The 71,840-nt window shown below is 41.1% G+C and overlaps 3 protein-coding genes across 4 annotated transcripts in view; all 3 read left to right on the top strand.

Moving 5' to 3' along the window:
- The first annotated feature begins 34,299 nt into the window (after positions 1–34,299).
- LOC134625265 (prostaglandin E2 receptor EP1 subtype-like) lies at positions 34,300–37,837 on the top strand. Its single transcript, XM_063470473.1, has 3 exons — positions 34,300–34,529; positions 35,815–36,737; positions 36,989–37,837. The coding sequence occupies exons 2-3, from the start codon at positions 35,862–35,864 to the stop codon at positions 37,265–37,267; spliced, it is 1,155 nt and encodes a 384-aa protein (XP_063326543.1). The 5' UTR covers positions 34,300–34,529; positions 35,815–35,861; the 3' UTR covers positions 37,268–37,837.
- A 1,984-nt stretch (positions 37,838–39,821) lies between these two features.
- Positions 39,822–66,460, top strand: ilf3b (interleukin enhancer binding factor 3b). Of its 2 annotated transcripts, XM_063471285.1 has the most exons (18): positions 39,822–39,891; positions 41,189–41,285; positions 41,981–42,201; positions 42,308–42,482; positions 44,966–45,113; positions 46,551–46,642; positions 47,837–47,932; positions 51,622–51,733; positions 51,850–51,947; positions 52,534–52,645; positions 52,779–52,892; positions 53,391–53,596; positions 53,751–53,930; positions 54,013–54,294; positions 63,408–63,540; positions 63,644–63,691; positions 65,240–65,635; positions 65,744–66,460. In XM_063471285.1, exons 2-18 carry the CDS (start codon positions 41,283–41,285, stop codon positions 65,872–65,874), a joined length of 2,547 nt encoding a protein of 848 aa, XP_063327355.1. In that variant the 5' UTR covers positions 39,822–39,891; positions 41,189–41,282; the 3' UTR covers positions 65,875–66,460. The 2 variants fall into 2 exon arrangements, with proteins under 2 accessions (XP_063327355.1, XP_063327356.1); XM_063471286.1 differs by lacking the exons at positions 65,240–65,635; positions 65,744–66,460 and adding an exon at positions 64,225–65,118.
- A 1,912-nt stretch (positions 66,461–68,372) lies between these two features.
- farsa (phenylalanyl-tRNA synthetase subunit alpha) overlaps positions 68,373–71,840 on the top strand; it is a 7,424-nt gene continuing 3,956 nt past the window's right edge. Inside the window, exons 1-4 of the mRNA XM_063470472.1 lie at positions 68,373–68,547; positions 68,653–68,790; positions 69,097–69,195; positions 69,284–69,402. Coding sequence (XP_063326542.1) covers positions 68,401–68,547; positions 68,653–68,790; positions 69,097–69,195; positions 69,284–69,402 — 503 coding nt within the window. The 5' untranslated portion in view covers positions 68,373–68,400. The remainder of the gene's footprint in view (positions 68,548–68,652; positions 68,791–69,096; positions 69,196–69,283; positions 69,403–71,840) is intronic.

The raw sequence follows: 71,840 nt of genomic DNA, 5'->3' as shown, positions 1-71,840 counted from the left end.
TATTAATAATATTATTAATAATAATATTATTAATATTCTGCTGAACAGGGTTATTTTCTTTAGTTTAGCATAAAACAATGTAAGGAAACAAAATCCTAGTAGTTCCCATGCACTTTATTGTTGTAAGCTAATTTAAAGAAAACTGCTTGCTGCCAGATCAGGAGAATGCCTGGGCTTGTTTAGAAAATACATTTTTCAACTTACAAAACTCTGGGAATTATGACGGCCAAAATTTTACTGAGGGGTGGAATATCCCTTTAAAAATAAACTTACCATGTACTCTTTGATGAGATTTTGAGGGTTCTCATTCAGGTATATAATCAAAGCTTTAAGGATGCATTCACGCTTCACTTCGATTCGCGAACTCTAAACAAAACAACACATGCATGGCATGCATTACTTTTTTGATGTTTGTAGAGACCCCCACAGAACTTAAAAAGTCAATTTTTATTGTTGTTTAACCAATTCATAATTGTTCCTAAGTAATTTTAAACATGCTTTTCCCCCATAAAGATGAATTTATAATCCTCATTTCACAACTTGCAGGGAGAAACAATGTGACAGTAATGTAACGTAGCCTGCTAGTTGAAAATCTAGATGTATGGTTTGTAACTGGATGCACAGCAGACACCTACTTTCACAAAATGTCTGCTTTTCCAAATATACTGAAAGGCAAAGCAGCTTTTATTCCAATATTTTAAGTGACAGTGTGTAGTTTTTTGCCATTAGGGGCCAAACGTTGCAAGCAAGCAGTATTTCCTGTTAGAGAATGAGAAGCTTACCAACTCATTCCCATAAAGATTATAAGTTATGAGTCCAATTACACTGATTCCGATACATTGGGTCGTGGAAAATGCAGCTTTAGCGTGGTGTACCACCCGAAAGAAGGAAGAAAAGTGTAGTTGCATAGGAGTGTTGTTCATAAGAATCAAAAACATTTCAATAGATATTTCCAGAAATTAATGACAAAAACTACACACTGTCACATTAATATGAGGTATGCGGGCTACCCCCACATTTGCAGTATTTATACCAAGTTTGAGTGAAAAAAAATAATCTATTGTGTCACTGAGTTGTGGCAAAATGTGAAATGTTGTCTGCCTTTGTCTTTTCTCAGTTTAGTTAATTATTCCTTTGGACAGTTAATGAGTAACAAAAAAAAAAGATAAAAAGGCCAGCAGCGGCATTTATGGCCTCTAGGGGCATGAGTTACTTAGTTCTGCTTTATGTCAGGACCAAGTCCAGAATATAAGCCAAAAGCGAGATGAGAAGTATAGCCCAGGATAGAACAAGCATAAAATAACCCAAGAAAGTTATAAAGACAGGTTCATAACCAGACCTGAGATCAACCTGCAACTAATCTATTAGTTACAGAACATTTTAACAAGACAGAATACCTGTGAAATCGCAGACAACGCTGCTGTGATCCGCCGCGCTGTTTCACCTCCTTTTTTTCGTAGAATCTTCATCAACTGCCCAGAGTACTGGTCAAGACTGCTCATGAATGTGGACAGCAGTGGAACTGTGGTGATTCGGGTTAACTCCGCATTGATCTACAAAGTTCAAAAATAAAATTTTTAAGTAGTTCAGCTCAAAACAGGACTAAATCCAGCCCAAACCTGATCTAATCCCAAACAAAAACTCCTGGTGCTGTCCAGGTTTAATTTAAAGAAAAAAAAATGGGGAAAAATCGATTAATCAGATGGGAATGTGTAAAATCAATTACGATTAAAAAAAATAAGATTTTTAAATCGACAGAAAAGTTATTCCAACATGCCACCCAAAACATTTATAGATGGACTGGCAGAATCAGGTGGCTGCAAAAGAGTGCCTCACCCATGCAGTACGAAAAATCACAAAATGCACAAATTTTGCACTTTAGTTGTAAAAGGAAACTGACATGTATCATGTTAGCAACGTCGTGTTTTCCCCAAATTTTTCGTTCCATTGGTGCTGCCCTTCTCACAACACAATTTAGCTGCACTAAGCTGAAAAGACATCAGCTCGATGCAGCTTCACAGATGGACCACGAAGGAAATCCCCTTCATCCCACCCCAAAGCAACACGAAAATGGCCCAAAATAGGTCAAAACATGCCACAAAATGCTCGTAAGTACGGGAGCGTACCTGACGCCCGTGACGTCATCGCGAAAGAAATAAAGCAGTAATAACTGGAAAATCGTAGCAGCACAAATGTTAATTTTACCGGCACAAACAAGCACTAACCAAGCAGAGCATTTTGTGGCATGTTTTGGCCTATTTTGGGCCGTTTTCGTGTTGCTTGGGGGGCTGGTGAACTCTGAATGACCTATGAAATAAAAGTGTAATCACTTTGACACCATAGCGATACAAACGATAATTTTACCAGCACAAACGGAGCACTAACCACCCAGTATACTTGATTTTATTTTGGGAGGCAAGTGGGGGTCACCTTCAGAGGTCTCTTTGAGACTAGCTGCGCGAAGATAGGCAAACTACGCAGCTCGCGGTTCTCTTCAGTGAAACATCGAGTATGGACTCGTCAACGATCACTGCACATGTATCCCAATTCTTGTTCGCTTTTACTCATAAAATCTTCAGTTCACTTAGCTTCGCCTGTGTGAAGGCGAAGCTAAGCAAGCAGTGGATAGCTAACGTTCTGCTAACTTGATACTGCAATAAAACAAATAAAATAAGTGTGCTATTCGGAGTTCTAATAATTTTAAACGCAGATTGGGGAATATTCAGATGTGCAGTAACGTCGAATATGCAAACGAATGTTTCCAATGCTAGCAAAATGCTAAAACCTACAGGACACATACGGCCCATACCGGAAAAATATAAAGCCTATATTTTTATCGGAAAAATATATGCCATATATTATCACAAAGTACTAGTTAAATTATATTCTATTAAAAATACGAAGAAATTACCTTAACTCCAACGGATGAATCGCGATTAATCCCTCTTTCCAGACACGTGGCCAAAGCACACTGTGGCTTAGATGAAGAAGGTCAATGCGTATGCGCGAAGGTTTCTTTCATTCTCTGCGCATGCTCATAAAGGATGTGGAATGGGCTCTTTGGATTTAATTAAATGTGTTCAATAAATTGGAAATATCACTATTATTTAACATTAAAACGGTTTACAATTGATTAAATCAAATGTAAAAAATATTAATTACACCCATAAGATTAACAATTTTAAGTATATTGAAAATAAAACTATGAATTAATTTTTAAAAAGCCCATATTTCATTTCTTAGAGTGTAGGTTTGGGCTGTCTAGCTAAACCTTGACCTTCTTAGCCTAATTTTAAAACTAATAATTTTAATTTAAAAACTCTGATGAGCCTTTATTAATACCTATGATGTTGATACAGTACAGCAACATTTTAAATTTGTGTACATTTACTGTGTGCTAAATGTGTTAGGATGCCTGGGTCGTTGACCCAGGGTTTTGAGTTTATTATATTATTTATCATTTCTAGTCTTTGGTTTCTTTGTTAGAGTTCTGTCTTATGGTTTATGTCTCTGTTCTCTAGTTGCTCTGTCTCCCCTGTCAGCTGTATCCCCTTGTCAAGTTCGCGTCTCTGTGTTATGTTTCCTGTTTTACTTTGAAAGTCCGTGTCTCATGTAAATGCGTCTGGTTTGCTTCCTTTCTCTCGTTAGGCCTGATTTGCCCCAGCTGTGTTTCCCTCCTGTTACCCATTCCCTGATTGCTCCCTCTGTGTATTTAAGCCCTGTGTTTCTCTGTGTCCGTGTCGCGATCTACCGTTTATCTAGCTGTGTGTTCTGTCTGCCTGTGTTTATTGCTTGTATTTTGGAAGTTGAGTTCATGTCTGTTTCCGGAGTCTGCACTTTGGGTCCTTTTCCTGCCAACACACAGCCATCATATAACAAAATGAGGCTAAATTAGCATAGAAAACATGCTCACTGTAACATTTCTCCCTGTAGTTAAAACACTAGGACACAAAAAATCAGCTTAGGTATTTTTGTTTTCAGACATTACTGAATTAATTACAATTCATATTAGAATTCTGCTTTTCCTACAACTATAACTACAAATTACACTTCTCCCACTATTTAGCGATTGATTGATCTGACACTGTTAAAAATGTAAATGAAATTTGTGGTTTGGGAGAGCAGGAAGCTTGACAGCACCACTAACAGCAGGAAGCTGGCTACTTCAAAAGGGAGTGTACTGATGTTAGTGAAGAACATTTCCTCCCTAACTACTTAAAGGTTTGCGTAAATTACGGGGAAATGCTCAAGAAACGGCAGATAGACATTATAGATTAGCATCTACATTTGTACGTAAATAAATTGGAACAAGAGACTGGCTTTACAAATGGATAACAATTATGCACATAGATACCAATCACCACCTGATTATTTTGGAAGTGCCCAGAAGCAGAATTCGACTATTTCTAAGGATCATATCATTATCTGCTTTCCTGTGCATTGCGCTTAGTTTGTAGATGTGCCATTCAGACTTTATCATTTTTCTCTTGAAGCTGAATTGAAAGTTGTGCTCAAAAGTCTAAAGTCAACACTGATTCCTTTTTATTTTGTTAAGAAGACATGAAACAGATACAGAGATTTATTGAAACATGCAAGCATGTTTTGGTTCATCCCTCAAGCTAGGTTAATGTTAAGTGGCTTAAAAAACAAGAAAACAATCAATGTCCTTAGAAAAACTCTGAAAGACCTTTAGAAAGTCTATTGCACTTAAAATTCAGTTGCCGTTTTTCCTATTTCTGTTGTGTTTTGTGTGCTTTTGCAGCGTTTTTCTTATTACTGGTGTTTTCTTAAGTTGCAGTCCGTTTAGCCTCTCAGGGCCACCGTATTAAACTGATTTTATGTGGTACACGGCGCTCAAAAATCTGTCAAAAAATGTTTTAGCACGACTTTGGCAAACTATGAAGCTGCACTGCCCAAAGTCAAACGAACACTGCGAGTTAAAAACTGTCTAAATTCTTTCATCTTTAATAAAATGATCAGCGTTGCTGCTTTACCAGGTGTAACAATTAAGTTTCACATCAAGGCATCCATGAAAACAGAATTTATTAAATTTATTTTAAGTTAGCAGGAAGTTAGCTTGCTAGTTTCCACCTAAACATGATATAGCATGTTCTGACTGAGAGATTTCTGAAAAAATTAAAACGTACAGCTCTGCTATAACTTCCAACATAAATGAAGACAGAAAACTAAACAGCAGTGACGTTTGTAGGGTTACTGAAGTTGGACTAGCTGGTATATAACGATGTGCTACGTGATCGCTAGCAACATTAGCACAGTGAAGCTAGAGGATGAACGCTAACTTTTTTCCACTCGATAAAAGTTAATGTGAGGGTTCCCGATGATTATGGACAAATGCAATCGCATGGCAGGATGCTGTAAACGGACCAAACTTCAGTCGGGAGAATAACTGAGATAATCCATCCACAATACGAGGTTAGTCATTAATATACTGTAACAACATGGGAATAGAGCAGCTGCGAGAGAATTCAACATTAATGAATCAATGGTATGGAAGTGGAGGAAGCAAGAAGAGTTGAGTAAAGTTTGACTTATTTGACTGTTTTGTTTCGCTTAATGCACCTTATAATCCAGTGTGCCTTATGGTCCGAAAAATACGGTAAGTCTGGCTCCTTGGAAGGAAAAATCAAAAGAACTGAGGAGTGCCTTAAGACTTAAGGCAGTGTAACTACAAGTATTCCCCGTTGTCCTGTATGGTTTATTTTTCTGTATAGTGCTCTCTAAACATATGTATATCTCATTCCTCTCATCTTTAAAAGAGAAAGGACTTGAAGTATAAACACCAGAAATAAGATTGCAATAAATGTCCTACTTCGTACCTCTCTACTGAATAACACTCCTTTTCGTATACTGCATTTTTATTTTCACACAAACCCTTTTATTTGGATTGTTTTAGAAGTCATCAACAGCTAGTTACAAGAAGTGTTTGTCTTCAAGGCAGAACATGTGCACAGCTATTAATATTTTTCAAAGCACTGGTGCTGGGGAGTGTTAAAAGTGGAATTGATATGGATGCGTGCCATCCAGCTCGGTTAACCATAGTCCAGAAAAGACTGCAGACATTATTAATGGGTATTTCTTTTATTCTTTGATCACAACACGATAACCATAGCAAATCGCAGAGCGAGCCAGAGTGTTTTTTACTGCTTTGGCTCTAATGGCCTACACGAATCTGATCAATAAAAACGTGTGATGCGAGTAATTCTGGAGCACGCTAGACTGTTTAGTCATCACGTTGATTGTGCGTATGATTATTCTCTTTCAGCGCCAAATTCCGCGAAAAGTTTCATACACTTTGTCATCATCATCAAAACGGGGAGTTGACATCACGTCTGTCTGATTGAGTGTTGTTTGATCTTGCTTTATTTAGACATAATTCCAGCTTCCAGATGTTTGTGTGTTTTTTGTCAGTGAGAGTGGTGACTCATGCTTTCAGGTTTTCTGAGCTCCCTTTAAGGACTGGTGAACATTTAGGCCTCATTGGGAAACTTTTTTTTAATGCTCCACTATCAAAGAGGAAGCAGGGACACAGTCCTTCCTTAAGCAAAAGGATGTTTAATTTTACTAACAAGTAGAGTTTTGGGCAACATGTTATGGAGGCAAGATGTCCTCAGATGTGAAAATTTAACATCCTTTGTCTGTTTTCTAAAGTTATATGACAGAAACTGGGTCAAATTTCTTTATTTTTTAAGCTCACTGGTTGGTTTAGGTTGAACATTTTCTGCAAGTTTAGCCTGTCTGCTGTCCTTATATGACCCGTCGTGTCTCCTCTCAGATCGGAAGGGCTGAACAGAGGCGAGATTGTGAGAATTGCTGGGAATAACAAATTATGTAAACTAATGGGTCTGTAATGGATGCTTTCTGTGTATCAGTGAGGCATAATTAATGCCACAGATGTGTCTCTGAATAGGACTGTTCAATTTTAAACGCAGGGAGGGAAAGGCCAGTGCTAACAGACACGAGGGAAATGTCAGACTGTATATACAGAAAATTAAACAACATTTTTTGCATATTTCAAAGTCAGTACTCATACCAGTTTATTTAACGATGTGAAAATATTTGATATCACAAGATAAAACACTCAAATAGGACGTGTGTTTTGTAAAGAAAAGCTGCAATCCAAACTACACTTACGCAGAAGTTGGTGGTTGTTGATGGAGCTGGTTCAGTTGAAGGTTGAAGCGATGATGCTTTCAGCAATGTTAAGATAAGCAGCTTGATCCAAGAGCCAGATTCTTTGGGCATTCAAAATTTAGAATACCGAATGTGCTAGTCATCATATAAGGCTAATGCAAAAAAAGCACTGGATGAAAATATGAAGGAGTATCGATTCGAACAGTGTAGGGGAAAATGTACAGCGCTGTGAAAAAGTATTTTCCCCTTTCCTGGTTTCTTAGTTTTTGTATATTTGTGAGTGCAGTTTTTAAATGATTATTTCACTTATTTAAAAAGAAAGCCTGTGTGTAGAAGTAATTGCCCAACCTGTGTTAAATTATGAAGTAAATGTGATTACCCAGATTTATGGAGAGCTGGCAGGATTACTGCCAGACAGAAACTGTCTGACAAAGTGAAGTTGGCTAAAAGTAACACATCAGGCCACCAGAAACTCAAGAACAGATGAGAAACAAAGTAATGAACATCATACAGTAAGGAAAGTGTTACAAAGCCATTTCTAAGGCTTTGGGACTCCACTGAACCACGGTGAGAACCATTATCCACAAACGGAGAAAACTTGGAACAGTAGTAAACCTTCCCAGGAGTTTACCAAAGTCGCTCCAAGAATGCATCAATGACTCATCCAAGAGGTTACAAAAGAACCCAGAACAACAACTAAAGAACTAAACAGTCCAGGTCAGAGCTCATGATTCAAAATAAGAAAGAGAATGAGCAAAAATGGCATCCATCTGAGATTTCCAAGCAGAAAACCGCTGCTGACCAAAAAGACCACAAAGGTTCATCATAGATTTGCCAAACATCTTGATGATCCCCAAAGACTTCTGGGAAAATATTGAGGACTGATTTTGGATTGTGGACCGATGAAACAAAAGTTGAAAGTTTTGGAAGGTTTGAGTCCCGTTACATCTGGTGTAAAACAAATACAGCCCATTTTGTAGCTGGAACACGGATGGTTTGAGAGAAGAGAAAATGAGGCTATTTATGTCCTATGTCCTATGTCCTATGTCCTGAACAGAGGTGGAGGCCTACCACACCAGATATCAGCCATGTACAATGCACCTTTGAGATCCCTCCCCAGTCCCAAGTGTTCCAACCCCCATTCTTGATAAAACTTGTTCAATTTGAAATTGCATGTTGGGATTCACGAGTTACTAGTCCGAATTTTCAATTGCAATGCCCCTTCCAAGTCGGGCTTCGACCTCAAAAAGTTGGAGCAGCGTTGGAGTGACCGTGATGTAACGATCCAAGAAACTGTCCTACTATTGCTGTGTATTTTGACTCGTAAAATGAGTCATATGCAGAGCCCTTGACCGGGCTCTATCCGTGAACGTGCTGCAACGATGTTTTTAAGAGCAAGAAAACAAGCACTCCACTGTAAATGTCAGTGATGCAAGAATGTCTCTACTATGCAGGAGCAAAACAAATCATGTTTTTCCTCGCTTTACTGACTTTACAACTGGAACACGCTTAATTTGGGAAAGACTCGCAGCTCTCGACTTCCGAGGTGAATGGAATGCAGCATCACACCTACACCCAGGTGACCGTAATAGGACATGTGATGGTGCGGTGGGCAACGTCTCAGAAAGGACTGACAGCTCAGCTCATGTGACTTTTAACAATCACATGATTGCCTTCATTTCAAGTGCTTAAGAATGCAGAAGAAACGTTCTTAGCGTCTCATCACCTGCAAAAAGTTTGGCCTTGAAGCTGTGCAGTAACTTTTTCAATTCAATTCAGTTCAACTCAATTTAGTCTTATTTATATGTAAAAATCATAACAGCAGTCACCACATGATGAACCACATACAAACCAATTTTACTGGAACCTCTTTTAGAACTATTTAGAGCTTTTTATATATAAGTTTTATTTCATTTGTTGGTGTTGTTTTGAACTTAACGCATCAACTCTTGCTATTATTCCCTTACCTGTCTGCCATGTCAGAAACATAAAGGCATGAATGGCATTACTAAAGGTGAAGTCAGCTTAAATGGTAAAAATGGTAAATGGCCTGCATTTGTATAGCGCTTTACTTAGTCCCTATGGACCCCAAAGTGCTTTACACTACATTCAGTCATTCACCCATTCACACACACATTCACACACTGGTGATGGCAAGCTACATTGCAGCCACAGCTGCCCTGGGGCGCACTGACAGAGGCGAGTAGCTTAGTAGAAGAAATGGTGCACCAAATGGCATGAGATTATAAGTTTTAGTCACTAATTTTATTTTATTTTAATGAATAAAAAGCTAGAAAACAGTTCTTTAGCAAAAACTTTCTTTTAGTAGAAATCCAAATTAGAACATCCAGGAGACATTTCTGAAGTACATCGAAGCAGAACTGCAGCAACGTCTGCAATGTTCTTTCAACTTTCACTTTCAAATTATTTTTCATCCATGACTAAACTTGGAAAAAAGACCAGCAGTTATTCAACCAGCAGTTAATTAACTAAACAGGGCATTTGAAGTTAAGAGTGATGCGAGTGGTCCACAAACATCTGTCATATTCAGCCTCTGTTGGTAAACCTTGGTTGGTAATCACATGGCTGATTAAACAACTATGAGCAACATCACTGTACTTTACGCTTAAATGCTGCTGAAAAAACAAAAATCAATTTTATCTTATTTATCTTACTGATGAGGTCACAGTAAGCAATTTTTCACTTGGTGACAATATAACGGGAACTGTGTTTGTGCCAGATCTGAGAGAAAATCAGTTACATAATGATGCATTTGTTGTTCTCTTTAGCGTTATCAATAAGAAAACACTCTTCAAAATCCACATCAAAACGATTCATTTGTGAAGAAACTTTGCCCATCCAAAATCCCACGGATTCAGGAATATAATCTATGACTATGAAGCTGTAACTAATGATGGGCAGCCATCATTCACAACTGGCCAAAGAAAGAAGCTGACCTTAAGCCACATATAAGGACTAAATGAAGAATGAGTGACTACAAAAATCAAGCTTTAAAAAACTCACTCCAAACAAAAGGAGTGAGAATACAACTAGTTACAACATTCAGCACAAAGTGTGTCTAAAGTGGGATGGAAGGCTGGGAGTGTATGTATGTATTTCAGGACTGATTAGCTGAGTGGAATCCAGTGGGTGGAAAGGAGCGATAGCTCAAGTGACACCATTGGTGGGAATACTAGGCAGCTCAGAGCTTCCGGAAAATAAACAAATGCATGACTGAATCAGTTCTGGTATTTCCCTTGAAATGTAGTATTTGTCATGCTGGTGTTCATCCACCTGTATACAGTATCTAGTTGTATAAATACATGATTATGCAGGTGGTCAAGGGACATTTTACACTTGCGTGTGTACCAACCACACTCACAAACAGAGATATGGTCATGTGAAAAAGAATGAAAACCAGACTACACCTTCCCTCAGTTCTAAGGTTTTATGTACCAGAACATAATAAAAAATGAGGTGGTTATTATTTTTAGGAGGTGACAATAACATGATGGAACAGCTGCAGAAGTGACAGAAACCGTGAGGAATCAAAAGATGCAGTTTTTAATCACTATTCGTTTAATACTATAGATACAGTCTGTTATTTTCTGTGTACTATTAGCAGCTGTTCCATCACACTATCATCTCCCCAAAAACACTTCCGATTTATTTCTTGGCATAGATATTTTTTCTGATATTACTGGGGGGTTTTAGGTGCAGTGCATTTGACCTTTCAGAGCCACTGTACAGCTACCTGCTAGATATCTGCTAGAACTGGACCTCAGGAATGTCGGGGACACCTGAAACATTTTAGTGGAACACTCAGTGAATTACAGCTTTTCTGTATTCCAGTTTTGCTGTTGTTACGTAGCACTGATTAGCAGTTATCTATGGCTGTGTGACACACCCATATAGTTATGCATACAGCTTGATAACCAGCTAGCTGATAACATCACCCTCTTGTACAAATACAGTCACTTCTGGCTCATAAAACAACAAAAAACTCAACATGGCAAAAAATGGAATCTAGCAACCTATGTGTGAAAGCACACCTTTTATGATATCAGCAAGACTGATACACTGTGATGACGCACCAAAAATGGCAGAACGGGAAATATGTGACACACATATCCTTCAGGTTATAATGTGGTATTGTGGGAGGAGGACCTCTGTGTGGCCTTTCATGGCAGCTCTAATGTGCTGGATGAGCAGAGGAGGCAGCTTCCAGTGAGGCTCCACAGCTGTGCAGAGTAACGGGAGGGCTGCCTGCAGCCTGACCACAAAAGGAAAAATACAGCAGAGACGCACACGGTCATGTAGTAAATTCAAGAAAGTGGGAGAGATTATCTTGGCAAAACAAACGTCGGGACTCTTAAAAGAAGATGCATTTGAGCTGCACAATAAGTCTGAATGGGCTTCATTTAAAATCTCTCTGACACATTAATGTATTCCACAGAAGACCATGTGCTCCTCAGCAAAAACAGCAAACCCTTTGATCTTAGTAAGATTCCTAATCAGTCATCGATACACGTGGCGACATGGGAGCAGAGCCAATGCACTTCTTAGTTAAAAGAATACTCTGGTTTTATAGCGCTAATATTATCTGAATTTCATTATTCTACTTCTCAATGCCTGTCACCTACATTTCCCACAATACAACCACATACACTTGAGTGAGAATATCAGTTGTGCTATGATAGTGACCCCTAAGGGCAGAGCAGGAATGGAGAGGGGGTTGCAGAAAGTTCTGTTTTTTTATCGTTCATCTGAGAAAATGACAAAGAATTACTGGATGTGCCCTGTTTTAGTTTGAATTTCAGGATGATGGGTTGAGGTCAGGTGAGGTGTGGCAAGGAGGTCACTGATCCCACTGGACAATCTGATACAGGATGTCTGATGCTTGATGGCGCCTTTGACGTCCTTCAGTTCATTGTTTTGGTTTTATTGCCCACAACTGGACATCACGCTCATCCACCCTGTTTTAAGCTATTTTTAGTGAATACCTCCATCGTATGCCAAGCACAGCCCTGCAAATTGTAGTCATTAGTGAGCATTTATAAAGTGGCCAGACACGTAGCTCAAATAAGTAGCCAAAATGAATGCTAATTTACATATTTGAAAGTTTCGTCATGTTAATAATCTGTTAAAGTCTTTAATCCACTGTTAAATCTGCTTTTTTTCATTAATTATTTTTGCAAAATGTTTAAAATACTTGCTCCTGACACAGGGATTATTGTGATCCTTGGCTGGAAACACTGAAGAATGTATCCCTCATCACAGTGGCCAAAGAGAGAAAAGTGTTGAGTGACGGATCAGACCCCCCCACCACCCTGCTTGCTTATCTCTAAACATATCCAAGTCCTATTATAAATGCTGCATTATTATGCTGCAGGCAGAACAAGAAAATGATGAAGTGAGCTGGGAACACAGGGATAGTGGGCTTCACTGTATCTGAAGTGGTTATTGTTCTCACATAATGACTATTGTTGGGAGTCTGCTGTTTGCCTCTGCTATACAAGTCCCCTGGCTCCAATGAGGCTATACCACTTAATAACAATTGTCTTTTATAGAAGCACAGAAGGACACACAAGCTGTTTCTCATTGTTTTCATTGAAAAACTTTTAGGAAAGTTACCCTTCTTCCCCACTAATGAAAACTGGTAACACAAATCTACCAGTTTCAAGAGTGTTACAATGATTAACATAAGAAGTCTGCAACAGAAGATTTAGATACATGCGCCTATCATTAGCCGTCTATATTTCTGTGGTAAGTTAATCCTAAGGGCCATTGGGAATGGATGGATCAGTGGTTTTTATAGTGGTGTGCAAAGGAAGGATGAGAATGATGATACTCAGGAGGCTTAAATGTCCAAAAGTCTGAGCTGAGATTTTGCTCAGTATTGACATGATAGCATCGCAGTTGCTGCAGATTTGTCAGTTGCACATCCATGATGCGAATCTCTCGTTGCAGCGAATCCCAAAGGTGCTCAATTAGATTGAGATCTGGTGACTGTAAGGGCCATTTGAGTACAGTGAACCATTATGAGATGATCTGAGCTTTGTGACATGTTGTATTATCCTGCTGGAAGCAGCCGTTAGAAGATGGGTGAACTGTGGTCATAAAAGGATGGACACGGTCACCAACGATGCTCAGGTTGGCTGAGGTGCTCAGTTGGTACTAAGAGGCCAAAGTTCAATAACATTTAATTTCCAGCTCATCCTGGGGGATGAAGAGATGTTCTTAAACCAAAGTTCGCCAACTTATCCTGGGTCCACTAGGGGAGAAATTCGTGGGAATGTTGGAACATTTACTTTGCAACCTTTCCTTTTAACATCTGTTGCATCAATATTTAAGGGGGTGTTGGATTAGCGTAATGTATAGCCTGCACAAACTGAAATTATAATGTTCTATTTACCTTCAAATACTTATAGGTAGGTACACAGGAATACGGGGGTAACAAGTCAGGGCTGGACTGGGACAAAAAATCGGCCCGGGCATTTTGACTCGAGACCGGCCCACCAGGTAAAAAATAAACTAAAAACAAATGCTGTTGTGACACTGATGTACACTGTCTTGTTGGTATAATGTATGATTTCTATACATTTTACATCAGATAAAAACTTTGGTCGTAAGATTCAGATAATTATTTGTTAAAAGCTAGACATTTTAAATGAAAATAAGAAAGAAAGGTATTTCTTTGTGCCCCGCCTTTCCCCTGCACAGTTACCAGCTGTCAGCTACGTAAAAAAGGATCCTGGTGTTATTTGTCTCTCAGAAACAGCTCATAACTTCCCTTCAACTCATCCATGTCACCTAAAAGGTAAACCTGTTTCTCCATCACCTGTTCAGCTCTGATGATTCAGTAAGGACATCTCCTGGTTTCATCTTCATGTTTCCCTCTCACCACATATCATGACCAGCAGCTTTTACAGCTGTGGCTTCAGCAAACATCAACTGATACTAGAAAGTAATATTTAATAAATTCTAACAACAGCTGATCAAGCTTAAACGTGCTGCTGTTGTTTAGCACGACCACTGCTGGTTTCCTCTTTCTGGCGCGAAGTGGGCGATAAACAAACAAGAGAGAAAAGCCGATCAGCTGATCATTGATCAGTTTCATGACTGAAGTAGCAACAGCAGAGAAAGAGAGAGAGAATGAGAGAAGCAGAGGCAGCTGACAGCGTAAAGACACAGAATAACTCCAGCTTTGTGTCTTTTTTTCATTCTAGCTAAAGTACGGGACAGATCGCGTTCCTTTTCAGCCCAATACGAAACGCGGCCGGCTCGGCGGCCACCACGGGTCTCTCCTCCTCCTTCCTCCCCTTCCCTCATCCACCTGCTGGCCTCTGTGGAAGCTCCGCCATAGCCACCACCAAACATACAACAACAACAACAAAAAAATCCCATCAGCCCATAAAAACGAAAAATCACCATGCCCGGTATGCCCGATGGCCAGTCCAGCTATGGTAACAAGTCAGGTTTATACAGGAAACAAAGGAATAATTATTCTGTCAGTAGATTTAAGTCATTTGAAAGTAATTGTAAGTAATGTTAATTTTACATAGTGCATGAGTTATTTTAAGTAATGCATTTTATAGGAAAAGAGACATGAATTAGGTAAGTACATTTAAGTACTATAAGCTATTTTAAGTACTGCATACCGTCATGTATTTTTCATGTGTAAATTCTTATTGCTCTTATTTTTTTTAATTTTTATTTAATATTCATTAAATTAATAAGCTTGATTGATGTTCTATTATTCAGTATTTGTTTTTTATTATGCAATCCTTATTATTAGTAACATTTCTGTCTGCTTTGCTGTAAAATAAATGAAAGTTATGCAATACTTAAGATTACTCATGTACTATGTAATATTACTTCCACATTATTTACGTTTACTTACAGCATAATTATCTAAGGAATATAATTAATCATTAACCATTATAATTAATGACAATAACTGTTTGTAGTAAATATAATCACATTGTAATTTTAAATAAAATACACTGAAATTCCATTTAATTACAGGGAGATTAGAACCTTTGCACAGTCCATATTATAAAGTATTATCAAAATTTCAAGTGATATACAATAGGTCAGGATGCTGAAATTACAATAACTGAACTAAGCAGAGCAGAAATGGACTCTTTCTTTTCAAAGATCATCACTAAAGAAAAACAAATTAATATTTCAGGCAGGAGGAAAAAGCTTCAGTTGGATGTTGTTTATGTGCACCAAACACAATGGATGGAAATCGTCCCTTCCGCAATCCTTGAATGCGCAGGATTCCAGCACAGCATCACTTTCAAGTCAAGTCATGTGTATGCTTTTAGGTGGACGGTAATTTATTGATTTGTTAGATTTTTGTCGACTCTTTCAACGAGTGCCTCTTGATTCTGAAACAAAAATCTATCAACAGCAGAAAACCGCTCTTCTAATTTGATTCTTATACAGCATTACTGCAGCAGCCGTTTCTAAATAGACTTTGATCAATAAAAGAGCCTAGTGGTGCGTGATGATAGGGCAGATTAAATCATTGAGTATTACCTCATCTAAAAGGTATCTGGCAAACGAGCTGCTGCTACATGAGCTGATGTGCTTATTTGCCAGTAAAAGACAAAGCATCTGGAGGCGCTTGCCAGTTTCCCTTTCGAGGCCGGAGGAGACAAAACGATGACAAGCATTTCTTTGATTAGGTTTGTATCTGAAAAAGAACCATTTAACATTTACTACGACTTTATTTTCACCACAAAATGGAAAATGAAACATCATCAGATACAATAAAAATACATATTTATTCCCAAAATGCTGACTTACATGTAAATTTTGGTGTGTTATGTTTAGTTCAAATCAAGCACATTTTCCTTAATGATTAATTATATGAATAAATAAATCTTTGATTTTGCTTCGTGTTTATTAAGGTTGAAGAATAATTTCAGTGTTGCCTAGAAAGACTCAGAAGTAAATATAAAAAACACTAGTACTTAGAAATAATGTATTATTACATCATTTCAGACTTAGTTGGTCCACACTCATGTATCTCAACATCTCTTATGAAGGAGGATGAACAACAATTGATTTGACTGACTTGGCATGTGTTTGACAGCTCCCAGCAGTTTATTATTGTAATTGGTCTTTAGTGAATTATCAGATTTGCTCTGACATAAAAGCTTTGGTGATTACTTCAATTGTCCCCTCGGTCCATTATCAGATCAACATTTCTGTTGTCCTCAGCTATAGCTCATTAATCACTCTTAGCACTCTTAGATACACATATCATCTAAAGCTCAAAGTACAGCTTCAGGCTTGGCATGGACTTTTCTTTAAGATCAAGCTTAGCGGTGCTGTTCAGGAGCACTAGATCCTAACCCCAGGGTCTCTGCTCAGGTATCTCATTCAGTGACTCTGGGGTCTGTCAGCATTCCTTATTTTGATTTGTGACCTCGCTGTTCCTTTTTAGACTAAAGGCAAAAAGGTTGTCTTCACAATATTGGAAAACCAGCATGGGCATGTCCAGAGGGATGCCATGAAGAGTCATATTACTGCTTTATTACGGGATACTCATCAAGTGGTATTCCTGCTTGAGTGTAAACCTGGTCTCAAAGGAATTTCCAAATCAAGATTGAGGACCATTAAGCCCCATTTCATATTTTATTTTTCTGTCTAACTCTTTAAGTTATGAGAAGCACAGACTGCACTTGCAGTCCATCAGCTGATGTGGACAGCAGTATGCACAGAGCGGATGCTGAATGGTTGAAAACTTGGTTTAGTCAGGAAAGCGCACTAAAGGAGTTTTATCCCCAAAAACAGTCATTACAGCGAGAGGTTTGAATTATTTTAAACAGTTACTTTCACATCACTGCAAAGAAGTTATTTAAATAGTGACATTCCCATCAGAATGTTTGACTTTTCTGATAATGACTTCCATACAGTGAGTCAGAAACAGATTTATTCTGCGCTTTATTGTTTTGTCATCCACTTCTGCGCCGCACAGTTAGAGGGCTTAATGCTGTAGATCACGGATGACACATAAACTTCCTGCAGCTGCATCCTAAACTGGAACTATCAGCGCTCAGTCAGTGAGCTTTGAGCAGGGGGATACTCCTGTGGCTGCTTTATTAGCTCATCCAACAGCTAGTATCAGAAGCAGTGGGGATGGAGTAAAGAGGTTCAAGACAAGGATGAATTTAGGTGAAGATGTGCAGAACATATTCACTGAGTTAGCATGCAAATATAACACAAAACGCTGCCCTAAATAACTAACCAAAATATGAAATCATTATTATTATATTAATCTCTGATGTACTCGTATTTTTCAGCTAATGAATGTTAATTTCTAGAGTGGTCTGCCCTACTTCATTATGAAGTGAAGAAGGGGATAGTCTGTAACATGTCCATAAAGGACCTGTAGGTACTTTCAAATCCCTTCTCTTTAGTGCTCTTTGTTACACCTGCCTGTCCAAACACTCAGCAAAATCTTACCTACAGGTCAGGGTTTGGGTTTCCATGGCCAAGCAGCTGCATCCAAGCCTTGCATCGCTAAGTGCAATGCAAAGTGTCAGATGCAGTGGTGTAAAGCATGTTGCCATGGACTCTCAAGCAGTGGAGATGTATTCTCTGGAGTGATGAATCATGTGTCCCAGTCTGGCAATCTGTGTGTGGGTTTGGTGTTTGCCAGGACAGCAATACTTGTCTGGCTGCATTGTGCCAAGTGTAAAGTTTGGTGGAGGGGGGATTATTGTGTAGGGCTGTTTTTTGGGAGTTGGGCCCAGCCCATTAGTTCCAGTAAACTCTTAAATCTTCAGCATACCGAGACATGTTGGACAGTTTCGTACCGCAAACCTTATGGGAACAGTTTTGGGGATGGTCCCTTTCTGTTCCAACATGACTGCGCACCAGTGCACAAAGCAAGGTCCATAAAGATGGATGAGCGAGTTGGGTGTAGAAGAACTTGACTGGCCTGCACAGAGTCCTGACCTCAACCTGACAGAACCCCTTTGGGATGCATTAGAGCAGAGGGTGCTAAGGGCAGGCTGACACCATATTAAACCCTACAGGTTAAGTTCGGGTGCCACTTAAGCTTATGTGCATGTGAAGGCAGATGAGTAAATATTTTTTGGCAAAATAGTGTATCAATTATACCGGTAAATAATTAGAAGCTTTGTGAGTCACTGAAACCTTCCTCTAACTCTAATGACGCTATCTACCCTAAGCAAGTATCTGGGCGCTGTTATTGTTTGGCGGGCGCATTAGTCATTTTCCAGATAATATAGTTGAATGACAAACTTGCAAATTAGCTGATTTTCTAACTAAGTGATTACACATTTTGATAAATGGTACCTGCATATGCACTGTAGTGTAGACAAATAGGTTTTGCTCTCTGCCCTCTCCAGGAAGTTTCCCCAATTGTATTTGGACCACGGCACTATAGGAAACAAGCTCGAGGTCAAGAGGAAACTGCAGCAGGAGATTCGATGGCTGATACAGAAATGAAAAAGGACTGCAAGTCAAACAGTTTGACAGCTCAAGGAAGGCAAAAGGAAAAACGAGAGATAGAATCTTTCAATGGTGTTATTGTCTTAGTTTGTGTACAGACTCTCTGGCAATATGAGAAAGAATGTCCCCTTCAAAGGGCGCCACAGATGTTTGTCAGGGGTTTCTACATCCCTGACCCTAACCCTTCACATTTCACCCAAATATGCCATTTAACGATGTGATAAATGGCATTAGCTACAGTGTTTATAAATATTTATTTATTTATAATGTATTGAGTCAGAATTTATTTGTAAATATTCAAATTTTAAAAATAAATAAAACATTTCCTGGTAAATTTTCTGTAAAATTTGATTTTGCAAGAAGCAACACAAACACACGTACACACACACAATGATACCAAAGAGTAAAATACTATTCACAAGATACACTAAACGAACTCTTGAAACTTCAGAATCGCAAACTTTAAAACTTAAAATAAATCAACAAATAAAAAGACAAAACATTAAAATAATAAACTGTCACAGTCATTGCGGGTCGAGCAGTCAGATTTGCCTACATTTAATTTACTTAGACGAAGCCGCCTCCCTAAAATTCCCAGAATTTTGCTGTATATTTAAACTGCTCTTTGAGCTGGTGGTTTACATGTTTTCTTGGTAAGCAAAAGGTTTGCGGGTTCAATTCCAGCTGGAGACACAAATCCCCTTTGGGTTTTCCTCAGGAAGAGCATCTGCTCTGAAACTCTGCCAGATCAAACATGCGGAGCGACCCTTTGTGACAAGCAAGCAGCTGAAAGTAACAGCTTCTTTAGTACGTGCTGGTCCTATGACATCTTTTTAATGTTGCTCCAGGACCATCACTGCAACTCAAAGAACATTATGCTTTAATGGAATATGTTGTGAAAGTCAAGAAAGCTACTTCCCATACGTTTCTGAACAATGTAGGCACCCAAGTTGGGGTGGAGTTGAGGAGGGGGGCGGGGTTAAAATGAAGGCTGACTCTAAGACAATCTGAGCTGAGCATGATCCGAGCAGCTGAGCGGTGATGGGTAAGACCTCAATGACAGACAGCATCCAGTTTGTGTAAACATTACAAAGAAAAAAAATGCATACAAAATAATAATAATGTCAACCTCAGTATATATTTCACCCACTCCTGTAACAAACACAGTCTGCCTGCCTAATACTTTTTCAGTATTAGGCAGGCGGTTTTAGGATTGTGAGCGTGTTAAGTCGTAACCCAGCATCAGTTCTAAAAATAAGTACATATACAGTGTATGCCAAGGCCGCATGGTGAAAGTCGCCTTCTTTGATGTCTGAAGTGCATTTAACACAATTCAGCCACTGCTATTGAGAGAGCTATAAGAGATGTCAGTGAACACCGTCTCATGGATTACTGACTAACTGACTCCATTCCTGTGCACCTTGTTCACCTCTGACAACTCCAGGTCACGTCATCTACAGAAATACTCTGATGATTCTGCAGTAGCTAGATGTATTCAGTGCTTCTGAATGTGAATAGAGATGGGGATTGACTTCAGAAGCAAAAGGAGGGCTACACGACCCACTTCTTATCCCGAAACATAATGCTGATGAAAGGTAAAAGTACCCGGGCATCCACATTTTCATCTGGCTGAACTGGAAGACCAACACAGGCTGTAAGGCTGGATGCAACCTGCACACTTTTCTTTACACTTAAACAACTGTTATCCTGAGTCACAGATAATCCTGACCACCCTCTGCAACACTTACTGGACTGGCAGCAGAACAACTCTAACAGACTGATGCAGTTGCACTGTCACGATGACAGATATAAGAAATCTTTCATAGTTTATTATTATTTGATCATCATTTCATCAGCTTTAAAAAAGAATTTCCCAAATATCTTATATTTGATCAAATGTTTCTCATCTCATCTCATTTTCTAACTCTTTTCTAACGCTATCAGTTACTGTGAATTTTAGAGTCCTGTTAGCCTGAACCGGAAGACATTTATAAACCACTCAGCCCAGTAGACATATTTAAGATAATATTAATGTTTGGAATCATGAAACTGTACCTGAAAAGCACATGAATAGCTGGTGCATTGTGAAGTAAAGTCAGCTAACCATATTGTAACCTGCCTATAAGACTGCGTCAGGCTACAGACAGCAGAGCTAATCCAATGTAGCTCAAAGCAGTTTGAGGATCAGACTGTGGGCAGTTTGAGGTTTGACAGTGTCTGCTCTGTTCCCATAAACGACTGGATAGCTCTCAGATAAAATTAGCTGTTATATTACTTAAACCAGTTTATTCTTTCATGGTCATGAAATAATAATCACAACGTTCATTTTGCAGGCGACTCTTGTGGTAACAATCGCAGGAATACTATTAAGAACTCGAGTGGTAGCTGGAAACAGTGTTTTCAGCAAACCGGTGGAGCGCTCAGCTAAACGAACTAGACAGCAACATTTGTCATTTCCACCAACAAAATCAAACATCGCTGGCTTGAAATTTAATGGCACTGTTTTGAACTCACTGGAAAGTGTGCAAGGGTGGAACATTTCGTAGGTCTAGCGAGCATTTCCAGTAAGCAAAGCCATTAAAGATGCGACAGATTGAGACATCAGAGTTAGCGCTGAATGACAGCTATTTAATGACTTCGCATCTGTTGAGAGATTAAATGTAAATGCTTATCCAGGTGTTCAACTGACAGCACGGAGGGCCAGATGGAGGGCTGCATATGGGTGATGTGCTGCAGAGGGAGGACTGCTTCATCTGGTCTCAATCAAGTAAGGGTGCAGGCAGGAGAGCCCATTACACTCAAGCTGGCACGCTGTGAATGAGGCCTTTATGAGGAGTTTGGATGTGACTCTGTAAACCAGATTCAGCCAATTCAAACCACACTTTGACATTTAAATTAGTTTTCGGCAGAGACCTTATTATTCTACTGTATATATATACAAACAGTTTGATAGGTGAGAGAGAGTGACTTAGTAAACAAAGTTAAAGAGCTTTGTCATTTTTGCCTGAGGAGCACCACTTGCATAAAAAACAACATTTTTGCAGCAGAATATGCAAAGGCGTTATTGTTATGCTTTACAATTTAATATAGAAATCTGCTTCTTGTGCAGACTGCCACTCAAGCCCTGTCAAGTTATGTTTGATTTGATTATAGTTTAGTGCCAGACTTTCCTGCTGTCCCAACAAAAAACACTGTTTGCTACATGCTAATTTGCTCTAGAGACCTCACATCTAAGAATCCACATGGAAAAATGGCAAAGATGATTTGCTTTAATGCAGATTTGAGATAATACATTAAAAAAGAACCCGGCTCTTGCCCCATGACATCTGGGATAGAGCTCACCCAACTGCATCTCTGAATGGGATAAGCAGAAGAAGTCACACTAATAGTAATGACATAGTAATTACACATTATTGATCAAACCACTGTAACCCTTTGTGTTCAGTGGGTAGACTGGATCAGCTGATAGAAACCAGAGGAGGGACTCTCTGCTGTGATCAGTAAGGAGCAGCACTGATGATCCAATATAGAGCCAGCCATTGTCAGAGGCCATGTGGTCAGATTGTGATTTTACAGGGAAGCTTCCAGGTTTGAGCACGAGAGTTTTAAAGTCCCAACTGATTCAAAACCACAAAACATAGCGGTTTTGTTGGGTTTTAAGAGTGGAACAGAACAAATTAAGAGACAGTTCAACACGGCCCTCCATTTGTCATTCAGCGAGCATGCCTCGGGGCTGCTGAAAACAAGCTTGCACAGGCCTTTTAAAATATCCCTGTAGTCGCACGCAGCTTGACAGCAACTTTACAAGAGTGTTTATCACACCCATGGTGCTTACTGGCAAATCCTTTGCCCTCCAGGAGTTTCCCTTTTTAACCAAAGAAAAACAGCTACCTGTCACAGTGCCAGTCAAATCAATTCGCTTAACAGAGCTGAAGAGCCTGATGAGGTCAAACTTTAGACTCAAACTCAAAAAAGATTCAAAGATTTAAAGATTCATTTAAAATTCTGAAATATTTGATAAATTTTTATTTTGAGTTTTGAGGTCAGCTCTTTAAAATCTCAGTCACTATCAACAAAGCAATAGATTTAATGTTATGTGTCATCGCTGCGGCTTTAAAGTGTCTAAACTTGTTATCTCATATTAATTTAGCAAGAAAGTGATTTTTAATTTTTTAACTGACAATAGGTTGATTCACTAGAAGTCCTCTCTGATAGTTTTCGATGAAACAATGCAGGTAAACCTATTTTATGAAGTCATCCGTACCTCTGTGGAAGTTTTTGACTCATGTGCATGTATAGCAGCATGTTTGAGTTTACTGGATTGACTCTGAGGAAGGGCGTTTAGTAATTTGTTAATTTGAATGGGAGACACCAACGCTGCACAATGCATTAGAAAAACACTTATTTATTTGCTTTCTATCTCTGGCGTGATATGTTGAACTCACATGGTAGTTTATGTGTAATAGGTGGGGGATGGGGAGCTATAAACATCATTTAATTAAATGGAATTTATAGATCCGCTGTTAATTACACAGAACTGACGTCATTAGCTTAACTTAGAGCAAATCATGGACAAGGAGAATTAGCAGAAAAAGACTTTTCCTGTATCTCTTAAGGAAAGCTGATACTGAATGAACAAAGAATGAACAACCTTAAATGATCAGTTTTCATTTCTGCAGATCTTTCTCTTGCTCCTCTTTGCATGCTTCCATTTATCCCATATGAAACGTGTTTAATCCAATTGGTGCTGGACATGAAATTTTGGAAAAATGTATTTCAGCGAAATCATTTAGTCTGTTTACAGCTAATTGCATCATGCTGCGGCTGTGCGATGTCTTGAGCGTGCTGATGATGATCTTTACAAGTTGGTTTTTCTAACACGCTCAGCTGACTGGAAACCAAACACAACCTTGGAGGTGAGGCAGGAAAAGTTTCAAGGGTCCAAAACACTGAGGCTAAAAATGGTTAACTGGATCGTTCTGTTTGAGCTTCATGGACACTGGACTATAAACAGGGAGAAAAAAACTGGCAATATCCTTGAAATAAGCAGAAGGTTTTGTCATTAGCAAACTGAGGCCTCTCTCAAGCAGATCATTTCAGCTGAGATAGTTACTGACACATGTTTTGTTACCAGAATGAATTCATGCCTCTGCCCCCTCTGTGATATCTGATGTTTATTCAGTGCAAAGTATTTAAGATAAAAAAAAGAATAAACAAAGTGGTTCTTTGAGAAAAGCTCTGGCACTAACAACTCTGTGAGCTGCAGTGACCCGCTCCGCTGGGTGAGGTCTACAGCCAAGTGCATTCCCATCAAATGTTAAAGGCTGGATTGATCTTAGGGCCAGATTATGAACAAATAAACCTTTATCTTATTGCTTCCTGTCACTGGGAATCTGATATACACTTATATTTGTAAATAAGTTACTTAGAGATTTGATGACAGGTTTTTGAAGGTACATGATCATAAACTGACTTTTTTACCCTCTAGAAGAAAAAAATGTACTAAAAGTTATCCTGTAGTATTGATGGGGATCTATGGAGTGATTGGGAAGTTTAATTCAAAGCTAGAAGTCTCATTATTAAACTAGAGGAGCAGGGCTCACCGATCTGTCAGTTTTATGGAACCAACCATCAACCAAGTGTTGCTAACTTTAGCACCATTTTATGACCTTGGATAAAGATTTGTTGTACCCCAAGTTATTTTCTTACTTTATTATATTAAAGGCAAAGTTTATGTAGATGACTGATAAATGAACATAAGAACCAGAGAGCACATTCAGAGCTTACATAACTATCACCTGATTCTTAAAGTTCCCACAGGTTCTTTGCAGTTAGCCGTCTTTGCTCTGCTAGCGCACTTTGATTCATGTTGACAGTACAGCTCATGCAAGTGACTTGACTTGTGCTGTGGAAAAACTGAGGACAGAGGAAAAAAAAACAAGTAATTGCAGGGGACAGAACTGGATATCCCTTGATTTTCTAAAGGTCATTTTTATATGGGGTCTAATGAGAAATGGCAGCATAGTCAAAGGATCTGAAGTAGAGATGTGTAACTGTCATTCTTTGGTCATTTTTTCCCCTTTTTTATGTAACTTATGGAAAAGTAATATTTTTACCAGGAAGACATTTCAAATTTGGATAAAACAGAACAAAAAAAGTGTTATTTTGAAAGCAGCTTAATAGCTAACAATTCTTCATTCAGCAGCCTTTTAAAACACAACAAACTGAGCTTTTTGGTGTCTTTCAGCTCAGTGTTTTTTTTTAATGCAGGGTTTGATTTATTTAAAGCACTGTGGCTTCATAAAGGCGATAAAAACCTGTGATAAACCCAGTGTGTGATACTAAATAGCAAGCTAGACACCAGCTAGTGCGGGTTGATGAATTTCTCAGCTGCTAAACAGGCATGTGTTTTTCTGCAGAGTTGGCGGAGAGTAAAATTAGATGGTTAGAAAGCCTGAAAAAGAATGATGCTTAAAGGTGAAACAAATGACTAAGGTAAGGAGATGGAGACAAGCTACTGGACAGAGCCAAAGCTTTGGCTCCAGTGATCCATCGGCATCAGTCCTGTTCATATCTCCACCTGGCATTCCAAAAAAAAATTAGTCCTCTTAGCAGCGACTGTCTCAGCTACGTCAGGCTCATCACTAATGGTGCAAACAGCAGCAAACTGCTGGCCGCAGACCTCAGTGTGTCCCTTGCATGAGTCATTTAAGTAGTCCCCCTAAATTTAGCACTTTCAAAGGAAGAACTCGTGCAAATATACAGGCAATAAAACTGATATTCAAAAATAATTCTTGACACAGTGGCTCTTTATAAGGAGAGCGGCTTATACTTTGCACAGACTAGTGTTTTTACAGCTTGTTGCACTTGTCAAATTATCAGCTAATGCAGGCGTAATGATGTTAAAGGAATAGCAGGGAATCAGTTTGACATCACAGCAGTTTGTTAAATAGTCACACAATCTGATCTATCCATGTGTGGTTATAAGGGGAGAAAAACTTCTGTAACTTCTACGTGTAGTTGCATTTTGTTTGGTTTGAATTTTCACAAATTGTAGAGAGCTCTGAATTAAAACTTCCTGCAGTGTCACCATGATTGAAGTGACAGGACTCAAAAGCAGACTCAGAGAGAGAGTGAGTTTACTGAGGCTTTTACAGAGCTGGACCTCCAAGGCAGGTAAGGTGAACAGCAGGTAAGTGAGATTGGAATGGTGAAGGAAATGTGCCGGAGAGGTGAACGCAGGTCTGTGTATGGTCGGGATTTTGGAAGTTAATTTTCCCTATGCAGTATTTTTAGTTTTTATTCTTGCTCAGTCACTTCTTAGAAGGTGGCAAGAGAAAACAAGTAGATGCTCAGAGGATTTCAGATGAGCAGGTGAGAATGTGATGGAGAGTGTGCGGGCAGGTTAGTGGAATCTTTTTCTTTTCCAAATGCAAGGCCAGGTGAATAGTTGCAGGTAAGTAGGTAGAGGTGAAGGAAAGGCTTACTTCCTTGTGAAAGTGTTGTAGGTTTTCGGGAGAGATTCAATTCAATTTGGTTTCTATAGCGCCAAATCACCACAACCCTTTATGTAGTAAGGTAAAGACCCTACAATAACACAGGAAGAAACGTTCAGTTCATCATGGGAAACCCTCCAGCAGCCCAGGCCTATTGCAGTGTAACTAAGACAGGATTCAGGGTCAACTGATCCAACCCTAACTATACGATTTATCAAAAACGATAGTTTTAAGCCAAATCTTAAAAGTAGAGAGTGCGTCTGTTTATCAAATCCAAACTGGGAGCTGGTTGCACAGAAGAGGGGCCTGAAAGCTGAAGGCTCTGCCTCCCCTTCTACTTTTAAATACTCTAGAAACCATAAGTAAGCAGTCTGAGAGCAAAGTGCTCTATTGGGGTGATATAGGACTATGAGGTCTTTAAGACACGATGGGGCCCAATTACTCAAACCCGGTATGAGGAGAAGGATCAAATGCCTCTTTCACTGGAGGCTGATTACCATCACCAGGGCAACATCGATCTGCCAGAGAATAGCTGCTCAAGCCAGTCAGTGCACAAAGCAGCAACAGGTGTGATGGCTGGAGCTCGGAAACATGAGGAGAACACCTGCAGGTGCAGCTCAACTCTCCACCTGAGAGAGAGACAGAGACAAAGCAGAAGAGGAGAGCGAGAGAGAAAAAGGAAACAAACCCCAGGCCTGCCTGGACCACGACATGCAGTCACCAAACTACATTCAAGCAAAACACCATCCATCACTGTGTATTCTCTGCAATGTGAGGACATTAAGGGGCAAGGGCAAGCTGAAACAAGCTTAATGTCACCGCCTGGAGCTGAGGCTGAGGATGACCAGCAGTCAAGGTTAAAATAGCTCAGACTTGTCACAGAGTTTTAACTTATCGCCCTACTCCAGTGACACTAATGGACATAGTCAATACTCATGAGGGAATTTTATATTTTGAAGGCCAGTAAGGATAAACTGCTAAAATGTCAAAACCACTTAAAGGGAATATTTTAAAAGCGTTGACCAGGGGGCTCAGTCAGTGAACTGCAACTGTCTGTGGAGGACTTTGAGGAGTCACTGCAACAAACACAGCCACCAGGCCCAGATGATGCAATGTATCCTGCAGGCCCTCCATTATATAATCACACATCACGTCACGAGTCTCGCGAACCAATGTTTTGCCTCATAACTGCAGCAGGCCTGCTCTGAAACAAGACAGACGTATGCATTAAATAGAGTTATGCATTGAGGTCGTCTGCAGGGGTGACTCATCTCTTTCTGTGTCTGACCTTTTCAGGATGATTCAGCCTCTCGCTTTTTTCACATTCATTTTCACTAATGGAGTTTTCATTTGATTTATACAGAAAGCGAATGATAAGTGGTGTCCGCCCTTGTGCCGCTGCTATTTCGCACTTCTCTTAGTACGGGAAGTGGCCATTCATTAAGTCTGCTTGATGAAAGACAGGAATGATGATGTGAGCAGTTCAAGTGACTACAGTACACCTAGATTTTATAGGAAGGAGCCAGGCAGTCGCAGCGATCAGAAGGCGGACCAGAAGTGTTTGACGTGTTTGAATATGTGCAACGCTAATGCCGTTTTTATATGGTAAGCACGTCGGGGGTTGACTGCAGAGATTTAATTGTGCAGTGGCTGTGGCAGGAGTGACATGTGGCGACCGGAGGATCCCAGTGGGGAGGTCAGCTGGGAGAGGGAGAGGATCCTTGTCATGTTAGAAGCAAACAAATCCACATTAGTTTCCCTTTTTGACCAGCTAGAGACTAAAAAAGACATTAGTGGACGACAGTGGATAAGTTGTGTGAATTTGTGTGGCTGAAAGGAAACAGCACAAAAACATAAATGGCTTTCAGGCAGTATTAACTGCTTTCATGGTCACTTGATAGGGGTCGAGCTCGCTTTACACATAACATTAATGTATCACCTTACACATGATGCATAATTACACATCAGGCGTATACAGTATAGATCCACATTAGTATTCACTAAAAGTCACCATGGTTTTGTGTGAGTGTGTGTGATGCTGTGTATACAGCTGATTCAGGGATCACCCAGAACATTTTCTTGCATCCATCTATTGCTTTATCTATTTATTTATAATCCAAGGTAAATTCTTACAACAGGTAGCTTTGAGTCCTCTTGGCATTTGCAAACTTTGCACACCTCGGGTCTCATTTATAAAACTTAGTATTGGATCAATACTGCACAAACGTCTCTAATGGCCCTATATCTTTAGTAATCCATGAACACCCGCAGGCAATGTTCCTTTTATAGATCGCATTCAAACTGGAAATGCGTGCCTCCTATCCCACCCTCTACGCACCTACATCCAACCATAAACCACTCACCCATAAGCAGTCAGTGGAAAGCACCTCTTAAATGTTGATGCATAAAAATGAGCCTGCAAAAGAAATGGATTTTCCAGTACCTAGCAGTGCTGCTGAATCCAGAGCATCCAATGTCACTGCAGCATTTATGTGTTTGCAGCAATGCAGCTGATTGATAGTCAGTGCGTCCCTGCTCCTACAATGTCATTTGAAAGCTATGATAATAAAGCGATATGTGCATGTAAGCCATGTATTGGTTCATGAGTTCATTGCTATCTTCTAGCCTTATTTTAATATTTCAGTCGTGGATGCCTGTTTATGATTTACTGCCGTAGCAGCACTTGAATTCTTGGTCTTAAATTAGCTTCAGCCTCTATTTTAAGTTTGTTATTCCTCATGTTCAGATGAGGACGTGTTTCCATAATGGTCTCATTGTTCTGTTTCCTACTGTTTGGTTTCCACTGTTGCCTTGTCTCTGACTTTCTGTTAATGTGAGTCTCTTGTCTCTGTTTAGTATTTAGTTACTTCCTGAGGCCTATACTACAAAGCAGGGATTTATCTTACTCGGGATAAAATTCAGGATTAACCTTGAAGGTGGTTCACTTCTTACTGGTAACTTATACTGTGACCCTCCAGATTAGAGCTCAGCAAGTCTTAAATCAACACCCATCAGTTTTCTGGAAGAAATACCATCACTGTTCCGGGAAGATCTTGGACATCTGTAGAGGAGGAGGGTCGAAAGTTTCTCAGCAGCGTCAGATATCTTTGTGTTTCCGTGGTGACCGTCAGCAACAAATGTTAGATCTTGGACACAGCTTTATTCCTTGATTTCTTTTTTTTCTGTTGGCTGCAAATTTGACAACAATGTCATTATTTTATAAGCACCCATTTGTACTTGTGGACCTTACATCATCACTATATTTGCATGCAGTCAAAGTCTATGTTTGAGTTGTATTCTTATAACTATTTTTCACTATCAGACCATTAAACAGCACCAGGGCTGCAGCTGAGAGGATAAAAACTAAAACTGTCTTTTAAATTAATTTCATAAAACTGATTATGATCCATTAGAGTCTCCCGTTTCTTAATGAAAGAGCCTTGATAAGTCTGTTCACTTACATTAAGGAACAGTGTGGTTTGCTGGTCGCTTGTTGAAGGCGTGCTTAAGTCAATATGCGAGGATCTTGATGGAGACCTTTGATATTTTGATGTTTTCTCTCGAGCTTGCGGCCTCCTGGATGAAACGCTGTGATTCTGATCAGGTTGTCACGCCTTTCAGAGGGATTCTGTGATCATTGTTTGGCTTTGCTGCATGCAGGGAAGAGTAGAAGCTCAACAGTTTCATGATCAAAGCGATCAATAAAGCAACAAACCACAAAACAATTAAGGGAGATGTGTGGCAGTGTTCTTTGACTTTGGCTGATCTGCTGCACCTGCATTGTTTTGATTACGGTGGATTATCAGCATTACAACTCATATTAATGTAAACTCCAATGTCATTATTAGTTTTTATGTCAAAATGGACCAAAACATTTGGAATATTTAATATTTTGTTTATTGGTTTTTGTGGTGGCTGCAGTTATAGTCACACAGTAGAAATATCCACCAAATATCAGTGTAGAGGCTTACACATAACACTACACTCACATTTTTCTTTCTTTAAATATAGGTTTTAATTTACAGCATAATAAATAACTGGTTTTGGTTTAGAATTAATTTACATACTCACATAATACTGTATTCTAAAATAAGTGTGCGCATTTTAGTTTACACTGTTATGCATGTATGATTTAATTTCCTTGTTTTCTGAGTTATGTCCGCGGCAGCTGCTCCGGTCCCTTGATTGATGAGCCAAGAGGTGGAAAAGGGGCGGAGCAAGCCTGCCAATTGGGTCATTCCACAATTCTGGACCATGGGGGGGAAAATAGAATTTGTTATGTTAGTTTTAGTTAGGTTTTGTGGTTTTACTCCTTTTGTGTTTTTGTGGGCTGATCGGCCACTATTTAAGTTTCTCCTGTATCTTGGTTAGGTAGGTCAGTTTTTTTAGTTAGCAGTATCGTTTGTTGCCAGTTTTTGAGTAGAATTCTGTTATTTTGACCTCTTTTATGGGCCCAAGTTTAAAAAAAATTCTGTATAGTTTAACCAATTTTGTTTTGGGGTTAAATAAAAAACCTTTAATGGACTTTAACCTGTGTCCGACTTTCCTTCACTGCTTGGTCCATCACAGGTTTTTTCAGTTACATAGCATATGGGTGGCTAATTGGTGACTCCGTTGGTGTCTTTTGGGTATATAATTCTAAACTTGAATAAAAAGAAGTTGGATAAAACACCATGAAAGTAGAAAAAAACAAAATCTCACGGAGCACTGTGGAAGTGCAGTGGTAAGGGACAGAAACTAAAATCATCTGAATCATGAGGAGAAAAACATGCAGGTAATGTGTTTTAGTTACATGAGGCATACAGTACTGTACATATATGTTTGCTATTGTCTGCTAGCTGTTAGCTTGTCACTTCTGCTGCTGGGTCATCGTGTTATTGTCTCCCCTGTAACTGTTTTTGTTCTGTGCGCTTTGTGTGTGTGTGTGTGTGTGTGTGTGTGTGTGTGTGTGTGTGTGTGTGTGTGTGTGTGTGTGCCTGTCTAGGCCACCGTGGACAACAAACAAACAAAAAAACCCACAAAAAATTAAATCCTCTTCTCAGCCCAGTATTTTTTGTATACTCCCTTTTAACTTAATATTTTGCCATTAGTTGAGCTTCACCTCTTTAAACACTGACAGCATTTAATGGCTTTTTACCAAAAAAGGAGCAGAAGAAGAGAAGAAGAAGAACCAAGAGACTTGTGAAGATTAATAGGGGCTAATTCCACAGAAATAGCCACCCACACTGTTGTTTTGCACAGTTTTCTCTGTTTTGTCACTTTCAAGAAAAAAAATGTTCCTCAGTAACATAAAAGCTCAAAGGCGTTGCAACCACACAGCTCAGAAGAAATGACAGCGAGCAACGACATCAGGATGCTGCTGTCTGTGTAATCGTACATACACTGCACATGTATTTGCATTCATTTATGTACTGAAATTGTTACAGTAAAGTTGGAGGAAGTCTTCGGAGCCTTAAGGCAAAGTGAAAGTCAAAATTTCTCCAAACTTTCTAGTCTCTGTTTTCGACAAACGCGCTTTCACTGAGTTAGACCAAACCTAACAGCAAAACATGTGCAATTATGCAAAAATGTCGTTTCTAAAACATGGCAATTATGAGGTTTCCTACTAAATAAATTCCAGATATCAGTCTGACAAACAAGCAGCATTTAAATCTCATCATACTTGAAACTGTCACAAAATGATCCTCATTGTAGACAGACCGCGTGAAAGAAGGGGCACTGACTTTTTCAGTAGACGTGCAAGCAAGGAGGAAATATAGGCAAACATGGGACTTCCTGCAAAGGTCAGTGTTTCTGATGAACTCTTGTTGTTTATATTCGGCCACGGGCAACGCCATTCAGCCTAGAAGATTCCTGTGCAATGAGGCGAGGCATTCAAGGTCCAAAACATGACCGCTGGCATGGGTGGGCCTTCTGGTATTTAAGGTATCAGGTAGAGTTTGTTTTAAAAACAGTAAGAATTATTGCTTAGCTGACGTCTGTTGTTCACTGTGACACAAAATCACATGAAAGGCGTACTTACAGCTGTTTTTGTCGTGTGGTTTCCTGTCGGCCTGCCTGTACACAGCCCGGCACACATCCAGAGATGGAAAAGATGTTTTTAAAGCCTCCTTTTTTTGTTTTTTTTGTTAGCTTTTACTTTGATTTAATTGATCTCGTTTTGCATCTTCAAGGAAACATTCTCCCTAAAGTATGTTTTGGCATGCGATCTGGAATGAAATGTTTACGGCTAAATAAAACACATTTTTGTATAGCACTGTAATTGGACTCGGTTACTCATAAAGCCTAAAAAGAAGAAAAATAAACATCTTTTTGGCATATTTGATCACAGCATGAGTGCATGTGTTGTTACAGACCTTTAACAGCCTGTTTTTTTGCTACTAAAGAAAAAAGGGGAAAAGGAAAATGACGTCCTGTTAGGTCACAGTTATGGCTCATTTTGGCGTAGCTCTGTAGATGGAAAACGGTCCATAGTTGGCAACCTTTCCTTTTTTGTTCCCCACAGCAAACTTCCTGTCCAACCATCCTAACAGCCTCCCTCATCAGTGGATCACTCATCTGCACCTCCGTCTCTCCACCCAAGCTCTTTCCCATTCGTGAATACTGAATTCATCCATTTAGTTATACGTGTGCAAGGTTTTAAAACTGGACAGGACTGCATTAACCCAAGCTAATGGTGCTTTAGCTGCACCTATCTCTAATGGCATGCTGTGTCATTCAGTGGGACACTTACACATGCAGTTCACAAGCTTAGATGTGAAACAGCACTTGTGTTTTTTGATTGAACTGATCTGGTATACATGCACACTCCTCACTTCATTTCCTTGCCAGTCAAAGCGGATTTTCCACACACACAGCAGCAGCATTGTGTCTAGGAACATAGAGGTGTATTGTGTACATTAGCCTTATCATTTTACAGCAGATTCCTCATGCTGTTTTGATATAAGGTAACAGTATAATAACACGTCCTCTTGCTCAAGGAGGAATTTCATTAGTTTCTTAAGTGCAGAGATACGGCCGATTGGCGATGTTGGAAATCCGAGTAGCTCCGGATACCTTCTTTTCATCAACTGAGTGCAGTCTTAGCAGTTTATTATCAGGAGTCTGTCTGGTTCTCTGGCGAACTGGAAAATCACGGTGTTGCAGCTGTGGGCCCCAGAGGTTGAAGCAGACATGTTTGTATCGGTGGGAGCACAGCTGGTTTACATTGATGAGAGCTGACCACAGAGCTGCTGATGTTGTTCAGATGAGTCTCTGGAGAACGGAGTGCGTGTTTTAATTTCTAAAGGATCAACAGACACGGACACGTCTCTTTAGCAGCAAAAGCAAATATGGAATGCAGATTAAAGTAAATCAAAGGAGGCATTTTAATCGTTTCTAACTTAATGTATTGCATTACTCTTGAACTTGAGTAATGCAAAATAAGCCTTTATGCTGCAAGCCCCTCTGTTCACCCGTAGTGTGAAACAAGCTGTTTTCACTCACTTCGCCCTGCCATTAAACCAACTTTCATGTGATTGACTTGCCCCTCACAAAAATATAAGGTTTAAACAGCAAGTTAGTGGCACTTCTGTCCTCACAGTAGAGGGCTAGCCCCTCTCTGTGACATCATAAAGAGCCAAGAGAAGAAAAAAGTGTCTGAAATGGGGAATTTAGGGGGCTCATATTGAATTACTCGTGCTGTGGGTTTGTTCTTTGACACTTTGGTTTAATATGTTTAATATAAGGAGTCATCTTTCTAGCAGTGACAGAAAATATAATTTGAAACATCCTTAGAAGACTGCTGCCATACAAAGTCAGATTTATTTCAGTCAGCAGCTTCATCACTGCACATTAAAAGAGACACTCTAAAGAAGCTTTTTGTATTCCTGCAGAATTGTGCAGGTCTGTCCATGTAGATTTCAGAATCTATACATAGTTATAGGCTTAACATTTGAGCCCCTGTATTGTTTGGTGAGGTGGAGCCGGAGACAGCTGGATTTTAAAATATTCATATGAGGGACATGGGATTTCTAGCCCGTTCATTCCTTGCACTCATGAAAGTCTGTCTGTCTGCAGGAAATAAGTGATTTTCAATGACTAAGACTCCCAGAGGCGGTGTGTGCACGGTGCAGCTCTTTAGTATAAAAGCAGCCAGTCGCACTCGCGGCTCACAGAGAACATGCTTGTGCAATGCAACAGAGAGGCTGCTTGTTCTGAGAGAGGAGCTCCTTACGTAGTTTTCTAATGAGGAAACACTCCAGGTGAAGGAGTCATCGTTCTCGGGCGCAAAACAAGACAAAATAAAAAACAGCTTGGATTAACGTGCTTTCACATGCATCGAAGATGACTGAGCGTCAAAGTCAAAGCGATCCCAATCATTCCCATGGATTTTACATTGCACAGGTAAGCAGAGTAGCTTTTAAAATGTTAACTTTACATGAAAAAAAATGTGTGTGTGTTTTGTTCTTCTTTTATATCAGAAGATAGAAAACCTATGACTGCCCACTTTAAAGCAAACTCTTTAAAAATGTAAAAGAAACAACTAAACTAAACTTCTGTGTGTCCTTCTAGGCTTTCAGCATTTTTGTTCTTTTTTTACTCGTGTTTCTGATTATATGTTAGCAGGCACAGAATAATATGGGGTTCAGATAAAGAAACAAACCACAACTAAATCTTTAAATGTGTTTTGATGGACAGATGGACTCTCAAAGTGTTTAGATTAGAAGACATAATTTTTCCCCCCTGTGTATAGATTGCTGTCTCTGCAGCATGCGCGTGTCTGCATGTATGACTTCCTCTGTTTTGATTTAATCTAGTGATAGTTTTGTTGCTGCCTCTGCTGTACTGTAACTACACTTTAAAGGAATGTGTGTAGCAGTGTCTTGATGGCTGTCAGAACTTGTTCAGACTTCTCTTCTCGACTGGTATGAAAAGATAAGTGAGGCTATTTGCTCTGAGCCGTCTGAGTGTGCCCAGAACAAATTTGTGGCTCGAAATGTAAGTCACGTTATCCCGAGCACCTTTCGCCTGCCCTAACTGAGAAGACAGTAAATAAAAAGTTGTTGTTATTTTAACGCTGTTCCCATGTACACACACCTGCTGGTCCTCCAGGGGTACGTGGTGATTAAACACGTGAAAGAGCAGTTTGAATGTTCTCAGAGAGCAAGAAGAGGGCGGACTGGGTGTGGATCTTGAGGATTAGGGTGTTTGTTTGGGTTTTCTTTTTTTTTTTCACTCTTTGATTTAAACTATTGGCCAGCTGTGATGCTTACCAGTGGTATAAACAGCTGCAACGAGTTTATGCTGCTCAGTCATAGTGGATTTATGTGGTGGTGGACAGTCATGCATAACGATTTGCATAATTTAGACAAGTTGGAGCATCGTTCAGGTCAAATGTATTCTTCAGATGTTCAGTCTGGGTGGGATAGAAATGTTACAGCTGAAAAAAATCCTAAAATTATCAACTGGATTGAAAGTAAAAATCAGAACTTGTTTAAGGTTTTTTTTTCTTCCCCTCATGAATCGGTCAGTTTTGAGACACCGGTTAGATATCTGGTGGTTTGTGCAGTTACAGTTGTTATTCCTCAAAAATGAATTAAATTAGGAAGCTTTTGAGTCTCACGTTTATGATTTTAAGTCAGAGGGAAGACTCTAAGAACATGCTAACAATCCTTTTTTCCCATCTCAGTGTGTCCACAGCTAAAAGACCCACATCAGTTCGAGAGTCCGGTGGTGATGCTGGCAATGCAGCACTCCAACTCCTCAGGCATTAGTGCCTTACTTCCCCTCTCTAACCACACCGCCGTGTCAAAAGAGCCTAAGATGGAGGCCGTAGTAACAAAAAACACCACCCAACCCCGAAGCGACCCCACAGCTGCTGGCCTAACTATGACACTGGGCATCATTTTCAATGTGGTAGCCCTCATCATTCTCGTCAAGGCTTACAACCGCTTCCGTCGGCGGACAAAGGCGTCGTTTCTGCTCTTTGCAAGCTCCCTGGTTGCCACAGATCTGGCTGGACATGTTATTCCCGGATCCCTGGTGTTGAGTAGATACTCTACAAGCACAGAGGCAGAAGCCGGCCTGGGCTCTAGTTTTCAAGATAATTCTACAGATCAAGACGTCTCCTGCTTGTTTCTGGGGGGCTGCATGGTGTTTTTTGGCCTGTGCCCACTCTTCCTAGGCTGTGCCATGGCCGCCGAGCGCTGCCTGGGCATCACCAGTCCTTTGCTGCACGCTCGTCTGGTGACCACAGCTCGGACAAAGATGGCGCTAATACTGATCTGGCTCCTAGCTTTGTGTGTAGCACTTCTACCTTTCATCAGTCTTGGTGATTATACATCCCAGTTCCCAGGGACTTGGTGCTTTATCAGGGTGATGGAGGGCACTAAAGCCACAGATCTGGCCTTTATGATATTATTCTCTGGACTGGCTTTGAGCTCGCTGGCCCTGGCCTTTGTGTGCAACACCATCAGCGGGATCACACTGGTGAGAGCCCGGCTAAAGAGGTCCTGCTCCCAGCGGTACACGACCAGGTCTCATGACACGGAGATGGTGGTCCAGCTGGTCGGAATCATGGTCACTTCCAGCATCTGCTGGAGCCCTCTGCTGGTGAGTGTGCGGGACCTTTGATCACGTTTGACAAAGCTAGAGTCAATACTGATGCAGTATATGATAAAGGTGTGAATTTTCAAATCACAGAGTTTCAAGTTTAAACATTTAGCACCAATATGAGTTTTTAAAACTTGCTTAAATATTGCTTTATGCTTGTTCGAAGATAAATGAGCTCACATAACTTTGCATGTATGTATTTGTTATGAGCCTAAAGGTTCTTCTTCTTTTTTTCTTCTTTTTTTTTTTAGATCTTTGGATTGATATCAGCTGTACGGTCCTACACCAGCTCCACATTTAGTGACAAAGAGACTTACAAACATCTCATGATGACAGGTGTCCGAATGGCCACCTGCAATCAGATCCTGGACCCGTGGGTTTATATCCTGCTGAGACGTGCCATCCTCAGAAAAATCTACCGCATCACTAAAAAGCAGGCCAGCTTCAAGGGAAGCACTCTCCGGCGCTGGGATTTCGGCTCCTTTCAGAACTCAGAGAAAAAAAAAGTTGATCCCAAAAGTTTTAAATAAAAAGAGCATAAGCTGCCCCGGTTTAAATAAAACTGTTATTGTGAGTGGGGATGTCAAATGTTCTGAGCTGGACGATCACCTACTGCCTAAGGAGAACCTCTTGTGGTTTTACAAGGGAAAAAACGCTGACTACGGTAAAGAGAAGAGTTTGTCCTGCTTGAAAGCAGATGTAAAAAATGAAAAAGACACTATGAGCAGGACTCTTCCGTGTTCCCATTTCCTAAAGTAAAGACTATTTAGTCTTAAAGAAAACATCTCAACTAAAAAGTTTGGCCTTTGATGTTGTCTTTTTCTTTTACTTCTCTGAGGTAATGTAAATGACTTGTGTAAATGCTTAGGCAACAGCAAAAAGATGTGAAAAACTCCACGTGTGTGCACAGTGGAGGGTTGTGACATGAATGTGAATAAGCGTCTTTATTGTGTATTTGTTAATGTATCAGCAGTGTATCTACTTTTCCCCGAGTGTCCAGGGGCTGAAGTGAAGCTATGTGCTGCAAAAGCTAACTGAATGTGACACTGTGTTTTCTTTTTTTTTTAAAGGGAATGTAATAAAAAGTTGTATTGTCTCATTTTAAATTTTCATTTAGATCATTTTTGTACAAGATATGAAAAAGTTTCCTTTATTTATAAAATATTTCGCAAAATTTAGTTTATAATGGCAGTTATTGTGAAGGTTTCAGGTTCAGTTTCAAATTTAGACTTAGCCTTTAAACCTTATTTTGGGCAGTAAAAAACAATGTTTTTGCTAGGAGATAGGCAAGAAGATCAAATCACAGCAGGCAACAGGTTAGCTTAGCTTAGCACATCAGATGGCTCACTCTGTCCAAATTTTTTGAAACCAGCAGAGATTTATTTGCTCTTAAGCTTAAATTTGTGGAGGGGAGGGGGGGAGTGTCTTAAGCCCACAGTGACTTGATGCTCTTGACCTGAACTTATAACGTGCGGTGGAGATGAAGCCAGCCGCGGAGGTGTGCAGACGGATAGCGAATGAGTAACAGCTTCGAACTTCCCACAAGCATTCATTTATTTAAAATATCAAAAATAAAAGTGCTACCTCTACCACACATTACTTGAGAGCACACTAGTCCGCGTACCCACGTAAGAATCCATTACAGAGATGGTAGAAGAACAAAAACGGGGTGACGCACCAGTCACGAGACAGGAGGCGCCGCCATGCGGCGATACACTGCATTACAACAGCAACTGTCACAAACTGAAAACCTTTAATGTTAATTAGTGAACATTAGCTTTAAAATCTACAGTAAAGTTAAAGACAGTAGCAACAAAGAGGGAAAGTGAATCTTTAACATATTAATTTTATGTAGGTTAATCTGCGGTGAAGCGGTCAGGGCTGCACAGCAAAAGAACAAAAAAAATGCTGTTCAAACAGTTTTGTGCATTCCAGAGCAAAAGGGAGGTGTCTGCTACCACTCTAAACTCCTCAAGGTCAAAAGTTAAAAGATCTCAGTTTAACCACTCGTTATCATATGGGAACAGAGTCGTTCAGTCTGTGTTAGAATTTTCCATCACAGCCTTAATGGGACTGTTAGTCTGATTTTGCACTTTTGGACAAACACAAACAAGCCGTTTGTCATTGTTATCAATCTTTTTGCTAACCCACATATGGATTCTTACATGATATAAATGAGAGAAGTGTAATTTTAAGAGTTGGAAAACCTTAGAAATGGCAGTGGTTCATGTGGATATATATTTCCCTAAAAGGTAAACTATGTGTTGTTGCAACACAACTGGTGACCTACCCAGTGTGTACCCTGCCTCTCACCCTGTGATAGATTTTTTTATATTCGTTGCAATAATATATTTTTTTATAAAGCCAATCACGGAGTCTGACATTGTGCTTAAATGCGCTTTTCTCAAAGTTTGCATGAAGTCTTGGAACAGAACTGAATCACAAAAATAACAATAGTTTTCATAAATTATGTATAACGATAACTTGGTGATAGACCTTTGATAAAAAAGTATCTGAGGGTGTGTCAAAATCAACTGTTTGACTTCCAGATAACCAGCGCAGTAACAATGTAATGCTGAAATGTTTCGAGTTTTCGTGAGCTGATTAGAACTGAGTTTGATAAGATGTGAGACAATTTTAATTTGAAAAGACTGTTCCAGACTGTAATACTATACCTGGATCAAGAAAAGTATTCTGTGATATTTTCTTTATAATTTCTGCAACCCCCTTTTCCATACAAGATGCCAAATATACTTTTTCTTTTTAAAGTAGCTTTTTCCACTACTTTTCAGACCAAATCCTTAAATAAATGTCATTATTCTTGTGAGAGAAACTTTATGGAGATCTCTCACAGTAACACACAAGCGGTGGAAATGACTACGAATATTTGTTATGTAAGATAACAGTCGTGACAATAACATTAGTCCCAAACATTGCTGAATCAATCAGCCAAGTGTTTAGAATTTAATTCAATGCCTTGATTATTAGCCACGCCCCAAAGACGGTGTTCCTCTTTTCTATTTGTAAATATTCAAGTCACGTGGAAATTTAGTCCAATGAGCACCATTCTCTTCCCAGATCGTGGGCGTTTCCATTTGTGCTCCTGCTGCCGAGACCGGGAGCTAGCGTGAAGCGCTGTGTTAACGACACAACGGTAAGTAACAAGAAAAGATCCGAAATAATGACTTTAAGTATTTAGGAATGAACATACTAAGGAAGCTGAATACCAAAAGTAGTTCAGAAGCTCGACTGTATATTCCGTCCTGGGCTCGTAGACTTCAGACGTTGAGCTTTTTTTTGCCATTGTTCGGCAAAGCTAGCATGCTAGTGCTAACTGTAGCTGAGGTTTCAATGGGGTCTCGTTTTGTCTCCTCTACCATTTTGGTGTCTGATAAGCAGCAGTCAAGTACTTAAATTCAAAATTCTCAGTTAATGTGCATCATATTATCGAGTTTTGCAATTGGCAGGAATAATGGTAACACACATGGCTGTGTCCCGATTTGTGGAGCATGTCTGCGCAGCTTTAAACCGCAGGCGGTCGGTTTTTGTCGGGGATGCGAGCTAGCTGCCGTCAACTGCCAGACTCTGCGCCGAATTAAAATGGCGTCTGTTTTTAAATCCACGAGTTGGAGCTGCGAGGGTTCGGGGACTGGTTGTTTCTTGAGAAACACGGTGTTCTTCTTGACGTGAAGGTTATGTTTCAGTGTGAAGTTTTAGTGCTTTAGTGACTCGTGGGGAGTGTGACATGAGCTCATTTTGGCTTTGTGCCATGTTTCGGTAAGTTGTTGACAGGTTGGAGCGTAGAAAACGGTGCAGTACGAGCCGTGTTTACGATTTCAGCTCTTTTACGTTATGTCAGCTTTGTATCCAGGTACAGAAAGGTAGACAGTTTGCGCTACAGTATGTGAGACCTGTGGGTGTGTCGTTATTATTGAATGAGAAGTCCTGCCCGCCCACTTCACGCCACTATTTGATCCAGATCTTAGCGTTTTGCTGTAGTAACACAGTAGCAGCCACACTCATCACGTCAGACAACACTGATGAACACTCAGTCATCCGTGAAGGTTCTGCTGTTCCCCTCCACTCACATTAATCTGTTTACACCAGCCTGGTTTTTTTTATTTTGGTTAGAAATTTAAAAAAAAATAATCTAACATGATTGCCCTTTATTCTGAAATATTGTGGTTTGTAGACACGAGTGAGTCGCATTAATTGCGCTTTTATTTATTACTGTGGAGCAGGAGAGGTTGGGCCTGTTTAGTGCCTGAGGCTTGTAAATCTGTGCCAACTATGTTGCTGCAGCTGGAGGCCAGAGATGCCAGTGAAGTGTAAACACATTTTCACCTCTGAGCCACTGAATGTCGAACAGCGGCAAACTTGAAATAAAAAAAAAAAAATGTTGGTTTTAATTTTGCCCTGGTTTTTGATTTTTTTTTATTTCCGTCCTGCAGACTCGGACAGCAGCAAAGTCATCTGCTGCCAAGACGACCATTTTAATACTGTGGGTCACTGGATAAAGCAGCCGTCACGGTCTCCACAACAGCAATGGTAAAGTTTTCATTTTTCAAGTCTTACTGCGTGTTGTTTATAGGGCAGAGGATATCCAGGCATTTATATTAAATACCAGTGTTAACAGGACAAATGATTGTGACCCATCTGATGCAGCCAGCATGTTGTTGTTCCATGATGCCCGGGGCTTTGGGAACACATGCTGGCTGCTTTCACATCACCGCCATCACTCTCCCATAACTTGGCTTTGGTTGCCTGTGCATACCCTCTGCTTGTGTAATGACTAGTTTTAGAAGCTTGACCTCTGTGTTCAGTATTTCAATTCATCAAAGAAGGTCAGAGGAAGGAGGTCTTAGTTTGGTGGCCCGTTTAATCTTGATAAATGTTTTTTCCAGGTTGAGCAGGAGCTATTTCATAAAGCTGGATTAGTAAAGTTAGTTGAATAACTGGTCTGAATAGAACCTCGACTGAAGTTTGAGGAGCTGCTGCATAAATGTGTTAATCTGGTTAATTGTCCCAGGGTAATTCAAGATGAGGTATTAATGTATTTTCAAGAGTAAAAGTTAGACTTTTATTTGTGGAATGCGAGGTAATAAATCTCGTGCACATTCTTGTCATGCATTGAAGTCTGGGTAGTGTTACGATGGGAATGCTTTGATTGAAACTAGTCTCGTCTAGCCTTGTGACAGATATGTTTCCCTTAAATTCACGCTGTTGTTTCTTTTCACCACTAGCCACCACCAATGCGCCACCGCGCCATGCGTGTCTTCATGAATGACGACCGCCATGTTATGGCAAAACACTCTGCCATCTACCCGACACAGGAAGAGCTGGAAAGTGTACAAAACATGGTGTCTCACACAGAGAGAGCACTCAAGGCCGTCTCTGACTGGCTGGATAAACAGGAAAAAGGGACGACAAAGTCTGACTCAGGCACAGAGACTGATAAAGAAAGGTGAGATGTTGGAGACTTTGGTGAGTAAACAAGTACCTTTTTAAAACCAAATCTGACTTTGTTTCATTTTATTCTTCTCCACTGTGCATCCGGTGTCTTTTCAAAGTGAGCATAAGGATCAGGCCACCCGCTCTCTGCGTGGCGTCATGAGGGTGGGACTGGTTGCTAAAGGCCTGTTACTGAAGGGGGACCTGGACCTAGAGCTGGTGCTCCTTTGTAAGGACAAGCCTACCATCAATCTGCTGAAGAAGGTGTCTGAAAACCTTGTTACACAGCTCAAGGTGAGAAGTGTGCCGATTCACTCTATATTCGGAAAGGTTTTATTTAACTATAACATTGCTGATTCAGATAACTTGAAACTAAACTAAAACTAGATGTGATTTAACACAAATAAAAATAAAAAGTAGATTTAGAAAAAGGCAAATTAAGTGAGCAAACGTTTATAAACTATATTAGTTTTAGTCTTTGTGGTGCATCTGAAGCTTTGGGTCATGTCTTTATAGAGGGTTTGGGGTACCTACGTGGCTGTGATGCTACTTATATTGTAATGCCTGTAAAGTCTTAGCCTTACCAAACATATTTCTCATTATAGTAATTGGAAAAACTAAAGTGGCACATTTTAGAACAATAAAAACTAAACTGAAACAAGCAGAAGCTGAAAGCTAACTGAAATTAAACTGAGTTGGCAAAATTCTTTTCAATTTTGACATGACTGATGTTCTGGGTGTCCGTGTCATCCTGTGCAGTAAGGACAAACAAAACTTCCCACTGGCAGCACACAAGCAATGACTCCGACCCAAAAAGCAGCTCCTCTTTCTGTGAGCTGGGAAGAGGAAATGTAAAGCTAAAATGAATTCAAGCGTGTAGTAAACCAATGAAAATGTTATTTGGCTGAAATCGTCCGCCTGCCAGTATTTGTATTTTAAACGTATTGATTAACGATGTGTTAGGCCCAGAAAGCTTGTATTTTCGGGTTAGCCCTTCACACTTGGGAGTACTTTTTAATTAAAATTTCAGTAAATGTAAGCATTAAATAAGCTAATCAGAAGCGTCTCGCTTGGGTGAAAACTCCTCTGACCCAAAAGTGTCTGCAGACGGACACATTTGTGAGAACAATGATAGTAATGGGTAGTGCTGGGCGATATGACGATATATATCGTGTGGACGATAGAAAAGTGTCTATCGTGCCATTTGTCTTCTATCGTTTATATCGTTTCTAACCCGAATTTTACAAATTATTACATAAAATATATCATTAACCCTTTACAACCGGTGGGAGCAGGCACACTCCGTTTTGCCTAACTATTTTTAAATCCCTGTAGAACTGTAACCACGTAAGGTAGCGCAATAATGTTTTTTTTGCATATGAAACCGTAGGGGTTGTACTTGCATCTTATTCCATTAGCTTGTCCTAAGTCACGGTTTTCTTCCACATATAGCTTTGCAAAAAATTGCATAAAAAGCACTTCCAGCAACAAAAACATAATATTCCAGACTTGCAGCAACAAAAACACAATATTCCGGAAACAGGCTTTGCCGATCCGATCAGCTGTTCATAACACTTCCTACGTTGGAATATAAGTCAGCGCGAACTATCTTTTGTCCGCCATTACCTGTCCGAAACCGGAAGTGACGTCATGTTCGCGGAAAATGTAGTTTTTTAAGCTTCAAAGTCTATGTTGGTATTTTTAAAAGTTATGTTTGACTTTATGCTCTTCCGTATCGTTTCTGGGATGCTTAGAAGTCAAATTACACTGTTGGAAATAGTTTATTTTGATGCACATGCTGTGTTTTTGCAAATTTGCATTTATTTATTTTCATTTTTCCTGTAGTATATAAAAATTTGTGTATCTCAAAAATAAAACTATGAAGACACTCAAAATAAATAAATGTAAAGATAAGCTCTGGCGGACTTGGTTCTATTGTAGGTCTTAAAGGGTTAAATAGCCTGTGCAAATATATTAGTGTTGTCTTCTCACTATACATACTCTTAACTTTATGCAAGAGAAAATAAAGTGTAAAAAAATATTTTTTGCAAAGAAACTCTGTCTTGTGGTTTCGCAACATGGTGCTGCTTTACGTGCACCCGGATTTGCGACATGCTTTACAGTAACTCAAAACAAATACTGCACCCTCTCCACTCGCTGTTTAAAGACTGCATACTTTCCAGATGACCACAGGTCAGGTGGTATATCGTGATATATATCGTTATTGTGATATAAAATAATTCATATCGTGATAAATATTTTTTCCATATCGCCCAGCACTAGTAATGGGTATTATGGAAAAGCTAGTCGTTGCCTTTGTTCTTGTGAAAGTGAAATCTGCGATTGCCTCACCAGTGAGAATTTGGTTGGATGAGAACATATCCATTGATATAAGCCTTGAGATTACATCTGTACTGGTATGTAAACTGTTGGGGAAAAGTTACTGGTAGCAGTTTTAATAAAACAAAATGATCTAGGACCAAGAATCTATATTTGCTAGCTTCATAGATTTCTATAATAACTCAATATCTTTAAAATGAAACAAGACATTAGGGCTTTTTATAAACCCAAATTTAGAGGAAAAAGAGATTTCCAAGTTTTCATTCTGGATCCCTGGGTAGTGTTATGTTACGTGTTTTTTTCTTAAGGAAATCCTACAGTTGTATAGTCTTTGGTATCCCTACACGTGCCCTCCTTCATGACTGGATAAGTTAAAGAAACCAGTGTCAAGTCTTTTTTTTTAAACTGTACTGATTGTCTTGTTTTCTTTCTTTCAGTTGATCACAGAAGACAAGTATGTGGTGACCCAACAGATCCGTGAAGCTAGCATCGTCATAAAGAACACCAAGGAGCCCCCTCTCACCCTCACAATTCACCTGACGTCCCCTTTGGTCCGTGAAGAGATTGAGAGGGCTGCAGCTGGAGGTAAGCTCGTGATTGAAAGCCTCAGTGTTTTTCTTTCTTTTTTCTTCTCTTTCTTCTTTTTCCCCTCTTTTTAGTGGCACCCTGTTTCCAGCAGGGAGGCCAGGCAGGTAACCAGCCTAGACAGATATTGTTTATTGGGCCTTCAATGGAGCTAGGGGACAAGAAATGCAGTCACATAATGAAAGTGTGCTATGCTTATAGCTCTCTAGACACTCTCGTAGTTCCATGTAATGTAATTGGACATTTTTGATGGCCCAATATACAGTATAGGGCAGGTAGTTTACTGACTTCTGAAGACGTGGCTTTCTCTTCCCCCTTAATGATCAAGGTCACCAAAGAAATGAAGGCTTACTGAGAATTTAACCAAATACAAAAAGAGAGACCACTTTGTTTGCATGTGTTTTATCATTGATGATGAACAGTTTGCATTGCAGCAAAAATGAGTAGCAAAACGTGCAGTGACACCCAGCAGTGGGCTATTGACAGTCTCTGATGTTGTTGAGCAGGGAAGGCTCGGGGTTGCAGATAATGACAAGGGACACTTGAAATTGCCTGTCCGACCACACCCAAAAATCCAGGGATTGGTCCCACATGTCAGCTAGTAATAATTAATGGCAATGTGAAACGTGTAGTTATTTGGATTATTGGTAGCTATACAACAAAGCATTTGTTGTATTTTGCGTTTTTTGAGTTTTCAACAATAGACCTCTACCTTGACTTTATCTGTAGCTTCGTGCTCACAGTGATGCCCAGTTTGGGACTTTATGTATTTATTTTTTCTTTCTAAGCCATCAGTTTTGCTGCAGTGTGGACTTTTTTTTATACCCACCTTTTGTGTATCTGATCATTTTTGCCTGTGGTTTCAATTCTGATTCTCTCTGTCAAGCCTTCTAGTTTGTCAATTTTTAGGGACGCTGGACCTTTGACCAACTGGCCGCTCTCTGTCTCGGAAGGGGCAAAGCGCAGTGTACCCAATCTAGGGGTGAAGGGGAGGGGCTCTACCTCCTGTTAGCGCCAGAAAAAGAAAACTAGACCGTTTTAGGCAATGAAACTAAAGCATCCATTTGAGTTGAAGCGGCTATGGAGAGACAACCTCCCATTTGATGCAACCTATAATCCCTTTATAAAGTCGCCTTTCTACGTCAGGGATTTATTTTTATTTCTTGTAATCTCTTATTTTTTACATATTCCAGTTACAACGCACTCTGCATTACAGTCATTCCAGTGGAATTTAAGTCTAATTGTTACATGCCGGGTCATGTCAAACCATATTAACTGGGAGGTTGGGAGTGTTTGGTGGTTCTCCAGTGGAGGGGTCCCCCTCCCCTTTCCCCTCCTGGCTGTGGTTTGGGAAGGCTGCCTGTGTTCCCCCTGGCCGGCTGACAGAACTCCCCTTGGTCAAACTGTACCTTGTCTTCTTATTCCACCTGCCAATAGAAACGCTTTCAGTCAACGATCCCCCGGATGTTCTGGACAGGCAGAAATGCCTAACTGCCTTGGCGTCTCTCCGCCACGCTAAGTGGTTCCAGGTTTGGATCTTGTCTTTATTTGTCTCTAAAACAGAAGTAGTTTTGAGTTTGGTTTTATGCTGTTTGTCTTTTATTTGGGCGTTCCATGTGTTTTTTGTTTTTCTTTCTTTTTCTTTTTTAAAATTTACTCTTTTGAAGTGTACTTCCTGTAGTAATTCTTGATGACCTGGATGTTTGTTTCTTAGGAAACCTTTGTCATCGCACTGTTGTAGAGTTGTTTTACTCACATAACAGATTTTTATTGCTTTATCATTTCATAAACTGAGAAATTGTTGCTTTTCAGTCCCTGATTTTCTTTGTTTTCACATTTAGCTTAACAGCTTCTAACTCAAATCAGTAAAAAAAATTTAAAAAAAAGGGGGGGGGGGAACTAATCCATGGTTTGTCCAGGTGCAATATTTCTCTAATGTCAGTGTTGCTGTGAGTGCTTTGTCATTATTTTCACACTTCTGCAAGTCGCAAGCTCCACTTTTGGTAGTTTTCTGAGAAAGGGTTCCTTGTAGTTAACTGTGTTTGATTATATCTCATTGTAGTATTTTCGCCTGTTTCATTTCTGGCTTTGACACTATAACGATCAGTGCTCCATCTCTGCAGCTTGTTATTGTAGAGTATGTGGCCTCAGCTGTTTCTGCTCTCTGGCTGTTTCTGTTACTCTGTGTGCCACGAAAGCAGCAGAAATATTGCACCTTGAGTCATATTTTAAACTTCCTTTGCCACTAACTTAGTCATGGCCTCTTTTAATGACAGCACATGTAATCATATCCTCTGAAATAACACACTTGTTAATCATTTTAAAGTTGCCATAAAGTTTGAGGTGGCTTTAGTCGCACATTCATATGCATGCTTTTTTCCTACAAACAGAAACAAGCAGTAACTACACCATCGATCATGTTGCTATTTTTTTGCAGACATAATTAGGCTCTTCCACCAAAGTGATCAAACACCATTCTGTCACCTAATCTCTCTGGACATTTACCATAATGACAAAGCTAAGCTGCTGTAGTCTGTGTGGCTTCATTTTTATCTTTCCACAAATTTGAATATTTATCTTGCTTTTTGTTGCGTACAGTCTGCTTTTCTGTTGTGTTGTTGTTGTTGTTTTTTTTCTTGTTTTTCTTGTTGTTCTGTTTTTTGTTTAACTAAGGCTGTTTGTCCCCCTCGTACCCCTCCCCCCACCCCTTCTTGTTTCCTCAGGCTAGAGCCAATGGGCTTCGCTCCTGTGTCATTGTCATCCGGATCCTAAGGGACTTATGCGCCCGCGTCCCCACATGGGCCCCACTCCGGGGCTGGGTGAGTAAAAGAAAACAGCCTTATTATCAAGTCTTTAAAAAAAAATATATATATATATATAAAAAAAAAAAAAAAAATACCCATCTCGCCCCTGCGGGCGGTTTTTATCCTTCAAGCTCGGGTCCTCTACCAGAGGCCTGGGAGCTTGAGGGTCCTGCGCAGTATCTTAGCTGTTCCCAGGACTGCGCTCTTCTGGACAGAGATCTCCGATGTTGTTCCCGGGATCTGCTGGAGCCACTCGCCTAGCTTGGGAGTCACCGCACCTAGTGCTCCGATTACTACGGGGACCACCGTTACCTTCACCCTCCACATCCTCTCGAGCTCTTCTCTGAGCCCTTGGTATTTCTCCAGCTTCTCGTGTTCCTTCTTCCTGATATTGCTGTCATTCGGAACCGCTACATTGATCACTACAGCCGTCTTCTTCTGTTTGTCTACCACCACTATGTCCGGTTGGTTAGCCACCACCATTTTGTCCGTCTGTATCTGGAAGTCCCACAGGATCTTAGCTCGGTCATTCTCCATCACCCTTGGGGGCATCTCCCATTTTGACCTCGGGACTTCCAGGTTATACTCGGCACAGATGTTTCTGTATACTATGCCGGCCACTTGGTTATGGTGTTCCATGTATGCCTTGTCTGCTAGCATCTTGCACCCTGCTGTTATGTGCTGGATTGTCTCTGGGGCATCTTTACACAGCCTGCACCTGGGGTCTTGCCTGGTGTGATAGACCCCAGCCTCTATGGATCTTGTACTCAGAGCTTGTTCTTGTGCTGCCATGATTAGTGCTTCTGTGCTGTCTTTCAGTCCAGCTTTGTCCAGCCACTGGTAGGATTTCTGGATATCAGCCACCTCCTCTATCTGCCGGTGGTACATACCGTGCAGGGGCCTGTCCTTCCATGATGGTTCCTCGCCTTCCTCCTCTTTCTTGGGTTTCTGCTGCCTGAGGTATTCACTGAGCACGCTGTCAGTTGGGGCCATCTTCGTGATGTATTCGTGGATGTTTCTTGTCTCATCCTGGACTGTGGTGCTGACACTCACCAGTCCCCGGCCTCTTTCCTTCCGCTTAGCGTACAGCCTCAGGGTGCTGGACTTGGGGTGAAACCCTCCATGCATGGTCAGGAGCTTTCTTGTCTTTATGTCAGTGGCTTCTATCTCCTCCTTTGGCCAGCCTGATCACGGGCAGGGCGTAGGTGTTGATGGCCCGGATCTTGTTCTTACCGTTCAGCTGACTCCTCAGGACTTGCCTGACCCTCTGCAGGTACTTGATGGTTGCAGCTTTCCTAGCGGCCTCTTCATGGTTCCCATTTGCCTGCGGGATCCCCAGGTACTTGTAACTGTCCTCTATGTCTGCAATGTTGCCTTCTGGTAGTTCAATCCCCTCAGTTCTGACTACCTTCCCTCTCTTTGTTACCATCCGACTACACTTCTCCAGTCCGAACGACATTCCAATGTCATTGCTATATAGCCTGGTAGTGTGGATCAGTGAATCGATGTCTCGTTCACTCTTGGCATACAGCTTGATGTCATCCATGTACAGGAGGTGGCTGACAACCGCTCCGTTTCGTAGTCGGTATCCGTAGCCAGTCTTGTTAATGATCTCACTGAGGGGGTTCAGGCCTATGCAGAACAGCAGTGGGGACAGAGAATCTCCTTGGTAGATCCCGCACTTGATGGTGACTTGTGCTATGGGCTTGGAGTTGGCCTCTAGTGTTGTACGCCACATCCCCATTGAGTTCCTGATGAAGGCTCTTAGGGTCCTGTTGATCTTGTACAATTCTAGGCATTCCAGTATCCAGCTGTGGGGCATTGAGTCATAGGCCTTCTTGTAATCAATCCAGGCAGTGCACAGGTTGGTCAGTCTGGTCTTGCAGTCTCGGCTGACTGTTCTGTCTACCAGTAGCTGGTGTTTTGCGCCTCTGGTATTCTTGCCAATCCCTTTCTGTGCCCCGCTCATGTATTGACCCATGTGCCTGTTCATCTTAGCCGATATGATGCCTGACAGGAGCTTCCATGTAGTACTGAGGCAGGTTATTGGTCGGTAGTTGGATGGGACCGGTCCCTTCTTGGGGTCCTTGGGGATCAGGACCATTCCGGGTGTCTCTCGTTAACTAGCAGCTGGTTCATTTGTGCTGCCAGACGCTCGTGGAGTGCAGTCAGCTTCTTCAGCCAGTAGGCGTGAACCATGTCGGGCCCTGGTGCTGTCCAACTCTTCATACTGGAGACCCTTTCTTGGATGTCTGCCACTGTGATGGTTACTGGACCCTGTTCAGGGAGGTCGCTATGGTCTGCCCTCAGATCCACTAGCCACTGAGCATTGCCGTTATGGGTTGCATCCTTCTCCCATATGCTCTTCCAGTATTGCTCCGTCTCCAGCCTTGGTGGTGCTGTTCTCTTATTGTTCCCTTGCCACTGAGAGTACACCTTTGCTGGTTCTGTGGAGAACAGCTGGTTTATTCTCCTGCCTTCTATCTCTCTGGTGTACCTTCTCAAGCGGCTGGCCAAGGCTGTGAGTCTTTGCTTGGCAGTTTCCAAGGCCTCAGGTATGGACAGCTTGCTGTATTTCTTATGCACCTTCTTTGTCGCGCCTTTCTGCAACTCCGTTAGTTGGCTAACCTCCCTTCGTGCTACTTTGATCTTGCCCTCTAGCCTCCTTCTCCATGGAGGGTACTGCCCCTTGTGGCTGTTCAACTTGTAGCCAAGCATCTCACTGATCACTGCTGCCGTATTGTAGATCAGCTTGTTAGTGTCGGTAATTGTGGTTGTAGGTATCATCCGTAGTGCTGCATTAACATCATCTAGCAGACCTTCTGAGGGTACTTCACGTAATCTTGGTAACCGGCTACGGGGAATCCAGGTTTCAAGCTTGGCCATGATCCTATCTTTCAGGTCAGTTCCTCTCGCACTCAACGATCCTTCTCCTATCGCACTTGGGGCTATGTACCCAATCTCGGGTGGGGGTGATGATATCTCCCCCCTGACCTGGCGTCCTGACTCCTCCTTGCCGTAGCATTTATGTTGTACCTCGTCAATCTCTAGCTGTGAGAGCAGTCCCTTCTTTCGAATGTTGGAACACTGAGCTGCTAGTTGTTTCGCCGTCATTGTGGATGTTGGGTATCGAAGAATCCATAGGTCCCTCATCCTATTCATGTAACCCCTTCCGCCAGGGTTACTTGCATAGTAGCATTCCAACAACGCTCTGTTTTCGTGTCTTGCCCACCGATGCCTTCTTGTTCCAGTAGCCCACTTGTCGTCAGGGTGCCCTGGTTCCTCAACACCTGACGCGGACCTTGTTGATCCGGGCGACGTCCGAGCCGGCATGCCTTCATATTTATCTGTCTCGCTCATGTCTGTGGTAGGCTCGCTTAGCATAGGGGGTCTAGCCTTAGGACCCTTACTGGATACAGACGCCCCAGGCGGGAATCGAACTTGCGATCCTCTGCTCCAAAGGCAGCCACTGATAGATAGATAGATATATATATGTGTGCATGCTGATTGTGCCTTTTTAGGACTATCAGATATGTTGAATAAATATTGCCTAAGGCTGATGAAAATGTCAAAAAAGAAACTTTAAAATTCCTTTGTTATTGCTTTCAAGACACCACTATCTCACGTTCTAATACTATGACCTGAAATCTCTTTGTGTAAGTAACTGGGCTTAAAAATAGCATCCTATCTCTCATGCTTTGCAGCCATTGGAGCTGATCTGTGAGAAAGCCATTGGCACAGGGAACCGGCCCATGGGTGCAGGAGAGGCTCTGCGGAGGGTTTTAGAATGTCTGGCTTCAGGAATCCTCATGGCAGGTATACACCTGAGATCTCTTCTCAAAACTTTAATTGTGCAAGTGTAATTGTACTTGTTTGGTTTGTGTGCTTATTTCTAAGCACACGCCAATGCTGTCGTTTGTTTATGTTGTAAGATGGGCCTGGAATTTCGGATCCATGTGAGAAGGAGCCAACAGATGCAATTGGTCATTTGGACCAGCAGCAAAGAGAAGACATCACAGCAAGTGCACAAGTTAGTGTGATTAAGTGTGTGTGTGGGTGGCAGCAGCAGTGCCTCAAAAAGGCCCCAAGAGGCTGGCTACAAAAGCAGGCTCATGTCCATCGACATCCGTGTTTAAATTCCCAAATATGCAGCAAAGGAAGAAAAATCATGTTTACAGCCTGGTACAAAAAAAAAAAAAACAGCCTAACACGATCTGCATGGAGAGAGATTTGTTTATTTTATATTTTTAACTGATTTCAAATTTAGGTTTAAAATTGGGGTCATTGAAAAAAAAAAAATCCAGTACTTTTAAACTCTGTTGCTTAACTTGAGTTAGCTGGTTTCTATGATGCAGTCAAGCAGTTTATGCTTGCAGCATGCTGATGAGTTTTGCTAGCCATAGCTGGTGACTTAGCACTTTACCCTGTTGTCCAAATATAGTCACTTCTGACTTAAAATAAATGAATAAACAAAGCAATGGCTCAGACACTAACAACAGGGCTTCATAAACCAGTGAGTGATGTCATCGTGTCTGTGTCCTTCTTTCATATACAGTCTGTGTTCTGCATATTCATAAATGGGTATATAGTTAACATCATGTGCTTGTTGTCCTCAGCATGCCTTAAGGCTGTCAGCTTTTGGACAGCTTCACAAAGTGCTTGGAATGGATCCACTTCCTTCTAAGATGCCCAAGAAACCTCGACCTGAGACTCCTATCGATTACACAGGTAAACCTGAGATTTAAGTCGTCTACAAAAGCACAGTAGACATGGAATTTTTGTCTGTGCGTGGTGTATATTTAATATGTATTTAGTATAATTTGAATGGTCTCATTGCACAACTTTGGTTGTTGTGTTTCAGTGCAAATCCCACCCAGTACAGCATATGCACCACCAATGAAGAGGCCTATCGAGGAAGAAGAGGGTACTGATGACAAGAGTCCCAATAAAAAGAAGAAAAAACTGCAGAAGAAATGTAAGTGCTCTTTTAGCTCGAGTTGCATGTGAACCTTTAGCACATGTTTGAGTCCAGTAGGTTTGGCAGGTGTGTGTGTGTGTGTGTGTGTGTGTGTGTGTGTGTGTGTGTGTGTGTGTGTGTGTGTGTGTGTGTGTGTGTGTGTGTGCGCGCGTGCGTGCGTGCGTGCGCGTGCGCTTATCTGGGCATGGCAGAACAATCTGTGCCCAGGTAGGTGCGGAAGAGACACGCTTGGGTGATCAGATGTGAAGTTCAGCTGTATCAGAAATCATGAAGTGTGCTGCCATTGATAATGTTTCTTTTTGAATTAAATTAACAATTTTGATGTTTGTTCACTTTCAATATGTTAAAAAAGATGTTTGGTTTTAAAAATTATAACTAGATTACTACTTTCTGGTCAAAGAAATTTCACTAGTCTGATAATTAAAGTAAAACATTTTGATTTTACTGTATGTTATTATTGTTATCATAATGCTGTTTTTCTGACTTTATCACCAGCTGCAGAGGAGAAGGCTGAGCCTCCCCAAGCCATGAATGCCCTAATGAGGCTCAATCAGTTAAAGCCAGGACTACAGTATAAGCTGATCTCCCAGACTGGCCCAGTTCATGTTCCTGTCTTTACAATGGCTGTAGAGGTAGATGGCAAGACATTTGAGGCTTCAGGCCCATCAAAACGCACTGCCAAGCTGCACGTAGCTGTAAAGGTAGGCAAAACATTTGCAAGACTGTCTGAAATGCATATTAGATTTCATTGTTGCCTTAAACCTCAGTGTCTTTTTCTTATTCTGTCTTTTTGTAGTTAGACTTTATTCTTGCGTCTTTTTAACCTACACTGAATCTTCTGTGGGCACCTTTTAGGTTTTACAGGACATGGGCCTGCCCACTGGAGTAGAACTAAAGTCTCCTGAGCCGGCAGTAAAAGCAGACGAGGCAGTAGTAGCAAACACTGTGGAACAACAGAAGCCAGTAGTGCCACCTGTCGAAACTATCACTGCTACCGCAGGAGCAGCTAATGCAGAAAGCACTGAAGCTGCAGAGGTATGTGTGTCAGCAACCAGCTTTTGGGTTGTTTCCTGTACTGCTTAATGTGTCATTTTACCCACCATCTCTTTCTTATCAGACTGCTCGCCAGCAGGGACCAATCCTCACTAAACACGGCAAGAACCCAGTGATGGAGCTGAATGAGAAGCGTCGAGGCCTCAAGTATGAGCTCATATCAGAGACCGGCGGCAGCCACGACAAACGTTTTGTCATGGAGGTGGAGATCGACGGGCAGAAGTTCCAGGGCACAGGATCCAATAAAAAGGTGGCTAAGGCTTATGCAGCTCTGGCTGCACTGGAACGGCTCTTCCCTGAAGGCTCTGCACCTGAGGCTGCTAAAAAGAAAAAGGGACCACCCATGGTAAGCATCCCATTTCAAAAGTCCAGGCCCAAGATTTTTGCTTAAAGCATGTTTGTAGTTAAAGTAACTGTGGTGCATGTTGTATTTTGTGTACATCAGTTCCTGCACAGCTCAGTGGTAATGTACCATGACAGTGATGAAAGAGTAACATCCAACTCTAAGTTTACATCTTGCGTCTTGCAGTGAAGTAAAGTTGTAGGGTCTTGTGTTTGGGGGGGGGGGCGTTCTGTATTGGAACATCATATTAAAATGGCAGTAAAAGCCGTAACGATTGTACACACAACACGCCAAGTTAAGAGCTGCATGACCAGCCGAAGTGCCAAAAGAAGATTGTGTCATGTGACGTCAAAATAAGCTCATGACACAGGCAATGCAGCAAGTATAATGGCCCCATTACTGCTCACATAAAAAAATGAGGAGTTAAAATTAAACATGCTCTGTTCAGCTGTTCATCTATTTGAGTTAATTGCTGATGTTAGAAAGTAGGGCTGCACGATTTTGCATAAAATGAGAATCACGATTTTTTTTTTTTTTTGCTTAGAATTGAGATCACGATTCTCTCACGATTTTCTTTTCCAATATAAATATTTATTGCACTTATTAACTGCACATCAACTTCGTAACAGTTGAGACTGAACATAAACAATAAATGAACATAAAAACAATAAATGTCTCACATTTTGTCGTTGCCGCAAAATGTTGTACTGCTTGAAATTCCGTCTCCACCGTTGCTCGACACTGCGTGTATAGAGCAGGTAGTGCAACAATAGAAAAATAGTTGCGGGACGGCACTGTGTAGCGTTTGTCTGGGGTGTTGATCATTTTCCTAAATCCCTCGTTTTGCACAGTGTTGATGGGAGCCATATCTTTAGCCAGGCGATAAGTGATAGCCTCCGTAATTTCTTTGTGCCTGCGGGAGTTCGACGGGTATGGGGAAGCACTGTATAAGGTTCCCGTTATTGATGTTTGGGTGGTTGACCGGGACGGATTTTCTCCTGTCACTTTCTCGTCATCTCTCACGTGCTCTCCGTTTTTTTTTTTTTTGGTTTTTTTTGTTTTTTTTTCCCTGCCAATTTTAGCAGCCAGCTGGCTTCTGTATCACGTGGTATAAGGCTCCGCCCTTGTCATTTGTTGAGCAGGAAGAGTGAGCGCTTGTTTTCATGCAGATTTTGTCCCGGATCAAAATGCGGTACAATCGTCATCTCTTTTTTTTTTTTTTCTTTTTTTTTTTCTTTTTCTTCTAAATCGTTTTCATTTGGAAATGAGATCGCACATAAGTATGAATTGAGATCGCGATTTTCTAACGATTAATTGTGCAGCCCTATTAGAAAGGATTGTGTCACATCTTAAAAACATGAGACGGTTGCCTCTTAACAGGCTGACAAGTGAATTCTATCTGAAGGATGCACAACAGAAGTATCTGCAAAAAAACCAAAGGGGGAAAAACACTTTAATGAGTATCTTTCTTCAATGCTCTCTTCCACTCCCACTGCTATCTTGGATTTGGCTGTCAAGAGAAAATTATAGTCCATTGTAGGGCTTGCAATAAATGGAAATCTTCTGGTTAATGGTGGCAAACGCTGGCTCTCCTGATAAAAATAATCTGCAGTTCATCCATGTTATGTAGCAAAATACTATCTTGAGTGGATGCTGTTAGCCAGTTTACCCAGACTGGTGAGCTGATCTGGTAACTAACTACTTAATCTGCTAATGGCATGAACTATGGCTAGGTTACAGCTAACTGGTTAACAGTAGGGCTGCTCAATTAATCGAATTTTAATCTCGATTACGATCTGGGTTTTCAACGATCATTAAAAATGACTGAGCCGATTATTAGCACCTCCCTCGTGCTTTACTCTCGCGCTGCTCCGTGTGGCAAATCGAGCGCACCTCTCTGCGTTTCGAACACGCGTCACAACAATTAAGAGGACCCGAGGGAAGCTCGGAAAGCTAAGCAGAAGTTATTTGGAGAGGAGAGGATAATGGCTGCTGAAGAAAGAATGCCGTTGGTTGAAAAGAGAGGTAAAACGACTTCAGTGGTGTGGAAACCAATGTTCCCTCTAAGCTGCGCACGTGCGCAATTGCGCACTGCTGGCACGGTCTCTGCGCACAGAAAATCTGCGTTGTGCACAAAAAAAAAATCTAACCTGAATTGAAATTAAAATTAAAACTTTAACAATTCTGTTTTGCAGTGTTAGTCAGTGACTGGCTGCTCCTGTATGGGATTAGAAAGATGCCACCTTATCCCATAGTCCAGCCAATAATGCGATTCACATTCGTATATACGCAGCTAATCAACGTGGTTAACAGGCTATGACAGCGTCCTTATGTGCCGACACCGGTGTTTTAGCTAGCAAAGCGGCGTGGCTGATGTGGAGTGAAGCCACGTTAATGACAACGTGTCCAACCATTGGAGATGTGAGCAGGACAGACGGAACAACTGACGGAAAAAGTGTGGATTTTATACCAGTTTTTAAATTGTGTTGATAGGCCACGTAAAACCAGAGTTTTTGATAAAAATATCTGCAATGTTTGGTTTTCTTCCTGAATACTGTTGTTGTTTATAGTTACTGCGGGAAGAAACGGTAAAAACGGCGTTTTATAAGGAAAGCGCTCGAAAGCGCTCTCCACCTGTGAGCAAAAACAAAACCAAACCCCCACCCTTTCCTATTGGTCGAAAAAAGTACCGTGTCGACCAATCAAAAAATGATATGGCAACGTGGCATCTAGTTGTTAAGAAACGGGGGGAAGTTTTAGGAGTGACGGCGGTGTTCTGAGATGTGAGAGATTTGAGACGTTTAGCGCAAATCTTGTGTAGTTAGTGTGTAGCGTAGTCAATAGTTTTGTTGTGTGTCAGAACAATGAGGCGACTGCTGAATGTTAAGGTTCAAGGTTCTTTATTTGTCACATGCATAGTTATACAAGTATAACACACAGTGAAATGTATCCTGACACGCTCCTCAACATGTGCAAAAAAAAAGGGGGGGGGGGGGGGGGGGTAGAGGAATAACATATTTTTTTTATTTATATATATATATATATATATATATATATATATATATATATATATATATATATATATATATATATATATATATATATATATATAAAAAAAAAATATAGTATATACATTGGGTGAATGTGCAGTAGTAGCAGCAAGCAGGTGAATTCTGTACATTAATATGAATAGACATCTGACTATTTTACAGAATGGACAATATAAACATATTTAAAGTTAAAGGAATTGAGTGTCTGGAGGAGAGTCTCAGTCAATTATAGATGATGTGAGAGGGCGGGTGTGTGTGTGTGTGTGGGGAGAGCAATCCTGCAGCAGCGTTCTGCTGTACGGATCACTCTCTGGAGAGCTTTTTGGTCCTTCACACAGCTGTTTCCAAACCACGATGTCATGTTCTGTGTGAGGATGCTCTCCACAGCGCCTGTATAGAAGATCCTGAGGATCTTTGGAGAGACCCTTAACTTCCTCAGTTGTCGTAGGTGATACAGGCGCTGCCTAGCCTTTTTGGTCTGGGCCTGAATGTGGGCAGCCCATGTCAGGTCTGAGGAGATGTGGACGCCAAGATACTTAAAGGACTGCACCCTCTCTACTGGAGCTCCATTAATGATAATGGGCTTGTAGTCTCTGTGCTGACTCCTTCTGAAGTCCACCACCAGCTCCTTGGTCTTGCCGACGTTCAGCTGGAGGTGGTTGTCCTGGCACCATGATGCCAGATTCTTCACTTCGTCCATGTAGGCCGCCTCATCGCTGTTGGAGATGGCACCCAACATCACTGTGTCGTCAGCAAACTTCACAATGGTGTTGGAGCCGTGGGTGGCCACACAGTCTGAAGTGTAGAGGGAGTAGAGCAGTGGCGAGAGGACACACCCCTGTGGTGCTCCTGTGTTGATGGTGATGCTGTCGGAGACACACCTACCCACCCTCACCACCTGAGTTCTGCCAGTGAGGAAGTCCAACACCCACGCACACAGACGGCTGTTGAGTCCCAGATCCCTCAACTTTGTGAACAGTCTGCTGGGCACTATTGTGTTAAACGCTGAACTGTAATCAACAAACAGCATTCTCACATAGTTACCCTGTTTCTTGTCCACGTGGCTGAGGATGGCGTCCTCAGTGGATCTGTTGGGTCGGTAGGCGAACTGGAGCGGATCTGTGGTGTCTGGGATGGAGGAGGAGATGATGTTCTTCAGCAGCCTCTCAAACACCTTCATTACTACCGAGGTCAGCGCAACTGGCCGGTAATCGTTCAGGGATGAGGGTTTGCTGTTCTTGGGCACCGGGATGATGGTGGATCTTTTGAAGCATGTGGGGACCACAGACTTCGCCAGGGACTCGTTGAAGATGTAAGTGAACACACCTGCTAGCTGGTCAGCACAGCAGCGCAGCAGACGGCCGGTGATGCCGTCTGGCCCCGCCGCTTTCCTTGTGTTCACTCTCCTCAATGCCACTCGGACGTCATGCTCCGCGATGCTGGTCACCGGTCTCTCGCTGATGACGTCACTGTCCTCGGTAGTCAGGCGGTAGATGGCATTAGCCGCCTGGCTAACCTCGAAACGGGCGTAGAACTGGTTCAGCTCATTGGTGAATGCAGAGTCGGCGTTAATCGGCGCAGTGTCCCTGGGTTTGTAGTCCGTAATGGTGCGTAGTCCGTGCCACATACTCCGTGTGTCGCCCTGGAGGAAGCGGGACTCCACACGCTCCCGGTACCGGCGTTTAGCATCTCTCACCGCGCGCCACACGCCGTATGAGGCCGCTTTGTAGGCGCTCATATCGCCAGTGGCGAGACCCGCGTTGTAGGTGGCGGTCCTGGCGTTTACTGCAGCGCGGATCGATCTGTCCATCCACGGTTTCTGGTTTGGGAATGTGGTGACTCTCGCAGTGGGGATAATCTCCTCCGCTAGCATATTGACGAAGCATACTGCTACTTCCGTAAACTCGTTGATGTCGACTGCGCATGCTCTGAACATGTCCCAGTCGACGTCGTCGAGTGCGTCCTGTAGCGTAGCTTCTGATTGGGCAGACCACCGTTTCACCTCCCTCGTGGTTACTTCTTCCCTCCGTATGTTTTGTTTATACTGGGGAATGAGGAAGATGGCGTTGTGGTCAGACTTCCCAAAAGCCGGGTGTGAGACAGCTTTGTAGCCCTGCTTGTATGGCGTGTAGCAGTGATCCAAAATTCGATCCCCCCTCGTTGGACACGAGACATGCTGGTAAAAGTTTGGCATGACTTGTCTGAGGTTCGCTTTATTAAAGTCTCCTGCTACAATGAGGGCTGCGCCCGGATCCATGTTTTGAAGCGAACTCAGCACATCATGTAGTTCGGACAAAGCCATACCTGTGTCCGCTTGGGGTGGGATGTAGACCACCGTGGCGATGACCGAGGTGAACTCACGGGGCAGATAGAAAGGGCGGCACTTAATGCTCAGGAATTCCAGATGTGGCGAGCAGCTGCTGGAAAGAGTAGAAATGCTCCTGGCATCACACCACTTTCTGTTTACCATGAAGCACACTCCTCCACCTTTGGTTTTGTTCGACTCTGCCGTTCTGTCAGCGCGGAGCACAAAGAATGAATCCGACGGAGTTATGGCCTGGTCCGGCACGGTGGGGGTCAGCCATGTCTCCGTGAAGCACAGAATGTTGCAGTCCAATGTTCCCTCTAATTTTTCACGTGTCTGAGCGAACACACAAGCTCCCTGAGCGATCCCTTGGACCACTGTGAGCGACATCAGACGTGTGCAATGTGGTCACGCCAGCGTCAAATCCATCCAAGTTACATGGTTTATTAAGATAATCAAATTACAGCATTTACATTTATGTTAGACTACTTTTAATTAACTGCTTTAGCCCACTTACAATGAAAATGAAAAAAAAAAAAAAAATCTTGTTCATGACCTGTGTAGTATGTTAACACTATTGGAAGTAAAAATAACTTGAACTCCAATTTTGAAAACACAACTCTGTTCTTTTTTTTTTTTTTTAAATAAAGCTCTGTATTATGAGTCTGTGGTCTTGGAGAGAGTCCTGTAACTCTCTGTCTGCAAAATATAGTATATAATGACCAATGCTGGGCAATTAATTATATAGTTCTTTAAAAAAAAGTAACTGAGTTTTGCAAACAACAAAGTTTTTTGCAGCTATTTTTTTAAATGCAGCCAAGGTGTTTTTAAATAAACATTTCAAACTATTTACAGAACAATCAGCTGTTCTGCATCAAATTTGATGCCACACAAATTATTTGTGCCGCTGCAAACAATAATTTCTGTCCACTGTGAGATAAAGGAGAACAACAGCCTGATACCTGCAGGCCTGACAATAGGAGATGTATCACTGCTGTAACACCTGTAACATTCAGCAGTCGCCTAATTGTTCTGACACACACAACAAAAACTACACTACACACTAACTACACAAGATTTGCGCTAAACGTCGCAAATCTCTCACATCTCAAAACACCGCCGTCACTCCTAAAACTTCCTCCCGTGTCTTAACAACTAGATGCCACGTTGCCATATCATTTTTTGATTGGTCGACATGGTACTTTTTTGGACGAATAGGAAAGGGGGAGTGGGGTGGGGGGTTTTTGGCGGAGAGTGCTTTCGAGCCTTTTTTCTTATAAAACGCCGTTTTTACCGTTTCTTCCCGCAGTAAATATAAACAACGATAGTATTCAGGAAGAAAACCAAACATTGCATATTTTTTTATCATAACTCTGGTTTTACGTGGCCTATCAACACAATTTAAAAACTGGTATAAAGTCCACACTTTTTCCGTCAGTTGTTCCGTCTGTCCTGCTCACATCTCCAATGGTTGTACACGTTGTCATTAACGTGGCTTCACTCCACATCAGCCACGCCGCTTTGCTAGCTAAAACACCGGTGTCGGCACATAAGGACGCTGTCATAGCCTGTCAACCACGTTGATTAGCTGCGTATATACGAATGTGAATCGCATCATTGGCTGTACTATGGGATAAGGTGCCATCGTTCTAATCCCATACAGGAGCAGCCAGTCACTCACTGACTAACACTGCAAAACAGAATTATTAAAGTATTAATTTTAATTTCAAATCAGGTTAGATTTTTTTGTGCGCAACACAGATTTTCTGTGCACAGAGACCGTGCCAGCAGTGCGCAATTGTGCACGTGCGTAGCTTAGAGAGAACATTGTTGCAGTCCCTCATGTCACGTTGGAAGGTGACTCTTGCTCTTAGGTCATCGAGCTTGTTCTCCATGTATTGTACGTTGGCCAGTAGGATACTGGGCAGTGGTGCGCGATGCGCCTGCTGTCTCAGTCTGTTCCTAATGCCAGCGCGTTTCCCCCGGCGCTTCTTTGTTCTACGCCTCGGATGAGCGGCCCGTCCTTTGTTGTTCTCCGCGCCGCGTAGAATCTCTGGCGGCCAGGATGGGTCAGGTTTAAAAGTGTCCAAGATTAGATGTGCAACCTTGTCACCGATGTTTACAAGTGATCTGCCGTCGTATACTATAAGACTAGAGGATTTTGGAATGTAAACCAGTGCAAAAAATAAGTAAAAAACAAGAAAAGTGGATAGTCGGAGCGGAGCGGTCAGGAAGGCGTCTGGACGTGGCCGCGCCATCTTTTACAGGTGTTACAGGAGTGATACATCTCCTGTTGCCAAGCCTGCAGGTATCAGGCTGTTGTTCTCCTTTATCTCATAGTGGACAGAAATTATTGTTTGGAGTGGCACAAATAATTTGTGTGGCATCAGAACAGCTGATTGTTCTGTAAATAGTTTGAAATGTTTATTTAAAAACGCCTTGGCTGCATTAAAAAAATAAATAGCTGCAAAAAACTTTGTTGTTTGCCAAACTCAGTTACTTTTTTGAATTAGTAACTATATAATTAATTTCCCAACGTTGGTCATTATATCCTGTATTTTGCAGACAGAGAGTTACAGGACTCTCTCCCAGACCACAGACTCATACTCATAATACAAGTCAGAGCTTGTCTGTCTGTCTAAAAAAGTTGTTTTCAAAATTGGAGTTCAAGTTATTTTTACTTCCAATAGTGTTAACATACTACACAGGTCATGAACAGGATTTTTTTAAATTTTCATTGTAAGTGGGCTAAAGCAGTTAATTAAAAGTAGTCTAACATAAATGTAAATGCTGTAATTTGATTATTTTAATAAACCATGTAACTTGGATGGATTAGATGCTGGCGTGACCACAGTGCACACGTCTGCTGTTGCTCACAGTGGTCCAAGGGACCGCTCAGGGAGTTTGTGTGTTCGCTCAGACACATGAAAAATTAGAGGGAGCATTGGTGGAAACATTATGGGTTTGCGAAGTCAGAAGTGGATCAAATATTGTGCAGTATTTTGAAGTTCACTAAACATAGATGTTTACATTTTTCATTTATTTTTTATATTGCAAACATTTGCACTGTAATCAGTATTTGCACACTATTTTATATTATTTTTTGACAATCTTTAAAGCCATTATTCAATACATTGTTATTGTTAAATGAATATCGTCAAACAATCGAGATCTCAATTTCAGTGAAAATAATCGTGATTATCATTTTTGCCATAATCGAGCAGCCCTAGTTAACAGTTTTGTTTGCTAATGCTATTAATAGCAAAAGTATAATGGTATTGATTTGAACTCTTTACCCTTGAAAGTCTACCATGAGTAACCCTTGAAGCTGTTTTCTGGGCGGAGTGCTTCCTGTCATATTTTAGGCCTGCTTATAGAACAAAATGACTGGGTTTGCAACAGAAGTTAGCGAAGGTGGTCTCTGCCTGTGCAGCTACCCTTTGAAAACAAACTACTGTAATAGTCATCAAACAATGTCTTTATTGGCATTTACTGAGGTCTTGAAACTCACCATTAAAGGTACAGGGGAGGTCATCAAATGTTGTCTTTATGACGTAAAGAGTTAAGATATCAGCAAATAAGGTACGGCACAACGCTAAAATGAATAACTAACATTTGCTAGTGTTATTACTCATATGGGGGAAGTCGACCAGCTGTAAAATATTTTTATGTAACATGTACTTTTGTCATTGTTACTGGAAAAACAGGTATGCAGAAAGTTATGCTGAAATCCTTTTAAGTGATGTTCATTTCCTCTTTAGCACACGCCAGGGTTTGGCATGATGGGAGCCCCTGGAGCTGGAGATGTCGGCGCCCCCAGGGGCAGAGGGAGAGGAGGGCGAGGTCGTGGAAGAGGCAGAGGTTTCAATAACGGAGGCGGCTACGGCCAAGGAGGTAAAAACAGATCCTGGGTTTACTGGTACTGCTGGTAGACTTGGTCAGTGTGCTTGACACAGTGTTAAATCTCTTGAAAATAAAATTTATGTGCTCCTCCTAGGTGGCTTTGGAACATATGGTTATGGGAACAGCGCCAACTCCGGATACAGTGAGTGTCCATTTCTTCCTTTCTAATCTTGTTGTGGGTGAGAATGTAATCTTTGAGAATTTAGTCTCTGATTTACCCCGTGAGCTTCAGAATTATATATTTTTGCCAGTTTGTTAGCATAGATGTTGTCCTCCTGCATCTGGCTAGAACTCTGGGAAATGTAGTCTATTATGTAAAAATGGTTTTTCCCCCAGCCAGCAAGACCATATGCTGGGTTGTTCCCAGTTCAGTGATTTTACATTTCTCTGCTTTAAGCCACAGGATTGAATCTGGTTTTGACAAGTCGCCTTTTATGAGTACCCCTTTCTTCGTTCTGGCAGCCTGTTCTGAGGACTGACCTACATGAGCGTGACAGGAGCAGAGAAATCTAAAAAAGAAAAAAGACCAAAACAAATCAAAAATTCAGTTTGAACAAAATCTGACCAATGAGTATTTCACCTGCCACCATTTTAAGGCAGGAAAAAAATTCAAACTAAAATTTAAATCTAATTTTGATCATTTTTTTCCCTTCTCTGCCCTGTCTCACTCTTTAGGTGACTTTGTCTCAGACTGCTATGGCTACCACGAGTTTGCGACATAGATGTTCCCCCAGTCTTAGAAAATCCCAAACTGTGCTGTAGCGAGGATAAAAACGGACAAAATACTCAGTAGTTTTCCCGAAGCATCACGAACTCCCCTTCACCACCAAGTCCTCAACCCTGGGAACAAAGTGACAACTACCCTCTGCCCTGTCTTGCCAGTTCCTCTTGTCGTAACCATGGCACCTCGGGGAGATGACGTGCCACTTGCATGCATGTAGCCATAAAACCTTGTGTTCTCTCAAGTTGCCGTGGATGTACCCAAACTCCTGGATCTCCGCAAGCTGCAGGGCCGATTTGTTGCAGAGTATCTTCACCCGTCATACTGGGGGACGGGGCTTGTTTCTGGAGTGTGATTAGCTGGCAGCTGGACTATACTGCCTTTTGGATTGTTGTCAAGACCACGACGATGGCCTGGTCTCTCTCTTTGTCTTCATAACGTTTTCTTGGATGCAAATGCTGAGAACATTTCCACGTGGATTGATTTTTAGTTCACTCTTAATGCTTTTTAGTCACTCCCATGTTTTTTCCAGTTTGCTTTTAAAAAGTGGTCATGTGGTCTATTCGAAAACAAAGAAATCTACTGTTTCTGTATCACATCAGCAACACTGTTAAGTCATTACTGCACTGAATGCATGATGTTCTTATTTTGGGGATGTCTGCAGGTTTCAGTTTTCCATCTGTATTAAGTATTAAGTTCTGAACTGTAGCTGTTGGAAGACAGAGTGGATGAATTCGAAGATCTGATGCGTGTTGGAGAAGAGAAGACTTGTTCTAGCTGTTTTTATATGTTTTGGGGTTTTTTTGTTTTGTTTTTTTTAAATAAATGTGACTTCATTCATCACTGTGCTACTGCAGGCTTTGTTTTGATTGTGCGTGACAATGTATTGCCATTAAGAAACATGTAGTAGGTGCAGCCGCTGCCATGCTATGTTTGTTTTTATGACCATGCAATGCCGTTGTTTCACAGATTACTACAATAACGGAGGTACAAACGGAGGACCTGGGGCATCAGGCAGCTCATCGGTTGGCCCTCCAGCTAACACAGCACCGGGCCCAGCACAGGGATCCTATGGTTCATACTACCAGAACGATGGAGCCTACACTGCCGCTTCTGCCAGCAAGCCCCTCAAAAAGAAACCCCCTATGCACAAAGGAGGGAAAGCATCTTTTCCAGGTCCCCCAGGGACAAATAGTGGGCCTGCAGGGGGCTACCAGTCTGGCAGCGGCTCAGGGCAGGGCTCCTATAACCAGTATGGCCAGGGCTACGGGCAGGGAAAGAAAAGTTTCAACCAGAACCAGGGGGGAGCAGGTGGATACTCGTACAGCACTGCATACCCGAGCCAAGTGACAGGAGGAGCTGGAGGTAATCAAGATTACAGTTACACTGGTAAAGTGTTGGGATTTTAAGGATTCTAAGAAAAATGTTTATTTATACACATTTTCATCACTAATTGTCATCGTTTTGGTGCAGGTTTCAACAACCAGTCCGGTTACAACTCACAGGGAGGTGGAGGAGGTAGCAACCAGGGCTTTGGTTCTCAGTACCACAACTCGGTGGGCTACGGCAGAGGAGACAGCAGCATGAACTACCAGTACAGATAGACTGCGTCCCTCCATCTGTGAATCTCCAGCACCAAGCACCCCGCATCAGTGTCTCAAGCCTTCTCCAAAGAAAGTGATTGACGGCTTGCCTGTGCTCTCTGCCTTTTCTATGTTTGCTTCGTATGTGCTTTTGGTTTGTATGTAGCACATGTGGGCACAAAACGAGATATCTGGACTTTGACGTGTCAGAGCCGAGTTGTGGCTGAATTTACTGGTCTGTTTCAGTGGTCTGGTCAGTGCTTAGTCTTTTTTAAAAGTATATTATTATTTTCTTTTTTTAATCGATACTACCAGTCCCCATTCTCATCACTGAATATGAAAGCCGATGCTACAAATCACTTGCTTGCTCTGACTTGGTTTCCTTTAAAAGTTATGTGGCAACAGCATTTATTTCCACATGAAATTTAGTACAATCTTGTGGTGTTAAACTACAGGGTTGTGTGTTTTGTTTTTCTTTTGTTTTTGTAACAATTCAGTGGACCCAAAAACTACTTTTCTTCAGTGCTTGTAATTTTGGCTTATTTTGTAATTTACCTACTGTGATGTAGTTATTTTAATAAATGGTTTTGGAGATTACTGGAAAGTACACTTTACGTTCTGGTGTTTAAAGTCACATTTCTGCTCAATGTAGCTTTTGGATTGGGTGGGACTTGTTTCAGTTAATGTAAAACAAACTATGTTTGTATTAATAAAAGACTCTTATTTTGAATAAAAGCCTTCATTACAGTTTTGACTAAAAGTATCGGGTAACAGTTATATTCATATAGAGTGGGGTATTTCACAGGTAATATTAAGCAGGCTCAAAGGAAATCGGGAAACGCTACCAAAATTACAGCTATAAGCATTTGGAAACTGGGTAAAATATTAAGTTATGATTTCATTTTATTTTTAAATTATTTTTTTTTAAATTTTCATAGATGCCCCTAGCGTTATAAATGTCCTGTAATGTAGTGGCATCACTGAAGCGGAAAAGTTTGTTAAAGGTTAGTAATCAATAAAATAAAATATAGTCCGACTGTAACTATGTTATAGAAATAACGCTTTCTCACTCATCCTTTGGTCGGCAGTGGACCAAACCACTTTGAGAAACGTGGGGAGTCCGTCTTTTAAAACATATATTTATATACATAAACATCTGCCTATTATTAAACCAAAGCTTTCACTAAATTTAATGTTATTGCTATTTACAATTACATAGTTATATAAAGGGATGTGCTGAGGAGGCCAAAGCGTTTTTCGCAGAAAAAGGGATGTTAGACCACCTTGTACACCATAATATCCGCCCATACTTGGATTACCATGACAACGCAATTTTAGTCTGCTTTAGGACGGTGGCTACAAAGGAAAAAAGAAGCTTAAGTCGCTCTTTTTGAACTTGGTGCTACACAAAGACCCAGTGTAAGATAAGTAAGGATTACTTTGAGGTGTACATCAAGCAAAGTTTTTCTAGTAGAGTCCTAAAATAAAACTAGCTTTTATGGAGCTTGTAGGTAGCATAATAGGTTCAATTTCATCTATTGATAATGCCTGATAAACAATGTTTAGCTATGCAGGGGCGGATCTAGAGAAATTTTCTTAGGTTTGTATGGAAATCAAATGGGGTGGCAAAATCACAGCCTTTTTTTTCTTTACACAAATGCTGGTGTTACATTGTATAATATGTATTATATATGGTTAAAATACATCAAATGCAGTAAATGTACACATGTTTCATATAAATATAGTCTACAACTGTCTTATTTTTTAGCCCACACAATTAAACATTTCAGTTACATAAAACATGGGAAATTTGATTTTATGTACTGTATAGTCTGTATAATAAATAAGTATGTAGCCCAATAACTATAAAATCTAGACAGCTACACAACATGAGGTGGTTCAGTTACAAACACAAGTCTAACTAAATTGTCTTATTGTCTAATTAAATTGTTACATGCTTAAATTTACACAAAATGCCAGAAATCTGCACTGTCATCAACACATTTTTTCACCAAAAACTGAAACTTAATTTTTCATGATTTATTGTACGTGGCACATGCCGCCCGACGCCACCCCAGTGGATAGTAGTAGCAGTATGTGACAAGAGTCCTTGGGTAAGACACTTCACCTACCGCCTACTGGTGATGGCCAGAGGGGCCGATGGCGCGATATGGCAGCCTCGCTTCTGTCAGTCTGCCCCAGGGTAGCTTGCCTCCACCAGTGTGTGAATGTGAGAGTGAATGAATAGTGGGATTGTAAAGCGCTTTATAAATGCAATCCATTATTATTATTATTATTATTAGTCAAAAACCTTTCTATTTGGTATCCATAAAAAAGCTAAAGTAAGCATTTATTTTGTTTTATTAAAATATTAGAAATTTGATTCTGAAACAATTTCTCTGTTTGTTTCAAATTCAAAAACTAAATTGCACAGAAGTACAATATTTACGGTAACCCATTTTATGTCGCCCTAGCTACTCCTGCATGTTCGGCCTCCGAGAAAGCGACGTCACGTCCGGTCTCTTTCGGGCTTCGTAGGGCTACAGCATGGCGGACACCGGTGTGTTGGAGACGCTTTTACAGCGGGTTGAGAAGGTGGACGACGGCGTGGACAGCCTGGACGTGGCGACCAGCCTCGGGGTGGATCACCAGGTCATCGTCGGGGCCGTGAAGAGTCTCCAGGCTCTCGGTGACGTAAGTTTCACGAAGAAGCAGCGGAAGTTTGGCTGTCACAGGCAAATGCACGGTGACTGATGCAATAGGTTGAACTGACAGCCGTGTTTGTTACCTGCTGTACAGGTAATCTCAGCCGAGCTGCGCTCCTCCAAGCACTGGGAGCTGACCGAGGAGGGCACCGAGATCGCCGAGCAGGGCAGCCATGAATCCCGGGTCTTTAACTGTATCCCCCTGGAGGGCCTGGCTCAGAGCGAGCTCATGGTTAGTGTTTGAAATTGTTAATTATTATCAGAATAACAAAGAATCTAATGCATTAGGTACCTGACGGAGGTAACTTGCTGCACACTTAAGAGAAGCAAGGTTTTGATTCTTAAATATCCCTGAAAGTCCACAATATTACGAATACAACATCCACTCGGCTGTTTATGTTCAGGTTTTACGTGTATGTATTTTATGTTTGTCAAACATCTGTATTGAATTTCCCAATGTCTGCATCTCTCATGTATTTCCAGCCTTTTTTGATGTTTCAGTTAAACTTTCTTAAACTCTGCCATCATTTCTGTGTAGAAACTGCCATTTGGGAAGATCGGCTTCAGCAAGGCCATGTCCAACAAGTGGATAAGAGTGGACAAGGCCCACGAGGGTGGCCCCAGGATATTCAGGACTGTAGGTGTTCCATCATACCCGCCTTTTGTTGTCGCCTTTTCTGATTGAGGTCAGTTTTCTCATTAAGGTGTGTGTTTTTGATCCCCAGGTGGAGAGCATAGACGACCAGGTCAGGGAGAAACTGCTTCTGGTGCAGAAAGGCAACAGCACTCAGCTGGAAGAGAAAGAAAAGAATGAGCTGAAGAAGAGAAAACTGCTCTCTGAAGTGTAAGTCCTCTTGTTTAGTTAGTGGTGAATGTGTACCTTTTTCTGCCAGTAGGTGGCAGGAGACGATTAATTGATACTCAGGGGTTTCCCTGCTCATTCCAGCTTGCCTGGTATTACTGGATTCAAGTTTTAATCAAGCTCAGCAGTAATAAGAGATGAACATGCACAAAGTAGACAGACGTATCTAGAGGTCTTCAAAAACATAGTTAAGTGTATTGAATTTCATTCAGTATTGCAACAGGCAATATTTTCACTTCACATTTCTTTATGAAGTCTGCTGCTCATGGGGTTTCAGCCAAATCGCTGCAATGGTAGCTAGGAGTGTTAAACCACCAGATTTTATGTCACTTAGTGGTCTGAATCATGTTAGCTGATTTGTTTTATAGAGTTAGAAATTATTCTTACATACAGGTGGGAGGGACGGGCAAACACGTGATATATATGTTTTTAAATGGTCCCAATAAATATTTGCTGCTGCTGTTTCCAGTCATGGAAAGTGGAAGTGGAAAAAAGTCTTACAATTTCCAGAGTAAAAGCTTTAAAATGAGCTTTACTTAATCAGATTAAGGTTGTACTGACACTCCTCTGCCTCAGCATGTTTGACCCTTTAAGTCTGGTTCATTTGATTAAATGTAATGGAAGAGGTGAGATTCAGCTGCATTCAGCCTGAGTGGAAAATTCATCACTGTGCTAAATAACCGATGAATCCGTAAGGCATGGAAGCAGATGGCGTGTCACTGTGCGCTAAAAACAACCACACTTGCAGTGTGTGTGTATTAGAGTGGGCGTGGTGGTGGGAGGGGTGATGTTTACATTTGAAGGATGAAGTGAAGAATGGAGAAGAGTGATGGAGTAAAATAAGTGGAACAAATAAAGATGTACTCAGGTCCAGGATGCAAAGTAACCGCGTGTGTGTGTGTTTGGAATATGGCTTTAGTTCAGATAATATAATATTATATAATGATATTTTTAGGTAAAGTCTTTTATCCTTTTATCATTACAGCTGCATATGATCTGCTCCCCTAAAAGCTCTATAAATCTTTTATACAGGTCTGAAATGATTCTTGTGTCTTAACAGTTTACATTTGCATTCTCAACTGTTGCTCCGATGCTTTGGAATAACCTTCCCCTCCATATTAGACAAGCGTCATCAGTGTAGGTCTTTAAATCCAGATTGAAAACCTATTTTTATTCCCTGGCTTTTAACTGTGTAGGAAACTGACACCTTTCTTATTAATTTTATTGTATTTTTAATTTTGCTAGTTGTTTTGATCTGTGTTGTTCAGCACTTTGGTTTGCCTGGTGTGTTTTTTAAAGTGCTATACAAATAAACCGCCTGCCTGCATCAGCACCACTCCAATAAGCCCACAGGTGCCTAAAAGCAGCACAAATTAAGTTTAACAACCAGCTTAACTTCATTTAAACTGATGATTGAAATGTCACTCTTGTCCATAAATGTTGCACCCTCTCTGAGCTGCAGCAGAGCCCCTGCTTAAGAATAATGGATGATGTTTGGGTGGTGTAAAGAAACAGCTGTGAGGAGCGCTAGAAAAAGTAATAATGATTTGTTGGCTCTACCTAGTTGGTTTTCCCATGTTTACCCAAGTGTAGAACCAGAGCTCCTGATTGGTTTGTGAAGTCACATGGGGAGTTTGAGTAAGAAAGTTGTGTTGCTAAATTTTGCAAAGAAAGATATCTGTCTCCATCCTGCTGTTTTAATGGCTGATGTTCTGCCTGGTGTTAGATCACTTAAATGAACTCCAAGGTGTGTATTCTTCCAAAATCTTCTTATTCACAAAGAATATTGCTCATGAACTGTACGCCAGACAACAAAAGCACAACTAAGCATCCATCTCTGCTATCCTGTCAGCACTTCCCCCCCCCCGAGCACAATTTTTTTTTTTGCTTTTATTCATGTTTAAGTTTGATGGTAAATAATCCTCCCAATGTGAGACAGATTTAACCATCACATTGTAATGTGGCAGGTTTGTCACAGAGGTTCTTGTATTAACCTCACAGGATCTCTGCTAATTAGCTTCACATCAGAGTTTCTGTAGTTTAGGGAAGTGATCGTGTCTTTCCTCCTCTGACTGGTTATTCAAAGCAGACCCTGACGTCATCTCCTGGGCCAAAGCTGGTCCAAAGCTGGCGGATGTTTGTGTTGTCACCATGTAGAATGGAGGTCTGTTTAAAAAGTGAGAAATCTGGATCATTATTGCAAGAAAGGAGCTAAATACATGTTTGTTTTTCTGAACACCGTCACAACTAATCTGTGTGGTACATAATTTGTTACTGTGCCACACTAGCTCAGTAGGAAAAGAAATGGGCTTGAAAGTGTGAGGTCACAAGTTCAAATCCCTGCAGAGGTGTACTTTCTTTCTTGCTATTAAGAATGTTCTGCTTTATTTTATTCTAATCAATAAATTCATGCAAAAAGT

This window comes from Pelmatolapia mariae, linkage group LG4 (genome assembly GCF_036321145.2).
Source record: "Pelmatolapia mariae isolate MD_Pm_ZW linkage group LG4, Pm_UMD_F_2, whole genome shotgun sequence".
Classification (NCBI taxonomy): domain Eukaryota; kingdom Metazoa; phylum Chordata; class Actinopteri; order Cichliformes; family Cichlidae; genus Pelmatolapia; species Pelmatolapia mariae.
Note: the sequence above shows the minus strand (reverse complement) of the source record. Positions and strands in the feature narration are given on the sequence as shown.

What these genes read in the sequence shown, in the direction of transcription:
- LOC134625265 (XM_063470473.1), top strand. Translation starts at nt 35,862, where the DNA reads ATGCTGGCAATGCAGCACTCCAACTCCTCAGGCATTAGTGCCTTACTT. An exon ending in TCTGCTGGAGCCCTCTGCTG is followed by an intron (nt 36,738 to 36,988) that starts GTGAGTGTGCGG and finishes TTTTTTTTTTAG; the next exon opens with ATCTTTGGATTGATATCAGC.
- ilf3b (XM_063471285.1), top strand. An exon ending in ACATCACAGCAAGTGCACAA is followed by an intron (nt 51,948 to 52,533) that starts GTTAGTGTGATT and finishes TGTTGTCCTCAG; the next exon opens with CATGCCTTAAGGCTGTCAGC. An exon ending in AGAAAAAGGGACCACCCATG is followed by an intron (nt 54,295 to 63,407) that starts GTAAGCATCCCA and finishes TTTCCTCTTTAG; the next exon opens with CACACGCCAGGGTTTGGCAT.